Source organism: Nicotiana tomentosiformis, chromosome 12 (assembly GCF_000390325.3).
Source record: "Nicotiana tomentosiformis chromosome 12, ASM39032v3, whole genome shotgun sequence".
Lineage (NCBI taxonomy): Eukaryota > Viridiplantae > Streptophyta > Magnoliopsida > Solanales > Solanaceae > Nicotiana > Nicotiana tomentosiformis.
The window spans coordinates 93845595-93917683 of NC_090823.1; the positions used below are offsets into that span (position 1 = coordinate 93845595).

The 72089-nt window shown below is 38.2% G+C and overlaps 3 protein-coding genes across 3 annotated transcripts; all 3 read right to left on the reverse strand.

Moving 5' to 3' along the window:
• Positions 1-10052: 10052 nt before the first annotated feature.
• LOC138903054 (uncharacterized) lies at positions 10053-13256 on the reverse strand. The gene is made up of 4 exons (XM_070190967.1): positions 13003-13256; positions 11622-11892; positions 11173-11528; positions 10053-10497 (listed from the first exon to the last, which is right to left on the reverse strand). The coding sequence occupies exons 1-4, from the start codon at positions 13254-13256 to the stop codon at positions 10053-10055; spliced, it is 1326 nt and encodes a 441-aa protein (XP_070047068.1).
• Positions 13257-28868: 15612 nt separating this feature from the next.
• Positions 28869-34607, reverse strand: LOC104105590 (uncharacterized). The gene is made up of 2 exons (XM_009613940.4): positions 32982-34607; positions 28869-29199 (listed from the first exon to the last, which is right to left on the reverse strand). The coding sequence occupies exons 1-2, from the start codon at positions 34362-34364 to the stop codon at positions 29164-29166; spliced, it is 1419 nt and encodes a 472-aa protein (XP_009612235.1). The 5' UTR covers positions 34365-34607; the 3' UTR covers positions 28869-29163.
• A 5276-nt stretch (positions 34608-39883) lies between these two features.
• Positions 39884-40327, reverse strand: LOC138903055 (uncharacterized). The gene has a single exon (XM_070190968.1). It carries the CDS (start codon positions 40325-40327, stop codon positions 39884-39886), a length of 444 nt encoding a protein of 147 aa, XP_070047069.1.
• Between the last annotated feature and the right edge of the window lie 31762 nt (positions 40328-72089).

Consider the following 72089-nt stretch of genomic DNA (forward strand, 5'->3'; position numbering starts at 1 on the left):
ACTCATGGATGAACCAGGTCCATCACTGGTAGGCATAGACATGGGTAGATTCAAAGCACGTGAGATGCACATGCAGGAGATAAATGAAATCTGGCATAATAATAGATATCTCCTGATCGAAAAGATTGCATAATTAATAAGGATAAGGACTCCTTATTCAACGAGAACATTATCCAAGATAAGGAAGGAGTTAGGAGTTGAGATTAACTAGAACTCTTCCACCAAGGAAGAGTAGCATTAGAACTCTAGTTATTTTCTACTCTACTAACTCTATAAATCGCAGGATGTTCTCATTCTACAAGTGACGCACAAAAGCAGAAGTTAAACATGAATTGAAAGCAAAATAGCAAGGCATTTTGCAAGCACTTTGTGTGTGATTCAAGTGTGCGAACCTGAAACTACATGAACCAGAGAGAAGAACCAGCTCCAAGTGTCTGTCTTTTATTCTAGTTCAATTGTAGTAGGTGTTTTCATATTATACCTTTCAGCTTTATCTAGAGGTAATTGTAATAGGTATTCAGAGTATTCAAGTTAGAGTTAACTTGAAGTTGTCGCAGCAGTTAGAGGCTGGTTTCCATAAAGGGATTAGAGTTAATCCTAGGTTTACAAAAGTGTTTTGTAAATGCAGTTTTTGGCTCAATGATTTAGTGGAGAGTTTGGAAAAATCCTACTGAGAAGTAGGTCGTGGTTTTTTTCATCTTTTGAGCCAGGTGTCTTCAACGTAAAATACTTGTGTTCTTTAATTTCTGCATTTATTATTCCGCAACAGTAGTATAAGGAACACATAGAAGAATCAGGTCCTTCTATAATCTCTGCACGTGAAAAATTGGACACCACACTAATTTCTTCTCCTCTTGTGTGGTATTGAAGTTAAAACATCACAGTTGAATCAGAAAGAAATGTGATTTTATTGTACATATACATATTAATTTTGTTTTTGCATGTGTACATTGTTCGAGCAGAAAACAATAAGTTCAATTTAACCATAGAATCCGCCCTAAAGCCAAGCGAGTAGTTTTGCAGCTTTTACACGTTATATTGACCTGTAGTAGCAAGAGTAAATAATATGGGACTTATGTTACAACCCGCAATTTGGGGTTGTAATTTCGGCCAAGAACTGGTGAGAAAAGGCCTTCTGATGGTCTGACGTAGAGCAGTCTACTCGGGCAACTTGGGCTTTTTAATTTTAAGCATATATAAGGGGGATATAGGTGATGAAAGCTCCGACCTGCCTCCCCCATACGCGCTGCCACCGAGCCGTATAGAACAAGCTGTCTTGGGGGCGAACCCCAAGGCCTGCCTAGATGACTCAAGGGAGTGTCAAAGGTATCCACACGAGTTTGGGAACTCGTATGGGCTGCGCAATGCCTTAGGGCCTACGTTGGGCATCAAAAGGGCAGTGGAGGCTGCTAGTGAGGAACGGCCAGCCCCGCGGGCTGCCGAATATTTGAAATAGACCTCCACGCCGATTGGATACTTGACGCACCTATCATAGGGGCATCATGTGTCAACTTGTGAGCATGGCTTTGGTTCAACCATGCAAGCAAGGGTCCGTTGGCCTAAAGGTGCAGGTGTGGGCGACATTGTACTACTTCGGAATGGAAGCGTGCTGTAAGAGGGCTATGTATGGGCATGACACGAAAGAGGCGCATGACAATGGCCAAGGACTAAAGGTTGCCTTAATCGGGCGAGGCACGAGCTAGTCGCGGATGCACTAGGCGAGTGTCAAGCTTGAGGATTGGGTTGTGCACGCGGGAGCGATGCTCAGTCTTGGGCTAAGGACAAGGCATGTCCTAAGCCAAGTCCCCAGTGCGCGCATGGATTGTGATCTTAAAATGGAGCGCCGCGACATGTCTAGGGCCAAGGGCCTAGGCATCTTACGGGCGGCACAAGTTGGGGCGAGCCTATGGGCGAGCCCCACCGACAGGCACAGGATCGTGCTTGGGAAATCCTGGGACAGGAAGTAGGTTGGCCTGCAGCGAGGGGAACTGCAGGTGCCGCACGGGCGAGCAGGTGCCGCTATCCAATGTAAGGATTTGGGCCCGTGACACTTGGTATCAGAGCCGATTAAGGCCATATTATGCCATGGCACAACGTCAAGGCAAAGGGTGGATATGGCAAGTGCATTTTGGATGTCAGTGCCGAGATCACGTCAAAGCAGAGATTGATGTTCATATGCCACCAAAGATCGAGAACCCGATACTGATGGTCGACGAAAGAAATGGGTGATTCCATTATTTTTCGAAGTCTAAGGTGCTACTGAATGAGGTGATATGCCGATAAGTCGGATGGCCAAGAGAATACCATGTTTGCCAGGTCGTGCAACCATATTACGAAAGAGTGGGAGCCATGGACAATAAACTTGGGCATGATCATAGCGGAGATCTTGCCAAGGATGTGTGCAACGTATCAAGTTGAGTGTCTTTCCTTCGGGAGAAGACTTTGGGTTGCCTGAGGTCATTGCCAAGGTGAGGAGACAGATTCGAGGGTATAGCGAAGCTTCGAAATGGGGCGAGTTTCCAAGTTAGAAGGTGTCATCATTCTGGAAAGGGGTATGTCGAATGATCGGGGACCAAGAGTGTCCAGGTGCGAGGCACACCGAACCAGGAAGCCGTGCTAGCAGGACCAAGAGAGTACCTGTCTATAGGGCGAGTATTGAAGTACTACCGGGAGCATTGGCTACTTGCTGAGGAAGTGACAACTGGAAAACAAAGAGCTTTGTTCGGAAAGGCAGCGATGCTATGACTTTGGGAATGTAGTACTCACCAAAGGTCGTCCCAAGTGTTGGCCGAATGCCAAGTGGGACGACAGTGCTAAGATGTATCCTCCACATTGAGTGTGGGAGGATCCCGCCTATGCAAGAGGCATATGGGCGAAGCCGTGGGTCTAGAAGCGAACACATCTTCAAGGTAGTGGGCAAAGAAAGCTACGGGAGTGGAATGCTACGTGAGCTATGCCAAGCGGGCATCTTAATGCTACGGGAGCGAAAGGCTACGGGAGCCATGCCAAGGGCATCTTAAGGCTACGTGAGCGAAAGGCTGCGGGAGCTATGCCAAAGAGGGCATCTTAAGGCTACGTGAGCAGCGTCAAAAGAGCACATTGATGTGCTAACCTGTGAAGGAAAGCTTCAGACGGACATGAAGGCCGTGAGGGTCATAGTGTGATTTGACTAGTGTGGGTCAATCACAAAGTTAGACACCAGAGGGTGCAAGTGCAGAGGCACTTTCCAAGTGAACACCGAATGGAGGTGAAGTGCAGAGGCACACTTGGAAGATACTTGGGGGAGAAGTGCATGGGGCACGACTCCTTTTGAGAAAGGACTTCGAGGAAGTCCAACCCACAGGACAAAGGGAGCTTGAATGGGCATACCTGAGGGGGAAGACTCCGGGATGTCTTAAGCCATGATGTGTCATTGGAGCGATGACATTATGAGTGTGGGAGGATGTTACAACCCGCAATTTGGGGTTGTAATTTCGGCCAAGAACTGGTGAGAAAAGGCCTTCTGATGGTCTGACGTAGAGCAGTCTACTCGGGCAACTTGGGCTTTTTAATTTTAAGCATATATAAGGGGGGTATAGGTGATAAAAGCTCCGACCTGCCTTCCCCATACGCGCTGCCACCGAGCCGTATAGAACGAGCTGCCTTGGGGGCGAACCCCAAGGGCCTGCCTAGATGACTCAAAGGAGTGTCAAAGGTATCCACACGAGTTTGGGAACTCGTATGGGCTGCGCAACGCCTTAGGGCCTGCGTTGGGCATCAAAAGGGCAGTGGAGGCTGCTAGTGAGGAACGGCCAGCCCCGCGGGATGCCGAATATTGGAAATAGACCTCCACGCCGATTGGATACTTGACGCACCTGTCATAGGGGCATCATGTGTCGACTTGTGAGCATGGCTTTGGTTCAACCATACAAGCAAGGGTCCGTTGGCCTAAAGGTGCAGGTGTGGGCAACACTGTACTACTTCGGAATGGAAGCGTGCTGCAAGAGGGCTATGTATGGGCATGGCACGAAAGAGGCGCATGACAATGACCAAGGACTAAAGGTTGCCTTACTCGGGCGAGGCACGAGCTAGTCGCGGATGCACTAGGCGAGTGTCAAGCTTGAGGATTGGGCTGTGCACGTGGGAGCGATGCTCAGTCTTGGGCTAAGGACAAGGCATGTCCGAAGCCAAGTCCCCAGGGCGCGCATGGATTGTGATCCTAAGATGGAGCGCCACGACATGTCTAGGGCCAAGGGCCTAGGCATCTTACGGGTGGCACAAGTTGGGGTGAGCCTACGGGCGAGCCCCACCGACAGGCACAGGTTCGTGCTTGGAAAATCCTGGGACAGGAAGTAGGCTGGCCTGCAGCGAAGAGAACTGCAGGCGCCGCACGGACGAACAGGTGCCGCTACCCAATGTAAGAATTTGGGCTCGTGACACTTAGCTTCTCAAAATCTTATGTGGTCCTTTGTATAATGGCTAATATTAAGTGACAGTGCTCATACTTTTTCAAAATCTCAGACAGCTCATAACAGGATATAATATTAATACCATCTTTTCCAATCATTACCAAGTACCAGATAAAGACAAGCATCAAAGTCCCCATTTCTATAGGCAGATGGAGTATATGCTAATTAATCTTGTTACTTAAAACTGCTTATATGTGCTAAACTTAAGGAAATATCTGTAACTAATTTAATGGATTTTGTACCAATGTCCTAGAATATTTTTTTGTTTCAGTTATATTACTCATTTCCAAATAAGCTGTATCCCATATTCTTCCGACGGCTAATATAGGGGTTATCATCCGATATTCATTTTATTACTTCAAAGTCATAAAAACTAAATTTTGTAATGAAAAAGTAACTAACTCAGATAAAACGACAAAAATGTCGAATGTAAAATAAGAGAAAGCAGCATAAGTAATTAAATTCTGTGACTGTACGATCATTTCAGATTATCAAACAAGAAACCATTTATTCAAAGATATTTTATCTAATCACTTAAAGAGATTGTCAATGAATAAGGAGAGGCATCTGGTGAACAATAACTGTTGAAGTGGACAATACAAAAATGTGGGACTAACGTCCTTAGAGTGATAGCCAAAACTAGACATTTACGAAACAAACAATTTAGTTATTGTCCAGAGCTAAAGTTAAACATGAAAGAGGAAAAATTAAATTAAATTCAGAAAAATAATGTTTATAGATCTGTCAATGTCTATCTGAAAAACCGTTGCTAAAAGCAAAGGAAATAAACCACCCTGAATTATTATATAGCCCAAAAAAAATAAAATTCTCCTAGACACATATATACTTACATTTAATTTAATTTGACTTAATTTGCTCAAGACGACAAAAGTACATGCATGGATTGCAGCTACAGTCTAGTAGTTGCAACTTCAATAAGTATAAGGTCTCGTATTCTTTAAAAGAAATAAAGTGAAAAATAAACTTCTCAATATTTTTTAATTGGCTAGTCAAGTACATATACTTATGTCCATAGCATCCATTAGACAATTAATTAAACCCTTTCTTGAAAGATAGAATACATCAGCTTAACCCTTTAAACATGTCAGTATACGTATTTCATTTAGACACTTTAAGATAAATTCCAGTTGAGGACCTAAGCACATGATAAAGTATTCTCGTTTTCATTTTCAGTTCAAACTTTAAGAAAAGCTTCTGCACGTATTCTCAAGCGCACATCACTTCAAATATATCACCTCATTTAATATACACATTAGATAAGGCTTTAATTTGCTATACAAACAAAAATAAGATAGGCCAGTTTAAAAAAGAACCCAATAAATAAAAATCAGTATTTTAAAATGCGTGGGCATAAGGCGTTTTATCTAAAACGAGGTGAGGCATAAGCTCCGAGGCGCACTCATAATCCCCATGGTGGATGTTTAATTGTTTTATATTTTATAAATATATAAATAAAAATACATTAAAATTGTAAAAAAATTCAAAAAACTTATACAATTAGGAAAAATAAATATATCTATTATAAATATGCTAACATGTGCATGATCTTTAAAAAAGATCTTTTTTTACTTGAACAGTGAAAGACGTAGTGATGCATTACACCTATAACATGATTATGATAAAACATACTTAGAGTTACAAAAATAATATTCTAGTTCCTAACAATTCAAAAAATAAAAATGACAATAATATAAAGTTATTATTTTAAAACCTAAAATTAGATAACAAATCATAAAAATACTCATTATAATACAAATAGCCAGAATAGAAAACAATATTTAAGGAATGCAACAAAGAAAATAACTTGAAGAAAATGAAGCGTAAAGAAGAAAAATGCAAGTGCGGAAGCAGATTAAAGATTGAAGGACAAAACTCTTCTCTTTGTTGTCTACACTTCGCAGAGAAAGGTTTAAACTGTATTTGTTACTCAGTAAACGACAAATAAAAAGATTACGAAAGTAGAATAAACAATTAGAAAAAAACTTTTGACTTTTAAGATTTTTAGTCAAACGATCGCCCGGAGAATGTTAGGTCTTACGCCTTGGCGAACGCGCAAAAGGTTGGGGCTTATACTTACGCATTGGTACGCCTTGCTCGGAAAATGCCTTTAGGGGGGTTATTCATATTTTTTGTGGATAAATGTACTTAACTGTTATAATTTTTGTTGATTTTGATACTGTTGGGGGCTGTAATATTCACTGGATTAATGGCCTGTAATAGTTAGTAAATTTATTTATATGGAGTAACTCTCACTCCATTGTTGTGTCTAGTCGTAGTAAGTAGCCTTAAAAAAAAAATTTCACACAAAAATTAATTTTTTTTTTTAAGACTACTTACTACGACTAGACACAACAATGGACTGAGAGTTATTCCATATAGATGAATTTACTAACTATTACATGCCATTAATCCAGTGAATATTACAGGCCATTAATCCAGTGAATATTACAGCCCCCAACAATATCAAAATCAACAAAAATTGTAACAGTTAAGTACATTCATCCACAAAAAATATGAATAACCCCCCACCCCACACTTAGAACCGTGTGTTGTCCCCAATGCACACAAATAAGGTAAAGTAGGGTGAGAAGAAACTCCCTCAAGTCAAGGTGGAAGGCTCTTCCATAATCTGTGGAAGAGCATCAGCATCCATGGCATCCATCATGGACCCCTCTGGCCTAGCAATAGCATCCTCACGAATAGGGAGATCGGTCACAGTTCTATCATCACCAACTGGAGCTGAGTCTGTAGCAGGTGGTACAACAGCCTCAGTAGGCATGGTGTGTGGAACCTTAGGGACTATATGAGGAGCAGAGGTTGATGGTCCGGCAGTAGGCGATGCAAGCAACTGTGAGATGTCTATATCTTCATGTTGAACCAGAGCACGGAGGAGTAATGATACCTCCCTCATTATCGTGACCTGCTCAGACTGGACTCGGCTTAGATCCGCACGAGTCTGACTCAACTCATCTCTGGTGGCACTCAACTCTGCACGAGTCGCTATCAATTCAGCCTTATTCTCTTGCATATCAACTTGCATCTGCTCAAACAATTGTTGAATGGTGAGCTTAGAAGACCTTCCCTTGTTCGGCTCTAGTACATGAGTAACATCATATGGTCCTGGAGCTTTAGCCTCAATGTCGTCATTCTCCTTGTCCCATAGTACTCCCATCTTTGTCAAGTAAGCCGATAGGGTATTTGCAAAGAACAACCTCCACATGTAGTTCATCCTGGTTCGCTGCATTTGGTCATGCATGATGGCTCCCAAGTTGAGCGGTATCCCCTCCAATAAAGCATACAATACTAGTGCTCGGTGTCGAGGGACATCAGTTTTGTGTTGGCATGACATCAGGCAGTTGCATATGAAATTTAGAACCACACGTGCTAACACGCTTATGAATTCCTTGGCCAGAGAATGGTACTCCATACTCCCATGCTTCCAATTTGCATCCTTCCTGGTAGGGCATAGGACAGACTTAATGTGTGCATAATCTGATGCTTTACATATGGAGTCAAGCCTATCCGTTAGTGTGTGTGGTACCCCTAAGAAATTGTTCAAAGCTTCACCTGAGACATTAATATCCACCCCTCATACTCTCATAATGTTGCCCCTAGAGTTATGCCAATTGGCGTAAAGCTCTCTGACGATAGTGAGGTTGGCCTTGCCGTGGCCCTTCAACATAGGTCCCCATTGTTGAACCTCTCGAATTGATTTCAGAAAATCTGGGTAATTTTTCTTAAGTACTCCAATGTTGATTGGCTTTTCTAGAATGTACTTCTTTGAACCTAGGATCTTATTATAAGTTCGAAATGCCTTTTCACTAACAAAGTTCTTCTCCCAAGCAGCTCGGTCTATTGGTTCACCCTCATCTTCGTCACTCATGTTGACATATGGAAGCTCATTATCCGAATCAGACTTGGACTCAGATTCTACAGTAGTCTTCTGCTTCCCTTTATCATTCGGGTCACTCTGCTTGGAGGATTTTCTCTGGTTCAGCACAGGTTCTCTGATCTCTATCCCTTTGTTTGGCGGATTTAATGATGTTGTTGTAATACCCCTCTTCACAGTCCTCCTTACTAATGGCTCCTCCTCTTCTTGCTCTGATTCATCAATTAACTGCCTAATCGGCAGTTCCTTCTCTTTCTCAGTCCGCTTCCTTTTGTTCTGTAGATTTGGAGCACCTGTTGCCTTTCCGGTAGGATTTTTGGGCGGTTGCTTGTTATTATCTCTGTCTTTTTGCTTGGACGGTTTGCTCGTTGCCGCCATTTATGAACCTAAGTACCTGCAATGCAAAGAAGTCAACAATTAGTGTATAGAACAGTGAAGTTCAGCTATAAAGCAGTTTTGCAACAACTTGCACTTACAATCATTCCCATAGTCATGCCATTCACTACTTCATGAAACTATAGCCCATGGCTTTCAACAGGGATGTGATAACTCTCTTCAAATTTACAAATAAGCATTGTGCTTTATAGATATCATTATGCACAACATGAGGTTTATCCGAGCGACGCTCACTAACCATGTTCAATTACACATAACAGCTCACTCGACCCCACACTTATTCTCACGACATATCATTACGCATAAAACTCACACAATTCAAATTGAGTAACACTTTACAATTCAAGACGTCTAGCATGTGCTGAATGTTCAATTTATTTAGACAATCTATCATAGGCTCAAAACATTCCGACAATGCTGTTCACAATCAAGACAAACGACCCCACACTTATTCACTAGCATATACTAGTGTCTCTCGGTTACTCAGACTTCGCCGGCGCCTAAATTTACCTCACAAGCAATTCGTCGAACAAGTGGTATGCAACAGTTTTGCCTAGTTTTTTCTATCAGTCGGGTAATTCGACTACCCTCCCCAAAATTAACGAGATGAAGGGAGTTATAGTTTATCATCTCGCAACCATTACAACTAACAGGAATGACAGCCCCAAGCCTCAAACCTTTTCAGTTCCCCTCATAATTCTATGTGTGATATTTAAATTGGTAAGACCTAACCTAGGAGAATTTTTGGGCGGGGATGCTATTGCTACCAATGAGAGAGAGAAGAGAGGAGAATTATGGGAGAGAAGAAAAGGAAAGAACGAGGAAGAAGATACATACCTGTCGCGTTTGGGGTGAGGCAGTGGTGGTGCGAGGGAGAGGAGTTGCGGTGGTTTCAAGTGATATGAGAGGGAGGGTCTGGAAAGAGGAATTTTTGGGATGTTTAGGCTTGTGATATGTTAAAATATAACACTTACCTGTGCGTGCGAGCTTGGACGTGACGCGTCCCAACTGCTTTCTCTGAAATTGTTTTGGACGCGGCGTGGACGCTATGGGCAGACTTCACTGTCTTGTGCAGTTAGTCCGTCAATTTTTCCTGCTGAGGGGGATGCGACGCATCCACCCTATTTTCCCATACCTGGAGCTTTGTTTTTTTTTATACATACATACAAGAATTAATTCCTAAATTTTTTTTTTAAAAAAAAAAAACTAACTATGAAAACAAAAGATAGGGCTTGGGTTGCCTCCCAAGAAGCGCCTGATTTAATGTCGTGGCACGACACAATATGTTATTCACGCCTTCACCAAATCCATCGAGGTCTTGTGACGTGCAATGTCACCACCCCATAGTGTTTTACTCTCTGGCCATTTACCAAGAATGTCGCATTGGAACTTATATCACGCAATTCCACCGCCCTATGAGGTTTCACACTAACCACTTCAAAAGGATCCGACCATCGAGATTTAAGCTTTCCGGGAAAAAGCTTTAGCCTCGAATTAAACAAGAGAACTTCTTGACCTGGCTCAAACTCACGATGTTGGATGTGATTACCATGCCACCTCTTGGTCTTTTCTTTATACAATTTGGCATTTTCATATGCATGCAATTGAAACTCATCAAGCTCGTTGAGTTGTAGAAATCTCTTCTCACAGACCAAGTCCATCTCCATATTTAGCGTTTTAATCGCCCAATAGGCTTTGTGTTCAAGCTCAACGGGCAAGTGGCATGCCTTCCCATAAACCATCCTGTACGAAGAAGTACCTATGGGGGTCTTGTATGCAGTGCGGTATGCCCATAATGCGTCATCCATCTTTCCGACCCAGTCCTTTCTATTCCCACTTACTGTTTTCTCCAAAATCTACTTTACCTCTCTGTTGGAAACTTCTACTTGACCACTTGTTTGGGGATGATAGGCAGTGGAAACCTTATGCTTAATTCCATAATTTTAAAGAACATTATTCAGCAATTTGTTACAAAAGTGAGTTCCCCCGTCGCTTATCAACACTCTTGGAGTCCCAAAACGTGTGAAGATGTGCTTCTTTACAAAGCTTACCACTACCTTTGCATCATTAGTAGGAAGAGCAATGGCCTCCACCCACTGAGAAACATAGTCGACCGCCACCAAGATGTACCTGTGCCCATTAGAATATGGGAATGGTCCCATAAAATCAATCCCCCAAACATAAAAAAGCTCTACTGCCAGAATATTTTGCAAGGGTTCGTGCTTCCTCATGATAGTTCCGGTTCTTTGGCATCTGTCACAATTTTTAACAAAGGCATGTGCATCGTTAAACAATTTTGGCCAATAGAAACCTGATTGTAGCACTTTTTTGGCGGTTCTATCCCCGCCGTGATGACCTCCATATGGCGAAGCATGGCAGTCATGCAGTATAGCATTCATCTCTTCCTCAGGAACACACCTTCGCACCAACTGATCTGCGTACTGCCTATATAAGAATGGCTCATCCCACATGTAGAGCCTCACATCACGTAAGAATCCTCTTCTATTGTCAGGCGTCAATTCTAGTGGCGTCACCCTACTTGCAATAAAATTCACATAATATGCATACCATGGGGCTTCACCTGAGGTGACTGTTAATAACTGCTCATCAGTAAATATTTCTTTGATTGACCCTCCTTCATCTACATGGTTCCGACTTTCTAATCTGGACAAGTGATCAACCACTTGATTTTCTATCCCTTTTCGATCTCGAATCTCTAAGTTAAATTCTTGCAAGAAGAGGACCCAACGAATCAGCCTCGGCTTGGCATCTTTCTTTTCAAACAAGTATCTGATAGCTGAATGATCTGTGTAGACGATGACTTTGGTTCCCACTAGATAGGATCTGAACTTGTCAAACGCCCACACCACTGCAAGCAACTCTTTTTTAGTAACTGTATAATTCATCTGATCTGGATTCATAGATTTGCTCGCATAATAAATGGAGTGAAAGATTTTATCCCTCCTTTGCCCCAAAACAGCTCCGATTTCTATGTCACTTGCATCGCACATCAACTCAAATGGCTGCGCCCAATCTGGGGAAATGATAATTGGTGCAGTCACCAAACTTCCCTTCAGCTCCTCAAATGCTTTCAGACAAGCATCATCAAACTTGAAGGGGACATCTTTCTCAAGAAGCCTGCACAAAGGAGAAGAAATTTTTGAAAAGTTTTTAATGAAATGACGATAAAAACTTGCATGGCCCAAGAAACTGCGAATACCTTTGAAGGATGTCGGTGGGTGCAATTTTTCAATCGCCTCCACCTTCTTTGTCCACCTGCAAACCACTTTCGGACACCTTGTGCCCCAGTACTATACCTTCACGTACCATAAAATGACACTTTTTCCAGTTTAGCACCAAGTTCGTCTCTTCACACCTAGCAAGCACTTTATCAAGGTTCATTAAACAATTATCAAAAGAACATCCATATACAGAAAAATCATCCATGAACACTTCTACAAATCTTTCAACTATGCCAGTAAAAATAGCCATCATACACCTTTGAAAAGTCGCAGGTGCATTACAAAGACCAAAGGGAATTCTCTTGAACGCATACGTGTCATAAGGACACGTAAATGTAGTTTTCTCTTGGTCCTCTGGGGCTATAGCAATCTGATTATACCCCGAATAACCGTCCAGAAAATAGTAGTATTCTTGGCCAGCTAACCTATCAAGCATTTGGTCAATAAAGGGAAGGGAAACGTGGTCTTTTTAGGTGGCATTGTTCAATTTTCTATAATCTATGCAAATTCTCCACCCAGTGACAGTTCTGATAGGAATTAAGTCATTATTTTCATTAACTACTATAGTCATCCCCCTTTCTTCGGCACACATTGAACGGGGCTTACCGATTTGCTATCAGAGATTGGAAATACAATACCTGCATCAAGCCACCTAATCACTTCTTTTCTTACCACCTCTTTCATGATTGGATTTAGTCGGCGTTGTTGCTCTAAACTTGGCTTGTGTCCGTCCTCCACGAGGATTTTATGAATCCAGAAAGCTGGACTAATGCCTTTAATGTCAGATATTGTCCACTTAATTGCTCGCTTGTACTCACGTAGCACTCTCAATAGCTTTTCTTCCTGCAATTTAGACAAGTGAGAAGAAACAATAACAGGTAAAGTGTCAGAACTACACAAATAAGCATATTGAAGGTGAGGGGGTCGGGGTTTAAGCTCCAATTTTGGAGCTTCTTCAATTGACGGCTTTGGAGGAGGCCCACTTGGCCTATTCAGGGGCTCAAACGGGTGTATTCCTTGCATGTAAGCACATGATGCATCTAGGATATGCATCATCTCCACAACCTCATCATCAATAATCAAGTTATCGAACAACATGAGTGCTTTTTCTAAAGAGTCATCTAAATATACACTCGTGTCAAGAAGTTGCTCATCCACCTCCACAACAGGTATCATAGAGAGCTTCTCATAGTGGCGGGGAAGTTGGATTGTTTTGTAGACATTAAAGACTGCTTCCTCATTGTCCACCCTCATAATCATTTTCCCCTCTATCACTTTAATTATTGCATCACCAGTAGCCAAGAAAGGTCGTCCCAATATGATTGGAACTTGTTCATCAGCCTCAAAATCTAGAATAATAAAGTCAGCTGGGAAGATAAATTTCCCAATTTGCAGCATCATATCTTCAATCACTCCTTCAGGGTAGGCTATGGACCTATCAGCTAATTGCAACATCACAGTGGTTGGTCTTGGAGCTCCTAGACCCAATTGCTTAAACAAGGACAATGGCATCAGATTTATTCTTGTCCCCAAATCACAAAGAGCACGACCCACATCAATATTACCGATTCACACCGGGATGGTGAAGCTGCCAGGATCCTTAAGCTTTTGAGAAAGCTTGTTTTGGACCCTTGAAGTACACTCCTTAATAAGTGCAACTGTATCGAACTCAATCAATTTCCTCTTGTGAGCCACTATATCTTTTATGTACATAGCATACTTTGGAATTTCATGAAGTACATCCACCAATGGAATATTTAATTGAACCTGACTCAACATAGAGAGAAATTTGTTGAACATGCGATCGTCATTCTTTTTCTGCAATCTCTGGGGAAAGGTGGTGGTGGCCTTGCAGCCTCCACTGGCTCTGAACTTGCATCATTTTTCTTTGACTCGTGTATTGCCTTAGGGGTCAGCTCCCCCTCAGGTATAGGTTTGTCCTTTCTCTTTTTTGGCACTTTCGCTAGTTCCCTCCCGTTTCTGAGTGTAACTGCATTAACTTGAGGGTTCTTCTCTGTATCACTGGGAAGAGAGCCTGCAGGTATAGTATTTTGATTTGCTGCTAACTGCCCCATTTGTCTCTCAAGATTTTTGAATTTGGTCATGAGTTGTTGATTGTCAAGCAACAACTTTTTTAGCAAGTCATTCGTACTCTCTTCTGTTTGTTGGGGTGGCTTCTGAGGCTGATTGAAATTTCCTTGAGGCCTATACTGATTCTGATTCTGTTGATTTCCGCCCCATGAGAAGTTAGGATGATTCCTCCAATTTGGATTATAAGTGTTCCCATATTGTGCATGCTGATTCACCGGACCTTTGTTTTGTTGCCCCACATAGTATATAGATTCAGGATTCGTGGGGCATATGTTACTCATCTGACTGTCACCACATAGCTCGCAGCAAATAGACATCTGCTGTACATGTTGCATCTGTTGTGTTTGTTGCATTGTCATTCTGTTCATCTGATTTGCCAGCTTTGCAATATCTGCTCTCATGTCTGAGAAGTCATCGAGCTCAATCACCTCGGTTGCCTTCTGTTTAATTGCTCTTCTTGCGTCCCCATCTCCTTGCCAATTATGATCATTAGCAGTGAAGTTATTTAGCAAGAGTTGAATTTCACTGTATGGTCTCGCCATGCAACTATCCCCACAAGCTGAATCAAGATTCATCTTTGATGCCTCGTCTAGCCCATCAACAAAAGTGTGACCCAATACCTCATCAGTCTAACAATGATGCGGGCAGTCTCTGATTAGCTTCTTGTATCTTTCCCAAGCTTGACGAAGTGTCTCGCCATCCCGTTGTTAGAACCCAAGAATTTGGCTCCTCAGCGATTTTGTCTTCTTATTAGAGAAAAACTTGATTAGGAATTTTCTTGCTAAATCATCCCAAGTGTGGATTGAGTTCGCGGGCTCCTTTTGCAACAATTCCTTAGCTTCCCCCAATAGTGAAAAGGGAAATAGTGTCAGCCTGACATAGTCCTTGAAAACGTTCGGATAATTGTAAGTGTCCGTAATTTCCAAAAAGTTCTGAATGTGCCTTTATGGGTCTTCATGAGATAGACCCACATATTGACCTGTGGACTGAATCAGTTGTACCATGTACTGTTTGAGTTCAAAATGCCTCGTGATATCAGGTTTCACGATAGCCTGAGTTATATTAGCAAGATTGGGCCTTGTGGCTTCTATCACCGGACGCTCTTCATTACCTGCCGTCTCTATTGGCTGTGGTTGAACTACGATGTCCAACTCTCTTTCTATTCTTGTTTTATCTTCGACTTCCTTTCTCACTCTATGAAGTGTTCGTTCAATTTCTAGATCAAAAGGAAGGAGGTTGTTTGCACTTCTACTCCTCCGCATTCAAGAGAAGAGCCTCCGTTAACACAAACAAGGCAAACTAAAAATTAAAACTTGAACAAATACGTAATAAAAGCTTAACTGAGTCAGGTAGCTAATTTCTAGATCCCCGGCAACGACACCAAAAACTTGTTGCGGCCAAACACACACTCACGCAAGTATACTTGGTTGTCAAGTAATAGAGTAATGAGTAGAGTATCGTTCCCACGAAGACTTATGATTAACTTTCGACTGATTCAAACTCAAATGACTTATCAATTCAAAAGATTTCTCACAAAATAGATAATTTACTACCTAAAAATAATAAAGTAATGGAATAACTAGAAATCAACCAAAATAATTAAGCAATTTCGGATAACAATCAGTAGAGGAGGATATTCCAGGGTTACGGGTTAGCTAACAATTGTGTTGCATTCTTGGCTTAAAATGACTAATTGATTTATCTAGGTTGTTGATTGACAGGGTTGGTATTACTCATAAGAATATGTCGAGTTCTTACTCACCTATTCAAGCTAACTTAATGCCTATATGTCTATGGAATTAAGATTAACAAGAATGCATTTACACTTCCTCTATTTCAACCGAGCAAGACAATTAGGTATATTTCTATCCTAATTGCGAATCTGTTCCCCGATGCCTGGGTTCAAGAACTTGCTCTATTTAATTCTATATGCAATATAGAATTCTCACTTTCGAGTTCAACTCTAGATTCGTAGATAGTAATTCACTGTTAGCTACTCAGCAAATTAATTAAAAACAGAATTAAATAAACAACCCAATATGATAAAATCAACTTTGTCAAATTAAACTTCAAACATCAACATTCATGTATCACCTATGACCCTAGAATAATAGGGTTCTTAGCCACTCATGTTCATGCAATCATCAAATAATTCACAAGAGTGCATAAAAATCAATAAAAGAAGGAAAAAAATAAGAACTCAAGACGAATTTCGTGGTTTCCAAGCTTTGTCGTGGCTTTTTCCCCCTTCCCCAATATGTTAGATGACCTAAAAGAGGCGTTTTGACTTATATATTGCGTACAAAAGTCGTGGGCCAAAGTTCTCCTATTCCTAATCCAAATCAGCTTCAAGGATTGATGCTGGGGTGGATGCTCGCATCCACCTCGTCCTCCACTTCTCAGCTTCGCATGCTAGGGTGGATGCTTCGTATCCACCCTTTGTTCCTCCATCTCAGCTTTGCCCAGGTGCGGATGCTAAGGCGGATACTATGGGCCGACTTCACTGCTAAGGGTGCACGAAATCTAATTTTTTTCTAGATTGGAGGCGACGCATCCAACCCCTCTTCCTCTAGCTAGAGCACCTTATCTTCATATTTTTGCACTCCAAATACCCTAAATCATCAAACACAACTCAATTAGTCATAAAACCAATAATTAAACCATATCAGATATTTTAAAGATCAAATAACATAAAAAAACAGTTAAAATATGGGTAAAGTAATATCAACGCATCGAAATAGGCCCAACATCACTCCCACTCTCTTTAAAAAAAAAGACCCGCTCCGTAAATAAAAAATAACCGCTCCGCTAAAAGTAGAAAATCAAGAGCCACTGCCGGCTCTATGGTAAAGCAAGTAAGACACTTGCTTTAGGCCCCAAAATTTGGAGGGCTCCATTTTTTAGCAATAATAGATTTATACATTTTTTTTAAACATAGAGTACTTTTAGCAGAAAAGTATATTTTTTCATATAAAGAGAAAGATAATTTTATTAAAATTGTGAATAAATCATCAATTTCAGATAGTTATTATGGGAGCTATGAATATTTATAAATTTTTACACTCTCTTTCTTAGTTTTTCCAAGTCACAATTTTTCTTTCCCTTCTCTCACAAGATTATATACTTTTTCTTATATTTATTTCTTAATTTCTTTCTCCAAGAGTATAAAAGTTAAACAGCTCAGAAGTTTTAGTGATAAAAAATTGAGATGATTAGATTACGAGAATTGAAAAAAATGTTGTCTTAACCTTGAATGTTCCTTAAAATATAATAGTCACTCTGATATTGATGGTTTAGACTTATTTTTTAAATTAAATTTTTTAAATAAAAAAATACAAGTATGTCCCGACTCAATTTAAGATCATGACCGGCACTTAGGAGCAAGTGCCCCCAAATAAGCCTTATCGGTATTTTACAGAAAATCGGACAGAGTTTCTCCTGTTTTTGGACTATCCCAAAAATTTTCCTGTCTCAAATCAACAACCAAACACCCTAATATCAATCCAAACAACAATAACTTTATCAATTAACCCAAACAAATATCTACCATTAATAGTCCACTCACTTACAACTAGAAATACTAATTTATCTCCAACGTTGATAATAAAGAGCGATACCCAACATAAGTCTATAATAACAAAAGAATACTCATGACACTAAAACAATGACAATGGAGCGACTCTAAGAGTTTAAAGAAAAGACCATAACAATAAATAAAATCTACGCCCACGCAAACAAGTGCGAGGCTCACCAAGAATTATCAACTTGTGCGCTCTAATTAACGAAATTCTCACCCGCGTCAACTGCTGTCTCTGTAAAAAAATTAGTGGGGAATGATTCGCTAGCTCAGTGAGTAATAACACTTAACCACAACAGTTTTTATTGGGGACAAGTCAGAAAATATTCTTGTATAATAATCACAAAATAAAATGCCCTTTTAAAAACGGTAATAATAATCAGTCTCATCATATATTTCCTGTAACAAAATCAATTTAACAATTCAGTAATAAGCTCGGTAAATACTGTGTCATAGCAAACCTTTATATTTGGGAGGTTTTCAGAAAACGATCATGTAATCTGTATCACTGTGTGGACCCCTTCGTAAGAGGCTACTCTAGGAAAAACTGTAACTGTATGCTAGTTCTACCTTCCCACTAGTGAGGGCTCTAACTATACTCGGTAATCAGTAAATACAAGGTGCACCGGGTCTAACAAACCCGCCGTTAGATACGGGATCCTTCAAAGTCTCCTCACATTCATACTTTTCTTTGTACACAGTAAATCTTCACATGAAAGCATTTTCAAAAAGTATAGGGCATTTCAATTTTTATCGAATCATGTAATCCAATTTCGGTAACGGTAATCATATCTCTAGTAATAGTAAAACATGTCTAGTAATAATGAGAATATTTTAAATAACTGTAAACATCTCAAGTAAACTATTCAGTACCATACCAAGTAAGAGACTTGTCCCACATGCAATTTTAAATATTCGGTAACATATTTTATTTTCAAAATAATGTATAAACCATGCAGGTTATGAAAACACAAATTGCGGTAAGATTAATACTCACAATACTCGTACTGAAATACCAAACATGTATCCTCGAGCAATATGTGCGCCTTCCTTCAATCAATCTATAATCACATCATATCGTTCTCGAATTAACTTTCTTATTTAGGCTAATTTGTAACTAATTTAGAATACCCAACTCTCAAAGTTTCATGTTTGAATATCAATTTGTCAAGTTGGATTTGTCCAGATCACGTGAAAATAGTTTTATACCATTTTTTTCATTCTTAGATACCATGTGTCCTATGAATACCATCGAGTCCAGCTAATTGAAGAACTTGGAAAAAAGGGTAGCTTTTCCTGCAGTGTCTTTGACATATTTTTCAAGTAATTCTTGTGCTCTTCTCGGGTACGAGAATATAACAGAAAATAGTAAGTAAAAACTATGAATTTTCTTTTTTCAAAAATAACTTTGAACACCATATTCATTATATACATCAATGGAATTGGAGCATTGGCCAATCTAAATGACATCACATGTAACTCATAATGTTTGTACCGAGTACTAGAGGCAAGATCGAAATATCTTTTTTTCTTATTCTAAGCTGATGATAACCAGACTAAAGATCAATGGCTCCTTGTAACTGATCAAATAAGTTATCTATACAAGACAAAGGATATTTGTTGTGTATTGTTATCTTATTTAATTATCTGTAGTTGGCCCACATTCTTAAAGACTCATCCCTTCTTCTTTTTTTCCAAATAATATTGGTGTACCCTATGATGCAACACTCGGTATGATAAAACGTGTATCCAGTAGGTTTTTTAATTATTCAATTAGATCTCTCAACTCTGTTGGTGCCATATAATATAGTTTGCGTGTCAGGTGTCAGCTCAATACCGAAGTCTATTTCTCATATTGGAGGTAGTCCTAGTAAATCCTTAGTGTAACGATCCGACCGATCGTTTTGAGTATTACAATCCTATTTTTCTATTTACTGCTCAAATTGGGCTTTACAGTTGTTGTGTGACTTGCCGAGGCAATTGGTTCGGATCCGGTGAGGTTTTGGAATGAATTGGAACACTTAGTTCCAAGGTTTAAAGTTTAAGTTAAAATAGTGACCGGATGTCGACTTATATGTAAAGGACCTCGGAATTTAATTCTGATGATTCCAATAGCTCCGTATGGTAATTTTGGACTTAGGAGCGTGTCCGAAAAATTATTTGGAGGTTCGTAGTGGAATTAGGCTTGAAATGCCGAAAGTTGAATTTTTGGAAAGTTTGACCGGGGTTTGACTTTTTGATATCGAGGTCGGAATCCGATTCTGGAAATTGAAATAACTTCGTTATGTCATTTATGACTTGTGTGCAAAATTTAAAGTCATTCCGGATTGATTTGATGTATTTCGGCACAAGATATAGAATTTGAAAGTTCAAAGTTCATTAGGCTTGAATTGAGGTGCGATTCATAGTTTTAGCATTGTTTGATGTGATTCGAGGCTTCGACGAAGTTCGTATGATGTTTTAGGACTTGTTGGTATAATTTGTTGAGGTCCCGAGGGGGCTCGGGTGAATTTTGGACCATTTCTAGGCCATTTTAGTTACTAGTTTCTGCCTACAGAGGTGTGCATCGCGATCGTAACATTGGGTCGCATTCGCGAAGAGAAAAGAGCAGTTTGGAACCTTGTGAATCGCGATCGCGGAAGCTCTTTCGCGATCGCATAGAACAAAATCTCTGTTGCACTGACCCGACTTTGGAAGCTTATATCTCGTAATATATAAGGAATTTGGAGATGATCCAAAAATGAAAGTTGTAGCCCTTGATGTCTAGTTTTCTGAAATGTAACCATTTATCATTTGGAGTTATGTATAAAATGTTATGGTAGATAAACTATAGGCTGTCTGGAAAAAATTTGGAAATCTCTATTGCATAGGGCTGATTTTGGAAGCTTATATCTAACAATATATTAGGAATTGGGAGATAAGAAACAAATGACAGTTATAGCCCTTGGTATCTAGTTTTTAGAAAGTTAAACCAATTACAATTTGGAGTTTTGTACAAAACGTTATGACCATTATACTAGAGGTTGTCTAGAAGAATTGGGGAGTTTGTTCTTCGCGATCGCGAAGCATTTTCCGCGATCGCGAAGAGCAATTTTGGGGCTGAAAATTTTTGTGCTTCGCGATCGCGAAGAGTAAATGCCTGAACAAAAGATATATTTCGAGGTTTCGGCTATTTTAATACATTTGGAGCTATGGAGCTCGGATTGAAGCGATTCTTTAGGCGATTTTCACCATATGGATTGGGGTAAGTGATTCTAACTCGGTTTTGGTTAAATTACACGAATCTATTATTGTTTTTATCAACAAATTAGTGTTTTGGGTTGAAAATAGTAGAAAAATTTGTAGACTTTAATTGGGGATTTGAAGGCCGAGTTGTGGCCGGATTTTAGTAATTTTGGTATGGTTGGACTCGTGGTTGAATGGGGGTTCGGATTTTGTGAGTTTTATCGGATTTCGAAATGTGGCCCCCACAGGTGATTTTTGGGGCGTAATTTCGGATTTTTGAAAAATATTAATATTTTGATATGGGATTAATTCCTATATTTTTTATGAGCTGAATCAAATTAATTGTGACTAGATTCGAGCCGTTTGGAAGTTGATACGCGTAGAATGGAATTTCTGGAACATTAGATTTGGCTTGTTCAAGGTAAGTAACTCTTCTAATCTTGGAGCTGAAGGTATGAACCCTGAATATATGTATTATGTGAATTGTTAGGAGGTGACGCACATGGTAGATGATGGGTGTGTGGGCGTGCACTATAGAAATTATGACATAATTGTTTCTGTGAAATTTTGTAGTTAAATAATCTTGGCATTTTCCATGCGGTTTTATGTGTTAAAGAAATTGAGCTGAAAAGCATATTAAAAATCATGTTAAGGCTATGTGCCAGTATTATTGGGACCTACAGAGGTCATATTATTGTGAATTATTATTTTAAATTGAAAATTAATACTCAGTCATATTCATTTCATTGTATATCATATCTCAGTCTCTGTTGTTATTTATTGATATATCATATCATCATTTTGGGCTATTCTCATGACATTGTGAGACCATGAGAGAGAGACTGGAGAGATTGATGATTGAGGGAGGCCGAGGGCATGATTGTGAAGATATTTTTTTTGGGATCGGGCTGCACGCCGCAGCAGGCCATGTTGGCTTTATATATATTATACTATTGCACGTGAGTTGGCCGTGCAGTACGTGAGTTGGCCGTGCGGATCCATATATTATACTATTGCACGTGAGTTAGCCGTGCAACACGTGAGTTGGCCGTGAGGATCCATATATTATATTATTGCACGTGAGTTGGTCGTGCAGCACGTGAGTTGTGCGTGCAACACGTGAGTTGTCCGTGCTTATAGCGCTTGGGATATAGGAGCCCCTCATGAGTCTATACGCACCCCCAGTGAGCGCAGTCAACTATAAACATGGATCGGGCTGCACGCCGCAGCAGGTATTGTATAATGCTGAGTGATTGAGTGTGCTGAGCATAGTGAGAGAGAATGAGAGAGAGTGAGATTGACTACTCTAAGAGTGTGAGTACATGAGTGCAATCTCTGAGATACATTGTATTGACATGCACACATGACATATATGCATAGAGATGTGTTTTCCTCATGTTGTATGGTATCACATTATTCATGATTTCTCACACATGTTGACAGATGGAAATAGTGATGTATTTGTTTTACACGAGTTATCTGGAAAGAAAATGAAACATATCATTTATTATTGAAAGGATTTTGGGAAAATTATTGCTTTCAAACTTATTCACATTTTTAGAAATTTTGGTAAACGATTTGGGTTTTTCACTAACGTACTTGAAAGGAAGAACTATTATTGTTGAAATCATGATTTGGCTGAGCATTTTATTTCTGAGTTACTTCTGGTATTATTTGCTTTATGTTGTTATGGACTATTGTGCACTAGTGGTTTTGGACCCGACTTTGGTAGAAGCTCGTCACTGCTTTCAACCTAAGGCTAGGTTTGTTACTTACTCAGTACATGGGGTCGGTTGTACTAATACTACACTTCTGCACATTGCGTGCAGATATTGGCTGTCGTTGTTGCTGTGTTCGATGGTTGCCGGATTTGAAGATGTACCTGCGTTCCTGTTGTAGCTGCCTCTTATTCAGGGTAGCCTTAGATTTATAAAAACTCTGTTTATGTATTATTCAAACAGACTATGTATTTATTTTATTTTCGCTTTGTATACTCTATTCTTAGAAGCTTATGATTTGTACTGCCAGTTCTTGGGGAATGTATAAGGTTAAAATAATTATTTACTTAAATTTCTTTAATAATTATTATTGGAATTGGATAATTGAAAGTTGGCTTACCTAGCGGGTTGGGTTAGGTGCCATCACGACTAGTTGGATTTTGGGTTGTGACACTTTGGAATAATTAGAGAATCTCTCATTATGATACCTTTTTTTTCTCAAACTAAATGTTTCTTCTCTTGTTCCCCTTACTGTATCTTTGAGATCCAAACAAACTTTCTTCTATAACCGTTAAGTCTTCAAAATATATAATTTGCTCGTCTCTAAAACCTATAATCCCCTTTTTTGGACAAAACTAGATTTTAAAGTTCACCAAACCTAATAGTCTTTGCATAGTAATCGAGGGTAGCATGGTAAGAAGATAATTAATCCATATCTATCTGTACGTTAGGGTCAACCATATCAAGTACAACTTGGTTAGCTAGGGTTTCCTTCTCTTAACTTGAATCTTAAAAGTTTTAAACACATGTCTAACTACTATAAATTTTTCACAGATGTGGCAACCTGAAAAGGATCGCTTAATATCTCAAACATTCTTGATTTTTAAATCTTCGACTCATACTAAAATCCATACTGAAAGATATTCTAATTTCGATCTTCTTATGTGAGTTCTTGCACGCCTATCATGTCCATATTTTCAATCTTTCTGGTAAATGCAACTGCTACAGAATAAGTTTAAGTCATCATATATGCAGTTACTATCTTGTTTAAGCAATTAACCAACCTTTCAACAAGCCTCTAAACTTAAGATGTTGCTTGCGTATCCAGCTGAGAATGTTTGTTGTTCTTTGTAAGTATACCCAACGTCTAAATCAATTTCTTAAATGATCTAACATGCAAGTTCACGTCACAAACTATCAAGAAGGAAGTGATTCATAAACACTTTAGTGAAATTATTCCCAAATTAGTTGTATTGCTCTTGTTGGCATCTCTAAGAGTACCGTAGCATTTCATGTATTCGCCATGTTCTCTAGTCTAAAAGTTGCATGTTCCATAAACCTCTTCATGAAATATCCTATAGCTCATAATGTGGTAAGTATTTTACTAAAACCTTTAAGGATTCTTTGAACTATCAGAAATAGTAAACTTAGTTGTTTCAACTTTAAGAATTTTATTAAGAATATTTTGTTGTTCCCCATAATCTTCAAGGTGCATGAGGACTTTAGAGCCCCTATTTTGTTGCTCATTCTTCTCATGTTTATCTATTATATCCATAAAGATCTCATTTTTTTTCTTTTTTCATGGAGGTAAGTACCTTTTTGTGATAGCACTCCTTTATCAATGTAGTAGTGGATTAGTATAAATTTCCGAAATGGACTCTATTACGCATCTTACCGGAAAGCACCTCATATGGCACAATGAACCTTTCACTGGTCTTGTATACTACTTATGTAGAATTTCTTTGCTTGGAGATGGCTGCATGTCCATTGGCGAAATTTGACGTCTTTGAAGTTTAAACCTATAGCCAAATTATATTATAGGGTAACAGGTCTGAGCCATACACGAATAGGATAAGTAATGACAGATTCAGTTATTTGACCCTAATCGACACACACGTACGGAGGAATAAAAATGAAAGACAAGACACATCCTATCACGCCCTCGCAAAATTACGATTATGGGAATGGCCGACTACATAACCATAATTGAGATTCTACTTCCGACATGTGTTCCATTTGTCACAAGAATAACCTGTCTCTAATACCAACTTTATCACGACTCAATTTAGGATCATGATTGGTACTTAGGAGCAAGTGCCCCCAAGTAAGCCGCATCGGTATTTTACAGAAAATCGGACAGAGTTTTTCCTGTTTTTGGACTATCCCAAAAAATTTTCTGTCTCAAATCAATAACCAAACACTCTAATATCAATCCAAATAACAATAACTTTATCAATTATTCCAAACAAATATTTACCATTAATAATCCACCCACTTATAACTAGAAATACTAATTTATTTCCAACATTGATAATAAAGAGCGATAACCAATATAAGTCTATAATAACAAACGAATACTCATGACACTAAAAGAATGACTATGGAGTGACTCTAAAAGTTTAAAGAAAAGACTATAATAATAAATAAAATATTCGCCCACGCAAACAAGTGTGAGGCTCACCAAGAACTATCAACCTGTGCGCTCTAATTAACGAAATCCTCGCCCGCGTCAACTGCTGTCTCTGTAAAAAAAATAGTGGGGAATGAGTCGCTAGCTCAGTGAGTAATAACACTTAACCACAACCGTTTTTATTGGGGACAAGTCAGAAAATGTGCTTGTATAATAATCACAAAATAAAATACCCTTTTTAAAACGGTAATAATAATCAGTCTCGTCATGTGTTTCCTGTAACAAAATCAATTTAACAATTCAGTAATAAGCTCGGTAAATACTGTGTCATAGCAAACCTTTATATTTGGGAGGTTTTCAGAAAAGGATCATGTAATCTGTATCACTGTGTGGACCCCTTCGTAAGAGGAGTCAAATATAATTGTAGGTCCCTACTCGAGGAAAAACTATAATTGTATGCTAGTTCTACCTTTCCACTAGCGAGGGCTCTAACTGTACTCGATAATCAGTAAATACAAGGTGCATCAGGTCTAACGAACCCGCTGTTAGATACGGGATCCTTCAAAGTCTCCTCCCATTCATACTTTTCTTTGTAAACAGTAAATCTTCACATGGAAGCATTTTCAAAAAGTATAGGGCATTTCAATTTTTATCAAATCATGTAATCCAATTTCAGTAACGGTAATCATATCTCTAATAATAGTAAAATATGTCTAGTAACAGTGAGAACATTTTAAATAACTGTAAACATTTCAAGTAAACTATTCAGTACCATATCAAGTAATAGACTTGTCCCACGTGCAATTTCAAATATTCTGTAATACATTTTATTTTCAAAATAATGTATAAACTATATAGGTTATGAAAACACAAATTGCGGAAAGATTACTACTCACAGTACTCGTACTGAAATACCAAACACGTCTCCTCGAGCAATATGTGCGCCTTCCTTCAATCAATCTATAATCACATCATATCGTTCTCGAATTAACTATCTTGTTTAGGCTAATTTGTAACTAATTTAGCATACCCAACTCTCGAAGTTTCATGTTTGAATATCAATTTGTCAAGTTGGATTTGTCCAGATCACGTGAAAATAATTTTATACCTTAATCGCATACAATTGATGAAAGATTTCGCCTTGCTTTTAATTAGTTGCCGCCCAACGTTGCTAATAGAGAACTTTAGAACTCCTCTCCACAATCCCTCATTATTTTTGTTTTAGTTGTAGGCAAAGTTTCAATCCCTTCTTTTGATTGACTCTCGTAATCTATTTCCTGGTGGGTCTCGGCCCACTTAACTTTTTTTTCTTTTTTTTGAGTCAATTACTTAACTACCCTTATTTAAATGTGAGGTATTACAAAGTAGAAATAATACTCTAATTGACACATTCAATCAAATAAAAGACTTGATTCTTTTTCAAATGAATTTATTTTTTATAAAATAATATTAACAGTTCATGTAACAGTTGCCTCAATAGAAATAAGTTTTTTAAAATAAAAATTAATAAAATTTTATGTAGGATCAATAATTCTCACGAAAGATTAAATGAATTGACTATATTGTCATTCGAAAAAGAATTATTAGAAGAAATTGATAACAAAAAAATTATTCACAACTTTATATCCCTAAAGGCTAGAGCAATAGTTTTTTTTTTGGGGAAAAAATATGTTTTACTTTTTTAATTTAAGGCCTCCAAATAAATTTTGGCTTTAGGCCACTAAAATACTTGAGCCGCCCCTCTCAAGAACCATTTTTTTCTAAAATCTTCCAAACAAGTGTCTAATAGGTATATGATGTTCAGGTGCTCAATTGAATAACCTTTAATTTGAGTGTCCAACTAAAATATATTGGCAAGTTTAAGGGGTTATCGGTGTACTCCGCCTTCTTGAAATTAGGCATTAACGCATTTCCTATAATTATGTCTTTTTTTTTTGTCAATGTTTAATTTCGATATATCACATGACCGTTGACCTGACGACCCTTCCTTTGATTAAGATGATTCTTTTCTTATTAATTACTACCTAAAGTTGATCTTTTAAGAGAAAATAAAATGGATAATCAAATACAACGTACAAAGAGGGAAAACAATTCAATTTGAGCATCGGAATGAACTCTGGAGCTTTATCCTTATATATATATATATATATATATATATATATATATATATATATATATATATATATATATATTTTTTTTTATTTTTTTTTGGCCAAAAGTTTTGCACCCAAGTTTGTTTTCCAACACACAACAAATATCTCGAGTGGGGAGCAATTTTCCAGCCTTACGTGGCGTCGGGGTCCCTATAAGTGGTGGAGCAAGAATTTTTACTAAGGATATCAAAATATACAAAAAAATATAATTACATGAAGAAACTAAAGGGAATCAACATATAATACGAGGTCCTCTCTCGTTGTTGTTCCCGGACTATCCATCTCTTCCTTCCCCTTCGCCTGACCCGGTGAGACTAGATTTCTAGAACGAAATGAAAGTGATAGGAAAAGAAGTCTGCTGACTCGTAAAATAATTACACAATGTAAATTTATGGGGAATGGGTGCCAATTGACACTCTTGCTTAAAGGTGGCTCTTCCGCGGGAACCAATATAAGTATTGTACACCAGGACAGGTGGGAATCCCACGCCCTGGAGTGATGGATTGAGTGCTTCTTTAGCCCGAGGGGCACAAATGTCATTAACAATGTTTTCGACACATTCTCGTCAAATTTTCTCGACGTAACTCTTTTTTCTTTTTTTAATTCTACAACTGTTTTAGTTTCTTCAGATATATATAAACATACATCACATCAATTGGTTATTCCCTAAATTATTAAAGTTAACTGATACACGGAAAATACTCATATTTATTGATCATACCTACAGATTTGGTTTTTTCAATGACACACTAATCATTTTTGACAAAGATATTTGAGGCTCCATCACAGAATGATTGCTGGAACGTATGTAGGGTTATCCTAAGGATTATGAAATAGAAGTAGAAAACAAGAGAAGAGCTAAAGTTAGATTTGGACATGACAGAAAGAGCATATAATTTTTGTGATGTAAACAACTGACTAAATGTGACACAGTTTCGGACTATTAATCAACTAGGCATCAATTCCAAACTAATTGATGCTGACTAAGATCCGTTGCATCTGTTACTTTCAATTTTCTCTTCAGTTTATGTAAACTTGTCACATATTGAAGCTTAGGGACAATATTGAAGGGCAACATAAACTTCCCTTTAAAACCATAGTCTTCCACTGTTTAGGGTCACAACAGTTGGAAATCGAGAAAAGAAAATTAATCTAATTACATCTTCAGAGGCTCTAAAATAGTCACAGCAAGATAGTATAACAATTCAGCTCACTAGTGATATTGTCCACTTTGCCAACATGCCACCAGAGATATAAGGTTTGTTTATTTATATACCTCGCATCTCTCCCATGTTTTATCGATGTGGGATAGTTGTCACACACACCCCTCAGGAATTCAAGGTCATCGCTGAGGTCTGCCCCATCATTCGTTCAAGATTGGGCGCAAAGTAGCCATGATATGTAATAGCCTATCCCACTAATAATATTGTTTGCTTTATGCATAGGCTCGCACGACTTTAAAACGCATTATTAGAGTCTAAGGCTTGTTTACTGTCCGTATTTTATTGATATGGGATTTGACTAGGGTGCAAGAACTTTTTTTGGCAACTAAAATCAGTCACAAATAGCGAAAAGTAGTCCTTTCTCTAAAACTTGTACAAACTCGAAAAGTCGCCACAAAAAAAGTTAGTTTTCATTGTGACATTAGTTGCCACAAAATAATGAATAAAGTCGCAACAAGAAGTAACCCAGAAAAAATGTTCAAAAGAGGTTGCCACTAATACGCCGACATTGGCAAGAACATAAAATGCATAGTCCATGATTCTAGATTTGACATCATTTTCATTAACAATTTAATATGAAGCCGCAAGAGGAAGGGGGAGGGAAAATACTAAATCTTACATACAAGAAAGAGGACTAGGAGAAACAACTGCTGGCAAATTTACATGTAAAGTTGTTTGTATTCCCAGTAAGAATGAAGTTGATTTGCCGAAAGCAATGAATAAGAAGCCGCTTCTATAAACAAACTTGACTTGATTCACTGAGAGCACAGCTAACTCTGACTTGTGCTTTGGCTTGAAAAATCAACCTTAACATATGAAAGCAAAAGTTTGAGTAAAGCAGAAGGGAAATATTCAAAAATAAAAGCGAAGAGGAATAACAGCCATGCTCAGCTTATCCGGTATGATCACAAAGTTATTGAGATTAAGCTAACACAATAACCATTCTCTGAGTTGGCAGGTAATAAAACATCTCATGATGCTTTAATGTAGGCTACCGTTTCATACACGAAGGCACTAGCAAGTTGTCACATTGTATGTGATGAAGTAATGTTAAATTTTCACTAGTTTTCTAACAGCTATGCCACCAAAATGCAAGGGTAGAAAAAAAAGAGAAAAGTTAACAAAATTATGTATATGTAATTGGTACATCATAGTCAAAACTTGAGAAAACATATGAAGTTCCAATTACATATACTATAGACTTGAGATTAGATCTCACTTGCCTGACTGTCTCAATACCATCCCAGGATTTTTGACAACTAAGCAAATGTTGTGAACAAGTATATGAAGCACAATGCTCACATTTCAGAGTATTAGTGTCAATTGTGTTCTGTCGAAAATTCTAGGGAATAAGTACCAATGTATAGGCCTTAAATTAGAGGATAAACCTGCTGCATCCTTTCTTTCCACGGGACATGCTAATCCCGATCAACAATATGAGATATAACTTATAAGGGATAAGGAAAATAATAGAGGTCATAATAATACACATCACTTCTTTTTCTTATCTCTATCATAAATATACTTTATTTGGTGGTGGACGGAGTTACTAGGTACATATTGCTAGTGGGAGGTGGCAGGTATTCCGTGGAATTAATCGAGATGCGCCTTTATTTGGACAAAAGGAGAATATTGCAGTTCTGTATCATCTTTCCCCGTATGATACTCCAGGCCCGGTCATTAATTTTAACTAAAAGAAGCCACTTGGTGTTGACTCTGTAATGAGGGTCAAAACATAACCTATAACCAAGCAGATATCAACCCAACACGACCTGTCTCTAAATATAATCAGAGAAAGAACAATAGGAATAATAATGTCAAAGAGCCCCAAACATGGCAAATTAGGGGGCCCGAGATGGGGGATACAAGCTCCTAATTTCGAAATTAAACGTTTACACTTCAAAATACTATAAGTTCATAGAGATAGCCCTCGAGAAAATCTAGTAGTTGCCTTTTATTTTCCGCTAAACTTCCACATTAACCCCTTCCCTACATAAGTTGGCCCCCGATTCTCAGACTCCAAGTGTTGTCACTCACTGTAACTGAACGCCATTTTGCACTCAGCCACAATCTAGAACTTTTGGATCACACTGTTCAGCTGATTCAACCCAATTACTCATACAATTAATTATCTCCATATGCATATGAAGACTTCTTTTATTAAAGCATCCAATGCCGGACCAATGGAACCTTTGAACTCCTTAGACTCTGAAGATATGGAAAATTTAGTCTTTTTTTTTTAATCGTCCATTCATATGAGAAAAAAAAAAGTAAGGCCCATCAAAAGGAACCCCAGAAGGGCCAAGAAGCTGAGTACATTACTGTCGAAAGTTAAAGATTGTGCCAGTACCAACATCAAATCCTAAAGTGTATTTCATCTCTCTCTTATGGACTAGGGAGCCCATTCTCTATTGCGACCTCTTTATGAGGTACACTGACATAAGGAACTAAAAAGCTATGAACTCAGTAATTATTAGCTCCTGTTTGGCCATAGATTTTGGCTTCATTTTTCCAAAAAAAATTTGAAAACATTGTTTGTTTATGAAATATAATCATGTTTTGGGAAAAAAATTTCAAAAATTTTCAAGTTCCAAAAAACCGGTTTAGGACAGTTTTTGGGTGAAAATTTTTCTTCCACTCACAACACTTCAACTTTTCTTCAAATAAAATGCATGTTCAAACACAACTTCAACTTTCAAAAATTATTTTTCAACACAACTTCAAAAACTCTTTTTTCAAGTTTCAATCAAATCTATGTCCAAACGCTTGCTAAATGTCAGTGCTACAGAAATCGTATGATCATCACATCTTGACAGCAATGGCAGGCGACTTTAAACAGAGAGGTGCTATGTGCTGCATGCGGAATTAAGCAGGGCCAGGCAAGCAGTTGCTAAGGTACCCTGGCGGAGCTACAGATGAATCGGTATTTGAGAACAAAAAGAGCTCTACCTCATTGACGTTGCAAAATTCTTGAAAATGTTCCTTCACCCAACGTAATTGTGGAGTAAATAAAGATATAAGGATACATCTAGTAATCAGGGTTGGTGAAATTTGGGGACCTCTACCAAAGCTTGAGGCTTAGAATTAATTGATAGATAAGGCTTATCCCAATTCCCATCTCTATGCGGATAATTGTTTTGAAAAGGTTTTTCTATGTGGATAATTTATCACTCGTCTATGACAAAAATGGTGCTGTTCCACCAAATGGCAGTGCAAACAGCATTACACATGGTTGACCTTCATATCAACAGAAGAAACTTGGGTTTCTAAAAGGCAAAATTTTTGTTAATATAGCAAATGTTTCATGTTTTCTAGGATTATCTGAACATGCCAAAATGGTTGACAAACCCAAGGGCAAAGCCGCGGGAGAGAAGGGGCAGTCAGAAAGAATAGTTCCTGAGGTTCTATTCGAAGGAAATTCACTTCAGTAAATCTCCAAATTTCTAACATCAAAATACTTAGTGTTTGTTAAATTAGACCAATTGGAATAATTTATTGCTTAAGTCCATGTTTTAGCCAACACAACAACACTTCAAAGCTGAGCAGGGAACAGAATTAAACCTCAGTAAATCTTTGACCTGCTTGTATTCATGCACCATTACTCATTAGGCCTGCTTATGGTAGATTTTTTTGTTCTGAAACAACTTACAAGCTTTACTAAGAGGTCACTAACAACCTTAAACAGCCTTTTATTAGGAGACAGAACGACTGTCCCAAGACCCCCCCCCCCCCCCCCAAAAGAAAATCCGGTAACACCCGTTAGCAATAAGGAATAGCAATCAAAAAGATCATACTTACCAAGAAAAGAAAGTAGGACAACAAGCAATTTAAGTTCAACTTCAACTTGTGATCTTTCAACAAGCAATCAGGCTTCAGATTTTAGCATCAATATAGTAGCATGTTTACTTTTGCCTTAGATGTGAATCTTGTGTCCACAATTTAGTATGTGACACATATGTTCCAACTACTAAATCAATTGCAAATTTTACACTCCAGTAATCTTGCAAAAAATAGAACATCTCTCTTCAAACACTCACCCCAAATTGATTACTCCTAACACAATTTTGGAGTAGGCAGAACAACACGAACAGGGACAATAGATTCTTCAACAGTAGTGCTTCATTATCAGGCAGAGACATCATACCTTAATTTAAACTAGTTAGACAATTTAATCCTCTTAAATCATGCTACATTATGGGTCTCAATATAAGCCTTTCTATCAACTACATATCCTGGCAAAAATCCTATGACGAAACTAAACACGAATTTACATGTCATATTATGCAGCCTAATGAAATTTTGGAAGAGCAGTATGCAGTAGTCATCCTCCTCCATATTCTTAATTAGTATTAGTGCAAAGCTCCTTATAAACGGAAGGAAACAACAATACATTTTATTTCTAGCTTCCTACTTCCTACTTTTCTTTCTATTTTGTTCTTGGCATTCATTCTCACAGCTTAACAGAGGATCACTAGAAACACATTCACTAATAATAAAAGGAACACAAACACATTTAAGTGACGACTTATCAAAAAAAAAACATCATGTAGTATGAACTTAACCAAGGAAGGCCAGCATAATTAGCTACCTGAGTTTCAGTTTCAGCAACACTACCATTTGAAGACTCCCCCTTTTTAACCCACACATTTTTCAACATTTTTGGCGGTTCATACCTTCTGGAAGTACTCCCATATCTCCACTTGTCACCACTATACACCCCGACACTCGGCCTCCTGTGACCACCATACCTCCTCCTATCACTCAATGACAAATTCCCAACATCTTTCTCAATCTTATCTATCAAGGATACATCTCTCCTCTTATCACCATATCCATGAAATGCACCACCTCTCACTCTCACCTTCTCGTTACTTCTTTCTTTCACATCAACTAAAATGTCTTCCTCATCCTTCTCATGTTCCTTGTTTTCACCTACCACCTCCACCATACAAACAGTAGCCCCTTCTTTCAATTCCTTATACTCACCATTCCACTTATATTTTCCCTTAGATAATTCTCTTCCACCGTTTTTCACATTATCCACTGTCATGATTTCTTCCTTGACCAAACTAATTCTTGAAACTTTAGCCATATCTCCTTTTCCATCTCTTTCTTCCCTTTTTCTAAAATAGCCCTTTTTCTTTTCATGATCCTTATCTACCTTGTTTTGTCCTACCTCCACCACCATGCAAATAGTAGCCTCTTCTTTGATCTCCTTACCTATTCCATTATACTGATATTTACCCTTAGATAATTCTCTTCCACCATTTTCCACACTATCCACTGTCATGATTGCTTCCTTGGCCACATTAATAGTTGAAACTTTAGCCACATTTCCTGTTATATCTCTATCAATCCCAGGTTTCCTTTTACCAGAATAGCCTTTTTTCTTCTCATGTTCCTTATCTACCTTGTTTTTTCCTACGTCCTCCGCCACGCAAACAGTAGCCACTTCTTTGACCTCCTTATATTTTCCATTCTGCTGATATTTACCCTTAGATAATTCTTTTCCACCATTTTCGACACTCTCTACTATACTGATTTCTTCCTTGGCCACATCAGAAGTTGAAACTTTAGCCATATTATTTGTTTCATCTCTTCCAACCCTAGGTTTGCCATTTCGAAAATAGCCCTTTTTCTTCTTAAATTTTTTCCTTGATCCTCCATCAACACTTTCTTCAACCACAGGAGCAGTGATTTTGACCTCCTTTGACTTAGGTTCTTTAGCAATCAAACCAACCTCACGCCAACCTTTTCCACTGTGATTTTCACGATTTTGCAGATTTTTATGTTTTTGATGATTTTGAGGAACTGGGTTTAGTGGGTTTTTCTTTTCTTCTTTTTCTTTTTCTTTTTTTTCCTTTTCTTGTTGTTTTCTCTGTTTCTCCTTGAGCCATCGTTCTTGGAGTTGGGCTATGGAGACGTAATTGGAGGGGAGTGAAGGGCAATTTTCAGAATTAGCCTCAGACATTGATGTTTATCAAATGGAGAAAAGCTTTTGGAAAAACTACTAAGATTGGTGCTGAAGCATGATCTGGTTGAATTGGAAAAATGGTGAGTGTTAATTGGAAAGATGGTGTACTATTTCGCTTTATTGATGTACGGAGTTATTGGTTTTGAAGTGTATCGGCATTAGCATTAGGCACAGTAGTAGTGTGTCTGCGATTGGGCTGGCGCCTACCTTTTTCCCCAATAAAGAAGATTAGATGAGCGACGTGACATTTCTTTAACACGATACTTATTAGTATATTTTTGTCTTTTTTTGCCTTTTCTTTTCATTTTTTCATTTATTTTATTTTTAAAAATTTAAAATCTAAAAGTATATATGTAAATTTGTTTACCTTCAAAATCGAATAATAATTGAATTTATAAGTGATTTTAAGAATACGTGAATTTATTTGACACAAATCAGTAAATAAAGACAAATTAAATAAATAAGAATGAAGTAAGTTCAAACCACACGAGGAAGACAATTTAAGCCTTCGTGAAATATTTTTCCTCGGTCCAGGCTCGTAACAACAAGCACTAACGAACGAAAGTAAAAGAACTAATAACAGAGAAAATAATAATATATTGCATTGGAATGTATGTTACAATGTACTTTATAAATTATCAGACCCCCTTTATATAGTATAGGAGTCTTACTTTAGGTACAATTTTATAAAGGGTAAATAATCTTTTGACTTACTGATTGCCGGTTCTTTATCGGTACGTGCCGAGATTCTCGCCGTAATATCCGGCCGGTCACGGATATTTCGGTCTTCCGTTGGCTATGTTGATGATGTTTCTTCAAAGTCGTTTGGGGCTAGGACCGATTCCGGGATTGTGGCCTCGATATTCTCGAAGGCAGGCGTCCTGTCTCCAGGTTCTAGCCCGATGAGACTTGGGGTCGATCTCCAGTCCTTTATTGTCATGTCTCGAGCCTGCTTATCATGTCGGAGGTTAGGATGCACCACGAGCTTGATTTCGACCGTATACAGATAGTCCCCTCATTTTTCGGAGAGTAGACGACGAGAAACGACATGAGCTTCCGATTCTTACTTCGATACATTGTAACATAAACGACAAAAAAACTGAAACGTCTCGTCAATCAAGTATTGATGGCATTAAATGCATGTTAGCCGCCGATCGACCATTCCTGGATGTGAACCATCACTAAAATACTATAAATACCTCTTCCTTTGTTCATTTTAACTTTACATCCAAACCTTCTATCCTCATATCCTTAAGATTTCAATACTTTCTAGTGCTTTCACTCTGGTTATCTGAGATCCTATGCAAGAACTCTTGTTTATCTTCATCTCAAGCCAACAAGTACAATCCTTCAACTTCCTTTCTTTCTCCATTTTTCCTCCATTTTTAAAGAAATGACAAAGACTTCCAAAACCGTTCCCCAGAAAGAAATCCCTTCTACTTCGTGGCCGGCTACTGAGGCCGAGAAGACTATTTCGTGTACAGTCGATGAACCAGTACCGGAACCCCCTTGAAAATGTTCATCCCTGGAGGATGCTCGGTCAACGCTAATTTCAAGGTTGAAAAACCTTCCTCCGTACAAGGCCGGTGTGAGGAGGTCTCGAGATACATCTGCTCGATCACTGAAGAAGTCCTCCCAATGGTTCGAAAAGACTGCAACTAGGACGATATGGGTATAGTGATCCCTGACCCTGATGAATCCATTACCACCCATGTCGAGGGATACCAAAGTGTTTACACTTGTCCCTTTACATTGGGCCCGATGGACCCGGTCATCATAGATTTCTGTAAGAGGTATGAGGTATGCCTCGGTCAGATTCATCCTTCGCTCTAGAGGATTGTGATCATCCTCCGGTTCTTCGTGAGCAATATCGATGGGTGCTCGTTCACCGTCGACCATCTTCTACGCTTGTATAGTCCCCGAATCTTCCGAGTGGGACCAATAAAGCTTGTGCGTCGGGCCAGCAAAGCTTCATTCTCGAGTATTGATGAAGACCGAGATCGGGGCTGGCAAGGCCATTTTGTCCGAGTGAGGACTTCGGACCTGATCCCAGCTGTGCGCATGCCATTCCCCGATAAGTGGAATACATCATGTAAGTACAATTTTATTTTTGAAAGTCGATTTTATACTTCTTTCCTTCTTTCTTATCGGTGTTTTGGGGCGGTGCAACCATCGCTCGAGTCCCGAATGATGTCCCTCGACTCAAAAAGTGTGTTGAGGGTATCGTATCACAGATGCCCTACTCCGAGAGCTCATGGAGCAAGCTCTCGAAGGGTCGTTGGGAGGCCGTTACCATGGTGAGACTCCTTTCCTGAGTAAATAATATTTGGATTCCTCTTTTATCATTAAGTCCTCGCTCTCTTTACTTCTTTTTGCAGGTTTTTCTAAGGATGTCGAACTGAGGCCTCTATCCAGTAGCAAGGACTTACCTACCGAGTCCCCTGCTCCGAGACAGGCCGAAGAGAAGAAAATAAAGAGGGCTCTGAGTTCCGTAAGCTCGAAAAAAAAAGAAAATAATAAGAAGGCTGGTGCGCAAGCCAAAAGACAACACCAGTACCCGAGCACCACCTTCAGATTCGCTCTACCAGCTGAGAGACGAATCTGAAGAAGAAGAATTTGTCTTGATGGCCCACATGTCATCGCAGCTCGAAGGGCAAGGGGCCTCCGAACCAGAGAACCTCGAGACCGACCTGCCTCAAGCTAAGGAGGTCGATGAGGAGGTTGGGGTCGAGGCTTCCCGGTATGCGGGCCGTGCCCCAAAGGAAGCACTCGGTGTGATAGACATCACCGAATCACCATCCTTTACTGAGTCCATATATAGCGAGGCAAAAATGGTGAAAGAGCATCCCAATGAGGGGCCCCGTGGAGCGGATGACCCCTTTCGTAGCTTTTTTGATGGCGTGGATTCCACCGCCACGGAGGACGTCACCGAATTGAATGACTTAGAGGTACCGAAGAAGAGTCCATCTTCAGGATCAAACGGGTCTTTCTTGAGCCCGAAACTGATTAACCAGTTCCCAGCTCCGAGTGTGGATCCTGATCGGAAGTGATCCATCATCATCTCTATTCCGAAGGATGCCCGGGTCCTCTCCGCCCCCGTAGGGGTGGCCAATTACCTTTGGTGCCTAGTGACCGAGGAAGATCAAGCCAAGATGAATGAGGTAGACGCGTCCTTTTTGTTCAACGAAGTACAACAAGCACTGAACCGGGTAACTTCAGATATCTCTCGATGACTTCAATTTCTTCTTTTGTACTCAGACTAATCCATAGATAATCCTAACATTTTTCTTCGTATTTGTAGGCCTCTGTGCTTCATCATGAAAATTTCCTTCGGTATCAGCACGAGCTGAACCAGCTAGAAGTCGAAGTTCGAGGGCTCACTGAGAAGAGAGACACCTACAAACTCCTCAGCGAGCAACGTGAAGGAGAGTCTAAGAGCCTTCGAGTTAAGTTGGGATGGCTCGGAAGGAACACGCCGACTTAATTGAAGTTAGTGACGATAAGCTAGACACGTGAATAATGGTCGGAACCCGCAGGTCCAATAGAAGATGTATGAGCCGAGATGTATGCAGTCAAGGTCGAGGTCGAAGAATAGAGAGGTAGGATGGACCGCCTGGACTCGAAAAAGGAGACTGCCCGGGCACAGTTGACCTCGGCAGAGGTCCAGCTTCGGGTGACAAAGGAAAATGCCAAGGTGCAGGCCCACAAAATTGAGGAGCTCCAGTCTCAGCTAAGCTCGGCCGTCTCCGATCGAGAAACTGTTGCCAAAGAGCTCAAAACGGCCAAGTCGATGGTTGAAGTGACCAAAACTGATGCTGACGAGATGGTGGCCCAGTATAAGGACGACGTCGAGGCAGCCCAGGACCGCTTAAGGGACATGGTGGAATACACGAAGTGGCAGTCCCGAAGGGAGGCCCTCGAGGAGATTCATGCTCGGGTTTTTGATATGTAAGCCGAGATCGCGACCGCTAAGGGGTTCGAGGCCGAGGCCAAGAAGTTGGCGTACCCCGAGGATGAAAAAAACTCCGAGGGATCAGGCGGATCCGAGGACGGAGAAAACTCTGATGGTCCCGGTGACGAGGCGGGCTCCGATGGAGACCAAGTCGTTTAAGTACTTTGTATATTTTTCTTTGATTCTGTATTTTGCACTTTTGTACCTTTTTTTGTCAAGGCCGTTTGGCCTTTCTAAAGATATTTTCATATATATATATATATATATAAGGCTCTTTCTTCCCTTCGACAGTTTTAAGCTCGTTTCTTTTTGCTTTGTTCTTTATGACTGCAAAGATATCGAAATGCCTTAGCATGTAATAATTAGGTCTTGTTCGGAGGTTTGAACATGTCTTTCTTTCGATATTATTTTGTTTACGATTCGTGGGGGCTCGGTATGAACGGAAGCTTTCCCCAAATACTTAGAACCTTTTAGATGATAATTTTGTCGAGGGTAGCCTTTTGAACTGGTTAAGAAATTTTGAAGACCTTATTTTTTGTTACGGGTCTCGGACGTCTCTGAGCCGTTTTAGTATGGCCGTAGACTTTTTAGTCCGGGTGTTGCCTAGTGGTCTTGTTACCCCGAGTTATCCGGACTTGCCCAAGATAATAGTCCCCGAATGGGGATGGCCGTAACCTTTAAGGTTCGGGAGCTGCCTAGTAGGTCTTGTGCCCCCGGGCTTTGATAGTCCGGGCCGTCCGAGTTTGTCTTTGGATGGCAGTCCCTGAGTGAGAGCGATCCTTTGAACCCGGATAAAGGCGTCCCTTGGGCTCAATATCTTTATGGGGTCGAATGTAGGAAATTCCTTAAGAGGAAATGTTTTTAAAGGACAAGATATTAATCCGCAAGGTAGAAACTTATTTTTATTTCTGTGCGTAATATATACGATTACACATGTGTACAAGCTTTATGTCAGGGCTCGAGCAATCTATGTGTGAACGGTTCATTTGACTGTTTGGCCCTTACAGTAAATCCTATCGATTGAGCCGAAACTATATGATCACAAAGTTTCTTTCCTTACTAAAGTCATTATCCGAGAGTGATGCCCCCCAGTGTTCGAGGCCGATCATAAAGAAGCCTCGAATACTGTTGTCGTGATCTTCGACATCGGTTCATAGCCGACCTTCAATTCTAAGTTAGCATGATTTACTGTTGCCTCGTTAAAAACCTTGTCGGAAAACCCATTTGGGACAAAACCAGTTCAAGGGAAAAAGAGTGCAACGCGTGCTTTCAGGCCTAAAAATTGTGTTGTTCTTTGACGGTCGCATGCAAGTGTTAGTTCAAAATGCAAATAACTAAAAGGAATAAATGGGGTCGTACCTTAGCAGTAATATCACTTCAAGTGAGTTATGTTCCAGTAGTTTGGTAGTTGTTCACTATTCATTATTCCGAGATTGTATGATCCCTTTCTGGTGATCTTGATAATTTGATAAGGACCTTCCCAGTTCGACCCCAACTTCTCTTCGTTCAAATTCCGGGTGCTTATCGTGACCTTCCTTAACACTAAGTCCCCGACATTGAAATATCAAAGGTTGGCTCTTCGATTGTAATACCTCTCGATCCGTTGTTTTTGGGCAGCCAACCGAACAAGGGTGGCTTCGCGCCTTTCATCTGTCAGATCTAGCCTCATATTCATGGCTTCGTCGTTTGATTCTTTGGTTGCATATCGGAACCTGAGACTCGGTTCTCCAACTTCAACCAGTATTAGAGCTTTGGCACCGTAAACCAGCGAGAATATGGTAACCCTGGTACTGGACTTTGAGGTCGTACGGTATGCCCACAGGACTTCAGGCAAGATTTCTTTCCATTTTCCCTTGACGCCGGTCAACCTCTTTTTGAGGTTTTGGAGTATGATTTTGTTAGTAGACTCTGCTTGTCCGTTCCCACTAGGGTGGTGATCCTCGAGAAACTTGTTTACTTTGTTGCCGATGAACTGTTTCCCATTGTTGCACATGATCTCGGTCGGCATTCCGAACCGGTATATGATATGGTCCCAAATGAAATCGATGACTTCCTTCTCCCTAACCTTCTCATATGCTTGGGATTCCACCCACTTAGAAAAATAGTCAGTCATAAATAATATAAATTGAGCCTTACTGGGTGCCCATGGAAGGGGGCCAACGATGTCCATCCCCCACTTCATGAACGGCCAGGGCGACAAGACCGAATGCAGCAGCTCCCCGGCTTGATGAATCATCGAAGCATGCCTTTGACATTGATCACATTTTCGTATGAACTCCTTCGCGTCCTTTTCCATGTCAATACAGTAGTAGTCAGCTCTAAATATTTTTTGAACCAATGATTCGGCGCCTTAATAATTTTCGCAGGTACCTTCGTGAATTTCCCTCAGAACGTACTCGGTATCTCCCGGTCCTAGACATATCACGAGCGGGCCATCGAATGTTCTTCTGAACAGGGTTCCGTCTTCGGACAAGCTAAACCGGGTTGCCTTCGTACGCATGGCCCTCGATTCTTTTGGATCTGAAGGCAGTTTTCCGAGTCTTCAGATATTCTATATATTTGTTTCTCCAGTACCAAGTTAGGCTCGTTGAGTATATCTCGACGTGGCCTTCTTCTACTACCGATCTCATGAGTTATACGACTGCCCCCGAGTTGAACTCATCATCCTCGACCGACGACCCCAAGTTAGCAAGTGCATCGGCCTCACTGTTTTGAACCCGAGGTACGTGTTGTAGAGTCCACTCCTTGAATTGATGTAATGCTACCTGCAACTTATCCAGGTACCTTTGCATTCATTCCTCTCTGATCTCGAACATCCCATTAACTTGATTCACCACAAGGAGGGAGTCGCACTTAGCTTCGATCACCTTCGCCCCCAAGCTTTTGGCTAGTTCGAGACCTACAATCATGGCCTCATATTCGGATTCGTTGTTTGTCAATTTTACAGTCCTAATAGATTGTCTAACTATATTGCCTGTTAGTGGCTTCGATACGACACCAAGTCCGGGCCCTTTTGCGTTCGAGGCGTCGTCCGTAAAGAGGGTCCAGATCCCCGAAGAAGTCCCCGAGTTCAACAATAACTCTCTTTCGATCTCGGGTATTAGGGTCGGCGTAAAGTTGGCCATAAAGTCTGCCAAAATTTGAGATTTAATAGCAGTCCGGGGCCAATATTCAATATCGTACCCGCTGATTTTCACGGCCCATTTGGCCAACTATCCCGAGAGCTCGGGTTTATGCATTACATTCCTCAATGGGTAAGTAGTCACAACACATATGTGGTGACACTGAAAATACGGTTTCAGCTTCCTAGAGGCGCTTAGCAAAGTGAGCGCCAATTTCTCTAGGTGAGGGTACCTAGTTTCGACCTCACCTAAAGTCCTGCTAATATAGTAAATGGGAAATTACGTACCTTTCTCTTTTCGGACTAGGACTCCACTTAAAGCTATCTCCGATACTGCCAGGTACAGGTATAGCTGCTCGCCTGTCTTCGGCATGTGGAGCAACGGTGGGCTCGATAGATATCGCTTGAGCTCTTCCAAGGCCCGTTGGCACTCCGGGGTCCATGAGAAGTTATTCTTCTTTTTCAACAGCGAGAAAAACCGGTGGCTCTTGTCGGAAGACCTCGAGATGAATCGCCCCAGGGCAGCTATGTGTTCGGTTAATCTTTATACGGCCTTCACGTTGTCCACAACATTGATATCTTCGATGGCTTTAATCTTATCTGGGTTGATCTCGATTCCCCGGTTGGATACCATGAATCCGAGGAATTTGCCGGATCTGACTCCAAATGCACACTTCTCCAGATTCAGCTTCATATTATATTTCTTCAATATGCTGAAGGTTTCCTGCAAATGTTTCAAATGGTCCTCTACCCGCATGGACTTAACCAACATATCATTAAATGTAAACCTCCATTGATTTTCCTATTTGTTCCTTGAACATCAGGTTTACTAGGCGTTGGTAAGTGTCACCAGCATTTTTTATTTCGAATGGCATCACATTATAGCAGTAGGTGCCGTACTTAGTGATGAAGGAGGTTTTTTCCTAATCGCCCAGGTTCATTCGTATTTGTAGTACCCGGAATAGGCGTCGAGAAAATTGAGGATCTCGTGGCCGGCCGTTGCATCGATCGTGCGATTGATGTTGGGTAGAGGGAAATAGTCCTTGGGACATGCCTTATTCAAGTCTTTATAGTCTACACACATTCTTAATTTATTCCCTTTTTAGGGACTACCACTATGTTTGCTAACCAATCTGGGTATTTAACCTCCCGAATGGAAACTATTTTAAGGAGTTTAGATACCTCATCCTTGATGAAAGCATGTTTGACCTCGGACTGGGGTCTTCTCTTCTGCTTGACCGGGTGGAACTTCGGGTCCAAGCTTAGCTTGTGTGTGGTTATTTTCGGCGGGATCCTTGTCATATTAAGGTGGGACCAATCGAAACAATCTTCGTTAGCTATAAGAAATTGAATGAGTTTTTTCCTGAGCTCGGGGCTTAACCCCGTGCCCAGGTATACCTTTCGATCGGGAAAGGGTTCGATTAGTATGACTTGCTCCAGTTCCTCAACCGTTGATTTGGTAGCGTCGGTATCATCGGGGTCTATGAAAGATCTGGGAATTCCGTAGTCATCATCCTCGTCTACCCCTTGTTTCTCCGGTTATGTCGAGGCTGATATCGATAATTGCTATTTGGCCTCGTCTTTGGCCATCAGATTCGGACAATTCGATATCGATAGTGTGGATGCCGGGATCACCTCATCGACCACGAACATTTCCTTAGAGGCTGGTTTTTCCCCGTAAACTGTATTGATTCCTCCAGGTGTTTAGAATTTCAGCACCTCATGCAGTGTTGAGGGTATTGCTCTTATGTTGTGAATCCACGGCCTCTCAAACAAAGCGTTGTATCTCATATCTCCTCGATTACATAGAACTTGGCTTCCTGAATGGTTTCAACGGCGTTCACCGGTAATGTTATCTCCCCTTTAGTGGTCTCACATTCCATGTTGAACCCGTTCAGGACTCAGACCGCAGGTACGATTTGGCCGAGTTGTTCCACGACCCTCGATCTAATGATGTTGGCTGAGCTACCTGGATCAATTAACACACGCTTAACTCGAGATTTATTTATGAGTACCGATATTACCAGTGCATCATTATGAGGCTGCACGATCCCCTTAGTGTCTTCGTCATTGAAAGACAAGGTTCCTTTCGGTACATAATCTCGAGTCCGTTTTTCCCTTTTGATGGATACTTTGGTACGCTTCAGCATCGGCCCCTGGGGAATGTCGACCCCACCGATAATCATGTTAATAACGTGCCGAGGTTCCTCCTGCTTGGTCTGTTTATTAGAATCCCTGTTCCTAAAGTGGTTCTTAGCCCGATCACTCAGGAACTCTCGGAGATGACCGTTGTTGAACAGCCGGGCCAGCTCCTCTCTTAATTGTCGCCAGTCTTCTATTTTATGGCCATGAGTGCCGTGATATTTCCACATTAAGTTGGGATCCCTTTGGGCTGGATGAGATTGTAGATGTCAGGGCCATTTGGTATTCTTGATACGTCCGATGGCAAATACGATAGCGACGACATCGACGTTGAAGTTGTACTCTGATAATCTTGGTGCTTCTTTAGGCCCGACGGGTCTGTCAAAGTTGTTTTTGCTCATGAGTCCCTGGTTGTTTTGACCTCAGTCATTTCTCCTTTCATTTCTCATAGGGTTCCGCCCAGACCCACTACTTCATCGGTCTCCATTGTACGGCTGATACCGATCCCTGTTTGATCTCGGTTCATGATCGATGTCTCTCTTGACTCTGTTGAAGGTTCTGATGGGATACACGGACCCGGAATAGGTCCCAAGCTGATCATCTCCGACCCTGATTTTCGATTGATACCTTATGGACATCGGCCCAAGTGACAACCGAATATTCTACCAAGTTTTGTTTTAACTGTTATGAAGCCAACGAGCTTCGAATGTTGAGTCCTAGGGTGATAGCCTGAACGGTCCAATCATCAATGACCGGCGGCAGATCCATCCGTTCCATTTGAAACCGGGACACGAACTCTCTGAGCATCTCATTATCCTTCTATTTTAGTTTGAAAATGTCTGACTTCATAGTCTCGACCTTGATACCGGCGTGTGCTTTTACGAATGAATATGCCAGCATAGCAAATGAGTTAATAGAATTAGGAGGTAAGTTGTGATATCATATCATGGCTCCTTTTGATAGGGTCTCCCCGAACATTTTCAACAAGACAGACTCGATCTCATCATCCTCCAAGTCGCTCCCTTTGATGGCGCATGTATAGGAGGTCACATGCTTATTTGGGTCGGTCATTCTATTGTACTTAGGAATCTCGGGCATGTAGAACTTCTTAGGGATCGGCTTTGGAGCCGTGCTCGGAGGAAAAGGTATTTGAACGAACTTCTTGGAATCCATGCCTTTTAATATCGACGGTGCTCCTAGGATTTGGTCGACCCTAAAATTATAGGTTTCCACCTTTTTGTCATTAGCTTCGTTTTTCTTCTCTCGTGATTCTAGCCGTTTTGTCAGTTCCTCGGGCATCTTTATGATCTCGGGGTTGGTCCCCGATTCATTTGCATTCGGCCTCTCTGCGACCGGTTCGTTTATGCGGGTGACTTCCCGATGTGGATCGGGTTCAATTCTGCTCGGCGCGCGGCTTTGTTTCTGTAACTGGGCTATCGCCGCCTGTTGAGTCTGTAACATTTCGAAGATCACCCGTAAATTGATCCCGTCCCCTCCAATGTCTTGTGTATTTCGGGCTGTTGATCGGGCTTTACCACAGACGTTATTCTCAAGGTCGGTAGGCAGATTTGCGTTGATGGCCATATGCGAGTTGGCGTCGATCGGGTCAGCGACCAAAATTCCCGTGGGATCAACAGGTGGTACCTCGCCACTGGGCACTATGTTGTTATTTTCGCCGTGATGACTGGACTCATCGTCAACATGTAGAGGTGTTTGACTGGGAGTTTGACATTTTGAGCTTTAACCTGAGATTAGAGACACTCCAAAGAACAAGTGTAAAGTAGTGTGTGTTATAGAAATTTGTATCAAATAGCCACTATTCTCCTTAGCCACACGGTGGGCGCCAAACTATTTACCCTCAAAATCGGATAACAATTGAATTTGTAAGTGGTTTTAAGACTACATGGATTTATTTGACACAAAGCAGTAAATAAAGATAAATTAAATAAATAAGGATGAAGTAAGCTCAAACTACACGAGAAAGACGATTTAAGCCTTGGTGAAATATTTTTCCTCGATCCGGGCTCATAACAACAAGCACTGACGAACGAAAGCAAAAGAACTAATAACAGAAAAAATAATGATATATTGCCTTGGAATGTGTGTTACAATGTACATTATGAATTATTAGACCCCATTTATATAGTATATGAGTCTTACTTTAGGTACAATTCTATAAAGGGTAAAAAAATTTTTGACTTACTGATTGCCGGTTCTCTATCAGTACGTGCCGAGATTCCCGCCTTAATATCCGGCCGGTCACGGAGATTTCGGTCTTCCTTTGGCTATGCTGATAATGTTTCTTCAAAGTCATTTAGGTCTAGGACCGATTCTGGGATCATGGCCTAAATATTCTTTAAGGCAGGTATCCTGTCTCGGGGTTCTAGCCCGGTGGGACTTGGGGTCGATCTTGAGTCCTTTATTGTCATGTCTCGAGCCTGCCTTATCATGTCGGAGGTTAGGATGCACCACGAGCTCGATTTCGACCGTATACGATATTACTTTTTATGACAGGATCATACAAATGTATATTTTAGATAATAAATAATTTATTTTCTGTGAGATATTTTAATATTTATTTATCTGTTCTTTTATAGTTTCAAACATTTCCACTTCCCTCTAACTGTTCGTTTGTTATGTTATATATATATACATATATACTAGTAAAAATTTTCGCGCTTCGCGCAGTTGTAAAAGACATTACTCAATTTTTAGTATAAATTTTTTATAAATTTTATTGAAATAGAAAAATAAGAATTTTCATATGTATGCCTATAAAAAAAATAATTTTATATATGGATGAAATCATAAGTATAATATTTTTATTATAATTGAAACTTTCATAAACTATAGTTTTCATTAGTAGATTTTCTTCGAGAAGAGAAAAAAAGAATTGTTGAGGAAAAGAGAAAAGAAATTAATGGTATAGTAAAACTTGGGCGAACAAACTTAGATGTTATTGTCTTTTTTCTTCTATCCTCCCTCTTTATATATGCCGGTATGTCGTTATCGACACAGTATTGATTCTTAGCGGTACTAATCTTCTTATACAGTCAAACCTATTTCCTTGATAATGAAAGAGAGTATTAAAGGTAAGTTATTTTCTTCTTAACTTCAAATTTGATCTTTGTCCTAACAGGAAGCCTATACATCTCTGTTGTCCTCTTTCATTCATGTTACAATTCTCGTATTAGGACACTATATAGTTCTAGATTATATAATAATTTTGTATTTTATAATATTATAAAATAAGCCCATATATCTATATTCTATGTTATTATAAAAGCATGAATAAAATGTTGGGTTACAAAAATAACCTTTTAATATTAAGTATAATAACTCACAATAAAAGAATATAATCGGAATTCTAGACATTAGCATTGTAATCCTATTAGTTTTAGGGCATAATACTACATATTAGGAATCATGTACATAATACTATATGTTAGGAATCATGTATGATTACCTTTAGGAATTAGATTTTATTCTTTTTATTTAAAAAAAATAATTTCAATGTATGTTGCTACTGAAATTCATATATACAGAATAAAATTTACACTATGCAATGTCAACACACTCCGCTTATGAGAAGTCCAAGAGTCTCCTTGACAAGACGTTTCGTAAATGTCCAAAAGTCACTTTCTTTTATTTAAATATTATTAAATAAAGTACATTTCAATTATTTAGAAGGTTCTTTCGGTAATTTAACTTTTAACTTTTGGTTCCCACTTTTATAATGGCACATGATGGTTTAAATATTTATTTATATGAATGAATAATAAAATTTTATTAATGAGTAAATTTTATATATAATAATACAACAATCATCTAAAGCATAATAACTCACAATAAAAAGGACATAATCGGAATTCTAGACATTAGTCTTGTAATCCTATTAGTTTTACGACATATTACTACACATTAAAAATTCTACATGATTACCTTTAAAAATCCCATTAGTATAATTATGTTCGGGCATAGATATATAATACTACATATTAGCAGGTAAACCTAATACCTTTAGGAACATGTTAGATTTTCTATTAGTATAATTACTTTCGGGATATATATGGACATGTTTTTAGCCATGTAATCCTATAACTTTTATGATATATACTTTAAAAAAAATTTCTATTACTAATTTAATTTGAAAATGTATCATATTGTCCAAATTTATTTAGAAACAGGAGAGCCTATATTATTATAAAAGCACAAATATAATATTGATAGACCAAAAATAGCCCTAAAATATTAAACAGAAAAACTCATACGGAAAGAACATAGTTGTAATAACTTATTTTTTTGCTCTAGAAATATAAAAGTAAGAACAAATCTAACATTAAGTGACTTCTTGCTTCGTGTCAGAAACGAAGAAGAGCATTCAATAAAATATAATTTGGTTCTTTCTAGAACACTTGGTTATCAACCCCAATCGTAATAGTAGTGTATTTAATAAGGAGAATATTTTCATCATTAGATTAAAACATAATTTATGAGAATTACATGATTGAAATTAAAGAGCTATCTTAGCTAGCAAAAATGAATTTGTTGATCAACTAAATAAAAGGTTGATTGCTAAGTTTAATGGTAAAAACAAAATATTTTTCAGTTTTGACTCAGCACAAGATGATACCAACAATTACTACCAAGAAAATACTTAAATACTTTAATACCAAATAGTCTTTTACCGTACATGTTTGTTGTCAAGTTTATTATTTCTCCATATATATAATAGACTAAGTTAAAATTGATCTTCCATTGCATATAAGTTAATTTTGAAGAAAAATATGCCTGTCATGCTATTGAAAACATAGATCTGCTGAATAACTTATGTAATAGTACACATACGGTATATAGAAGTTTCGACAATAACGTCATATATGCAGAATTTATGATATTGATCAATGTGTTTCTAAGTATGTGTTTAACTCCGAATTCAACTTTCGTCTTTCGAAACTAAAGAATATCCTTCTAAATTTGTGTGAAAATAATTTTCAGTATGTTTATGTTTTGTAGTTATAATAAATAAAAATAAGGACAAACATTCTAAATATTGGACAATATTTACCACAATATATTTTCTTACACGAATAACTATATGTTGCACTTACAAGAGAGATATCAATATCGACAACAAGGGTTCTGGTTATGGCAGAATAACCAAAGTATTATAAGGAAACATATACAAAAAAATACATTCTATAAAGAAGCGTTCGGTAAGATACCATCACATTAGATACATTTAACTATAATAAATAATTATCTACTTAACATGACTAAAATTTATTATTTATGTAAGTTCTGATGATGCCCTTTCATTTTGAATTCATGTATTATACTAATGTAATAATATTTTTCGGCATTTAGATGATTGTTGTAGTATTATATATAAAATTTCTCTCATTAATTAAATTTTATTGTTCATTCATATAAATAAATATTTAAACCATCATGTGCCATTATTAACGTGCAACACACGTTTATAGATATATATATATATATATATATATATATATATATATATATATATATATATATATATATTCAAACTACCCATTTAAATTATGACACTAACTCTTGAAACCCTAAATTAGGAAAATTTAAGATTTAAATTCTTTCGTAATCATATATAAGATCAACCTGAATATTTGAAAATAAAATTCGCTTCTTCAAGACAATGTAATCACATTAACTACTTTTTTTTAAAGTCACAAATTTATAAAATTTCAAAAGAGTATAAATTTATCTTCAGATTTGACAATGGTGAAATAAATAGATGAAACTGTTCCTTCAATTTTATAGAATATAATATTATTCGACTAATCACAACTAAAACCAGAATTACATAAATGGAGTAAGAAAACTGAATATGAAATCGTCTGGTTACTCTGTCCAACGGCTTAAAAAAGAATACCGATTTTGTGATTTTGCTTAATAAATTGAAAAGTAGAAAAGAGAAAGAGAACAATTATTCAAGTTATACAACAACAATAGCATAATTCTATAAAAGAAAGATAACAGTTGATCAAAAAAGAACTACAACTAACTAACCTAGATACATCAGAAATGCCATATTGTAGAACTGCATCTCGGTGTTTTCAGTCTCTTCACCGCATATCATAATATAGTTTGCAAGATGGCCATTAGTTTCTTCATCTAGTACCAAAAACTGAAAAGTTTATGAATGTCTTAAAAGAAATATTATATGGATAGTTATTGAAAGTAAAAAATATCGAACAAAACAGTTGTCTATCTATTCCATATGTGTATGAAAGATGTGCCACTTCGTTACCTCACTATTACAACTCTTCGATGTAGTCACAACTCTTCATAGTCTTTCTTATATAAAAGTAACTAGAATATATACCCGCGCGATGCACGGATTGTTTCAAAGAAAAAAAATAATTTAGTAGAACAAGTCTATATTGCAGACTTAATTTAGTGATTACATTGAAAATAATTAACCAAAAAAGTAAATATATGAATTTAGTATGATTGTATATTTATGCACTCACGCAAAGATCAAAGATAAAACTTGTCTCAAATTCAAAATAAAATCAATATAGATATTCAAGAAAAGAGCAGTTACATTTTCTTTTGGAGTGATTGAAGTTTATTTCCTTCGCAAAATAAGGACAGTATAAGCTTTGCGACAATTTATTCAATACCCTTTCCCATGGTCCGAAGCATAATTAATCACCACTTTTGCGCTGGAAAGACCCAATATTCTCATTAACTTTTGCATAAAATGATGTGTGTGGCACATGGTGTCATACTTGTGCAGCTCCCATGCCAGCAACTATTGCCTTTTACTTCAATGTTTCAGTTACTTTCCCTTCCATCTTTCCCTGTTTCCACAATAACATCTTTAACTTTAGCAGCTTCTTCCCCAACATAGCTTGTTGCACTCTTGCTCTGTTCTTGAACACTTTGTTTTGCAATTGAATCTATCTGCTCAGGGGAAGGAGTTATTGCTTCACCAGTTGATCTGATCTTCTCCTTAATCTCCCATGTTCTGGGGCAACAAAGAATGAAAGTGAAAAAGATAATGTCTGCTCCGTCTAGAGAAAAATAATTATTTGAAGTTTGAACAAAAATATACCTCTTATATAAAACCGATTAAAAATATGCATGAAGGAATAATGGTATCCTATACTAGTAGTAGTATCATAATCGTCCTTGAACACAATATGCTTGAACTCAGTTTTTATTGCTTGTTTCAGTTTGTCAATCCATCTCGCACCAAAGCAGCCAAAGACTCAATTACAATCTCACGCACATATTTCGAACCACTCGGTTCACTTCTCAACATAATGTCAAACAAAATTGAGCTTCACATTGGACTCTATAATTGTTTGTAAGCTTTCTTTATATACACAATTATTAATTGGATTTTTTCGACTACATAAGAAAATGAATAAAAAAAAACCAAAGTGGCTACTGGCAATTGATTCCATATACTTGAAAGCCACAAAAATTCAACTTTCTGTCAATATGTTCACACATCACAGTTGGTTCGAATTGTATTTTTTGTGAATAGCAACAGTTTGAAGAATCACGTATCATTTATCTTGAGTGAAAACAGAAAAGAAAAGAAAAATTAACCTCAAAACGTTCAATTTTTTAAGCGAATAACAACACATGAAAAAGCACACATCATTTGTTCAACAGCTTTCCACTTCCTTTTACAAAATTCAGTCCAACGTACCTGATAAAAAAAATAAAATTAAAGATATATCCAAAAAGTAATCCTACAACTCCATTAGGATTTAATGTATGCTTCTACATTTGTTGAACAAATAAATCAACCAACTTACTTAAATTGTCATCATTAGAGTTTTCAAATTCCTCAATTATAAAGTTTAAAATGGATAAAAACCACTTCTTTCCATTGGTACATCCAATGGAAAGAAGACGTACCTTCTCGTCAAATTGGTGAAATATATACAGGAAACACTTGACATAAGTAAAGTTCATTTCATCTCTCATAGTTCGTCTGATATATGATTGTAGTAAACAACATTAGAAGATGAATTTTCACTAAATAATCAAAGATTTACAATTGTTTTTCCAATCGTTTATTCTGTTATGATATCGACAAATGATGAAAGTGTTGCGGAAGCCAAATGTATATAGTGTGAATGAGTCACAACTACTATACCAAAAATTATGACAACCACTAAATAATAAACAAGACAATAAGACAACAATAAAAGAACACCAGAATTTACGAGGTTCGGCCAATTTTGCCTACTTCCTCGGACACAATCAATATTTTATTCCACTCCAAAATTACAAGTGAAATAATACTAAAGAGAGAAGATACAAATGCCTTAAGAAGATAAAAGGCAAATGAGAGGTGTATTTAAATCCTAAACATTAGGCCTCCTTTTATAGGGTGAAATTCTCATTCAAAATTGTCATCCACCGATGTGGTACTTTTGCCAATTTCAACAAATCTCCACCTTGGCAAAATTCCACATCTTCAATTTTCTCTCAATAACAAATTTTGGTTGTGTCTTCATCTTCAATCTTTAGTGTTCAACAATGTTGATCAAATCCAAACAATGTTGAAACTTGACCGCAGTCACCACTTTTGTCAGCATATCAGCAGGGTTCTCCGTAGTATAAATTTTCTTCACCGTGACTCCACCTTCTTCTATGATTTCTCGTACGAAGTGATACCGAACATCAATGTGCTTCGTCCTTGCATGATAAACTTGGTTCTTCGCTAATTGAATAGCACTTTGACTATCACAAAAAATTGTAATATTTTTTTGTTCAATACCAAGCTCCTTTAGCAACTCCTGAAGCCAAATTGCGTCCTTCACAGCCTCTGTAATAGCCATGTACTCTGTCTCTGTTGTAGATAAAGCAACAGTTGACTGCAAAGTAGACTTCCAACTAACTGGTGCCTTTGCAAAAGTAAACACATAACCAGTAGTTGACCTTCGTTTGTCCAGATCACCCGCAAAATCTGAGTCACAATATCCAACTATAGACCGATTGCCTTCCTGCTCAAAAACTAACCCAACATCTACAGTACTATGAATATACCGTAGAATCCATTTCACAGCTTGCCAATGCTCCTTTCCTGGATTATGTATATATCTGCTAATAACTCCAACGGCTTGTGAAATGTCAGGTCCCGTACAAACCATTGCATACATCAAGCTACCAACAGCATTTGCGTATGGTACCCTTGACATATACTCCTGTTCAGTTTCATCCTTTGGCGACATAGTAGTACTTAGCTTAAAATGGGAGCAAGTGGCGTACTAATTGGCTTAGTCTTCTTATCTATGCCAAAACGCTGTAGTACTCTCTTCAAATATTCTTTCTGAGATAAACAAAGTTTCTTTGAACGTCTATCTTTTATTATCTCCATGCTAAGAATTTTCTTTGCCTCACCCAGATCCTTCATCTCGAACTCCTCCTTCAGTTGAATCTTCAACTTATCAATTTCTTCCGAATTCTTGGAAGTTATCAACATATCATCAACATATAGGAGAAGATATACAAAGGAACCATCATTAAGTTTGCGCAAATACACACAATGATCGTATTTGCTTCTCTTGTACCCTTGCCGCAACATAAACTTGTCAAATCGCTTGTACCATTGTCTAGAAGATTGTTTCAATCCGTACAATGATTTTTCAATTTTGCATACCATACTTTCTTTTCCAGCAACTTTGAATCCTTCTGGCTGAGTCATGTAGATTTTCTCCTCCAAGTTTCCATGTAAAAACGCAGTTTTTACATTTATCTGAACTAGTTCCAAATTCAACTGTGCTACCAAAGCCAACATAATTCTAATGGAGGAATGTTTTACAACTGGAAAAAATACTTTATTGTAATCAATTCCCTCCTTTTGAGCATATCATTCGGCCACCAATCTTGCTTTGTAGCGAATATCTTCTTGCTTAGGAAATTCTTCTTTCTTTGCAAATACCCATTTGCACCCAATTGCTTTCTTTCCCTTCGGGAGATTGTCCAATTTCCATGTATGATTCTGATGAAGGGACTGCATTTCTTCATTCATGGCAATCCTCCACTTATCTTCTTCTGAACTTTGGATAGCGTCTTTATAAGTGGTAGGAACACCATCAGCTACAATTGAGGTTGCACAAGCAACCGTCTCTATGAGACGCACAGGTTTTGTTATTGTCCTTTTTGGCCTGTTGGTTGCTATTGATTCAAGTTGTTGTCGAGGTTCCTGAGTTGGAATCTCCCTCTCTACTGGTTCTTCTTCCAGAGGGTAATCTTCATTTGTTTCCTCCTCTGCTTCTTGCGTAGGAAAAATAAATTTTCCCTCAAACTCCACCTGCTTTGATGCACCACCAGTTTGTTTGACATCTTCAACTGTCACCTTATCTGTTATGGCAGATTCATCAAAGGTAATATCTCTGCTGAATATAATATTCCTTGTCTCTGGACACCATAAGCGATATCCTTTGACTCCAGAAGTAATCCCCATAAATATAGCCTTTTTTGCTCTCGGATCCAATTTTGACTCTTTCACATGATAGTATGCAATTGAGCCAAACACGTGCAAAGAGTCATAATCTACAGCAGGTTTTCCATACCATTTTTCAAATGGTGTCTTGCCATCAATGGCAGCAGATGGTAGACGATTAATGAGGTGGCATGCATATGTAATTGCCTCAGCCCAAAATTCTTTGCCCAAGCCAGCATAGGACAACATACACCGTACCTTCTCCAGTAAAGTCCGGTTCATACGTTCTGCTACTCCATTCTGTTGTGGTGTATGTCTGACAGTGAAGTGTCGGACGATGCCATCATTTTCACAGACCTTATTGAAATGATCATTTTTGTATTCACCTCCATTGTCTGTGCGAATACACTTGATCCTCCTACCTGCTTGATTCTCCACCATCGTCTTCCATTTGAGAAAAATTCCCAACACTTCATCTTTCCTCTTCATTGTATACACCCACACTCTTCGGGAAAAATCATCAACAAAGGTTACAAAATAGTACTTCCCACCCAATGAAGGTGTTTTGGAAGAACCCCAAACATCAGATTGTACATAATCCAAAATGCCTTTAGTATTATGGATCGCTGTACCAAATTTAATCCTTGTCTGTTTCCCTTTGACACAATGCTCGCAAAACTCCAAGTTGTAAGTCTTTATGCCTTTTAACAATCCTTGATTAGATAGAGCTTTCAAGGATTTCCCTCCAGCATGTCCCAAGCGCATGTGCCATAGCCTGGTTGCTTCTGCCTCTTTGTCATCACTGGATGTCACTGTCGCTGTCCCAATAACTGTACTACCACGATAGCGATACATGTTATTGTTCTTCCGATTGGCCTTCATTACCACTAGTGCACTGGAGCATATTCTCATCACTCCATTTTCTGCAATGATTTTAAACCCTTTTGATTCTAGGGCTCCCACAGAGATGAGATTCTTCTTCAAACCCGGTACATATCGAACATCTGTTAATGTTCTGATCATTCCATCATGGCTCCTTAATTTTATTGATACCAATGCCATATGAGGTAAGAGGGCTGTTATCCGCTGTGTGGATGACTCCATATTCTCCTTCTTGAAAATTCACGAACCAGTCCTTGTTGGGACACATATGATAGCTACAAGCCGAGTCCATCAACCATATGTCTGATGATGTTGATAACTCTGTTGTAACTAATGAGAAGTCTGAATCATCACAATCAGCTACATTTGAATCCATAATGGCCTTTCCATTGTTATGTCTGGCCTTATTCTTCAACTTCGGACAGTCTTTCTTCCAGTGCCCCTTTTCTCGACAAAAGGCACATTCATCTTTGCTGGGTCTAGATCTCGACTTGGATCTTCCCTTCTTAGTCCTCGTTTGATTTTGAGGACGACCCCTCACAATTAGTGCTTCTCCTTCTCCGCCCTTCTGTTTTTCTCCCTTTCTTTGTTCATAGCTGTACAAAGCCGAACAAACTTCTCTGAGAGAAATTTTGTCATTTTCATGGAGTAGAGTAGTTTCAAGGTGCTCGTACTCATTAGGAAGTGACCCCAACAACATCAAGGCCAAGTCACCGTCATCAAAAGTTGCATCCATATTTTGCAAATCTGTGACCAACTTATTGAAACTGGTGATATGTTCATTCATTGTGGTACCAGGAACATAAGTGAAGCGAAACAGTCTCTTCTTCATGTACAATTTATTTTGACTGTTTTTCTTCAAAAATTTATCCTCCAGTACTTTCCATAATTTATTTGCAGAAGTTTCCTTTGTGTATGGATATTTCTGCTCTCTAGCAAGGTAGGATCGAATGGTACCGCAAGCAACACGATTGATAATTTTCCAATCTTCTTCTCCAATAACATCTGACTTCTTTTCTTCAATGGCAAGATCTAGCCCTTGTTGAAAAAGAACATCTAGAATCTCGCCTTGCCACATCCCAAAATGTCCTGACCCGTCAAAAATTTCTACCGCAAATCTCGCATTTGACACAATTCTTGTCATAAGCGAAGATGCCAACGATGACGTATTATTGACACTTGATGTAGATTCTTCTTGTTTATTGTCTTCCATTTTGACACAAATATTATTTAGTAGCTGACGACACAAATCAAGATTATTTCCTTTCTGGTGTGGAAGATCAGACTAAGCTGTAACCACAGAGCATACTCAGACAGAACCTTGACTCAGTTACCAAGATAAATCTTTTCTGATGTGGAAGATCAAACTATGCTGCAACCACAGAGCATACTTACATAGTACCTTGGCTCTGATACCAATTGTTGCGGAAACCAAATGTATATAGTGTGAATGAGTCACAACTACTATACCAAAAATTATGACAACCACTAAATAATAAACAAGACAATAAGACAACAATAAAAGAATACCAAAATTTACGAGGTTCGGCCAATTTTGCCTACTTCCTCGGACACAATCAATATTTTATTCCACTCCAAAATTACAAGTGAAATAATACTAAAGAAAGAAGATACAAATACCTTAAGAAGATAAAAAAGGCAAATGAGAGGTGTACCTAAATCCTAAACATTAGGCCTTCTTTTATAGGGTGAAATTCCTATTCAAAATTGTCATCCACCGATGTGGGACTTTTGACAATTTCAATAGAAAGAACAATATCCATGTCATATTTCATTATTAATGGCACAGAAGGATCTTGTAATAGTTTAGCTTAAAAAGTGAATATCTGTATGGAGTGACCTCAGCTTGATACTTAAGAAACAAAATTATTCAACAAAGAATGGTAGGGAAAAATACTAAAATTATTTTTTCTTCAGTAACAGTAAGACTCATTAAATTGCTCAAGTAAAGTAAATAAAGGGGGCTAATAATTTTCAACAAGGTACCATGACAGATTTTCCCCCTTTTGGGGGGTTTATTGGGTGAAGATTGTTTGGGAATAGAATCAGAAATAAGAAAAGGTAACCAATGAACTTGCTAGAGTTGTATTCATAGAAGGTTTTGCTTTCCTCCAGACATAAGTGACTCACTCATTTTTCCCGTATAATATTCAAATTAATATGTTCTGTAACACAAGAACTTACCCCATGGAAATTCAAGGAAAAGTTATTTTTCATAGGAAGTCATAATCTAGATGTAATAACTCAACTGGTCATTTTGACATTTAGAACTCTGTTTCCCTAAATAAAACTCCCTATATGTGTGCTTATAATAAATTATGACTTGCGGGGATGGTTGGTTCGAGATTTGGAAGTGTTTGGGTTGAAATCGGAACACTTGGTTCCTTAAGTTGGCTTTAAAAGGCCAAGTTTGACTTTGGTCAATGTTTTTGAGAAAACGACCCCAGAATAGAATTTTAATAATTTCAATAGCTCCGTATGGTGATTTTGGACTTAGGAATGTGTTCGTAATTTTATTTGGAAGTCCATAGTTAAAATAGGCTTGAAATGGCTAAAACACGAATTTAAGTTTGGAGTTTGACCGGGGAGTTGACTTTTTGATATCGGGGTCGAAATCCAGTTCCAAAATTTTTTCATAGCTCTCTTATGTCATTTATGATATGTGTGTAAAATTTGAGGTCAATCAGACTTGATTTGATAGGTTTCGACATCGAATGTAGAAGTTGAAAATTTTAAGTTTTATTAAACTTGAATTGGAGCATATTTCGTGGTTTTAGTGTCTTTTTATGTGATTTGAAGTTTCAAATAAGTTCGTATGATATTTTAGGACTTGTTGGTATATTTGGTTGAGGTCCCGAGGGGCTCGGGTAAGTTTCAGACGACTAACATATCACTTTTGGCCTTTGGGAGACTGCTGATAGCTGTTGGTATTTTTCTTCTCATTTCCTTATACGCGATCACATAAGTTGGTCTGCGATCGGGTAGTATAAATTAGGCAGAGAAGACTTTGTTCTACGCGATCGCATGAGATAGTCTGCGATCGCGTAGGGTTGTTTGGGGCAGCGGTTTTTTTTGTTTTTCGCGGTTGCGTGAATAGGCCTGCGATCGCGTGGGTGTGGGAATTTGGTATTCACGACCGCGTAGAGGAGGTCGCGTTCGTGTAGAGCAAGTGGAGCGGCAGGGAAGGCCACACGTTTGTGCTTCGCGATCGCGTGGGCTTGTAGGTTTGAACTTCGCGATCGCGTGACATTGTTTGCGATTGCGTAGGGTTATTTTTTGGGCAGTAAAATTTGTGCTACGTGATCGCGTGAGAAAGTTCGCGATCGCGTAGAAGGAATCACTGGGCAGAGAGTTTAAGTTCTGAAAATGGGACTTCGTCCCATTTTCCATTTTTTTCGATTTGGAGCTTGTATTGAGGCGAGTTTTGGGAGATTTTCAGAGAAAACAACAGGTAAGTATTCTTAACTCAATATTGGTTAAATTACCCGAATCTGTCACTGTTTTTATCATTTAATTGGTGAATTAAGTTGGAAAAGTTTGAAAACCCTCTTGGATAAATTTGAGGATTTGAGGGCCGAATTGTTATCGGAATTTAGTGATTTTGGTATGGGTAGACTCGTAGTTGAGTGGGCGTTCATATTTCGTAACTTTTGCCGGATTTTGAGATGTGGGCCCCAAAGACGATTTTTAAATTAATTTCGGACTTTTATTAAAATAAATGATGTATTTTTTATAGAATTGATTCCTATAATTTTTAGTGATTGTATCGAATTATTTTGGCTAGATTCGAGCTAGACAGAGTTGGATAATCGTGGAAAAGGCCTTCTATCGAATTATATTGTGAAATGTTAGATTAAAATATTAAAGGATGAACATCTCGTATGCTTGATTTTCTGTTTAAATTAATTAATTTTTAAGAGAAATTATTCTTCCTCTTGAATTTATCTTATAATAAATATACTCTCATCCTGGAGGTACATAAGAAAATGTCCTCCTTTCTTGTGGAGCGGGCCGAATGCCTCGGCAGGATAGATGCATCTATGGATCGTGCCGCACGTCCCTCGGCAGTGTACACGACACTCTGGATCGGGCCGTACGACCTCGACAGAAATCATGTCTAATAATAAAAATTACACGATACTTTGCTATTTTAATTGCAGCTTGTGAATTTAATTAATTGATTGAGAATTATTGCATCTGATGAATTTAATTGATAAATTTGAAATTATTGGAATTGAAAGAATTAATTATCTATGCTTGTTAAGGAAATTATGGTTATTCCTGTAAATGAGGCTAATTGATAAATTGGAAATTTATTGGAATTGAAGGAATTTAATTATTTCTGTAGGTTAAAGAAAATCATTGTAAATTCTATAAATTATGTTGATCTTGACATTGCTATCTTTATTTTATTTATTATTATTGACTCTTAGTAAGTGTCAAAGTCGGCCATCTCGTCTCTACTTCTTCGAGATTAGGCTTGATACTTACTAAGTACACGTTGTTTTCGTACTCATGTTGCACTTGCAGCATATTTTTTTGTGCAAGTACATATATGTCTAGCGGCCTTGTGGGCGCAGAGGTTGGTAAATAATTGTGGGGACATAGGTGAGATGCATTATGTATTACGATCCGCAGCCAACAGAGTCTCCTTCAGAGTTATTATATTTTCTTGTCTAATTTGTATTCTGGACAGATGCTGTATTTTATTTTTAATTTCCTAGTAATGCTCATGCACTTGTGACACCGGGTTTTGGGAATGGTTATGAATTATTTAGAAATTTAGTTGCTAAAAATATTTATCATTTACTCTATGAGTTCTATCTTTATTATTTCATTGAAGAAATTTTGATTTCAAAAATACTAAAAGAGGATTTAATTAACTATATAGTGTTGGCTTGCATGACAGCGGTGTCCAACGCCATCACGACCTTAAATGGATTTTGGGTCGTGACTACATGGTATTAGAGCACTAGGTTCACGTAGGTCTCACGTGTCATGAGCAAGTCTAGTAGAGTTTTGCGTATCGGTACAGAGACGTTTGTGCTTATCTTCGAGAGGCTACATGACTGTTAGGAATACTTCCCTTTTGGATTCCTCATCGTGCGATTCGATTCCTTTGAGGCTTATGCCTTCATTTCCTTCTTATTCAATATTATGTGATGCGAAGCGCTTGTTATAAATTGGGGATCGAGAAAATTTTTAATGGTACTACAGATGTAGTGCATGATGCTTCTCCTTGTGTAATTAATTGGGCTATTGTCATCGCCTTGCAGAAGGCCGCTCTATCGTTTTTGTTTAGTAACAATACTACCTAAGGTTTTGAGATTTGGCATTGATTGTTATGACTATTCATGCGTTGTTATCGCACAATGTTTATGTAATGGTAGGATTCCTATCTATGTATCAGGGCAGTAAACGACTTGAAAGAATATTTTTTCCAGTACATGATTAAGAGGTTCCATATTTTATTTCTAGCAGAGAAAAGGCAATCGGATTATGAATGTTCAGGTTTGGGGTTGATGGAGTAACGAAGCCTGATATCTTCGAGAGTGGTAGAGTTCTCAATTTTGATGTGTTGTCATCGCATTGTTAAATGCGTTAAAGTTGGACGGTGTTATAGTTTTATTCAACTCGCCTTCACGATGGGGTGTTAGGAATTGGTATAGGGGAAGCAGTTGTTATAGATCACGGTGTGCATTGGTTCAGGGTCGAAGCAGTGTTCCTAATATTGATGGCTCGAGAAGGATGATCCTCAGAAAGGTTTAAAGCTGGTAACGACCTATTGGTTCAAGTGCTATAGAGACGGATTTTTAGTTAAGGCAACTACTGGACAACTAAGGATGAGGAAGAACATGTGGAAGGTGTCTTGTGGTGGTTAAGTTCCTAGGAGGCCAAGTATGAGAAACAGAAGTCGAGTAGTTGCTTAAAGGAGAGTGGCAAGGTAGCATATGAGTTATGTGGTAGGATAACTACACAGCTTAAGGAAAGTTTTAAGTGATTTGGGATTTAGGATGGACAATGACTAGGTCTACGGACTTAAGTTGTAATATTAGCTGCTATATTGAGGAAGAGTGGATACAACATGAGGGCGTTGCTTGATATGAAGAAGGATACGACATGACTTTGGATTGGAATGTATTGTCGTACTTTTAGTTGACGTCCATGAGGAGTGAACAGACTAGTACAGCTGGTGAATGAGCTCGGACTCAGGATGATCTACTGATTTCATAGTAATTGCACCCAGTGCAGCGACGTTGGAATATGTCGGCATGTAATTTCCACATGTGGGTTATCTCCTGTGAGCAGATTATCGTTCGCGTGGTATTGACGAAGCTTCTGCGAAGAATTCTACTCACTACCCGGTAAGAGATTTAATATGTAAATGTGGCTAGTGGTTCGGAGTGTTTATTAAAGGTTAATAGAAGGATTTCGAGAAATTTGGCAAGTTGTGTGTGTATGGTCATGTCAACGATGAAGAAAGAATCTCGGTGGATTCGAGAGGTATGTAATTGTAGCTTTAATCTAAGTGGGAGAGCCCCACCATCTACAATTGGATTGCATGGTTTTTTATTTGTGAGGTTCCTGGTTATCGGTGTATTGGTGGGTTATTGCAACTAAGGAAAGAAAATATTAGTGGTAATTTGAGCAAAAGATTTGGGGAACGTGTGCCATATTTGTCCTTATCGATTCATATTCAGTTTTTTTGAAGACTTAGAGTTTATGCTTTGTGTAGATGTAATGCACAGGGAAAGTGAGACAGTCGGGTGTGTCCTTGAGAAAGTGTCCATGTGCTAGCAGGGCCTTGGAGTTGATCATGTTTGGGATTAAGTCGGAGCAAGTGACTTTTGATAACGGTCTTAGAGGGTTCAAAAATTTAAAGTACAGTGCCTAAGGATCTCGAGTCCGTAGTATGGTTGAGTATCGAGCTTTGCAGCAGATTATGAAATGGGACTTGGAGTACTCTGCGTTATCTTTCGGTTGTGGTGTAGCATTAGAGAAGCGGAAGAAAATAACTACGGATTCATAAAAGAAGTATCAGAATGGGTGTACCAGTTGAATGTGTAAAAGTGCGTACAAGGAGGAGTATGAGATGATTCGTGGGTTTTGAAACAACGTGGTTTCGTGATATAAGGTCACTCAGGATGAGTACGGATTTGAGTCCGTGATGTAATGAATGGAGCTATTATTATTTCTAAGGCAAGTTGAGAATAAATTGAGAAAAAGACGGGTCGGCTAACAATGGTTGAATCGTCATGATGGTGGCAATGATCAGTTCCTTTAGCGCATAGAGTTATGCATGTAATTTGTGGCGGTACTTGCGAGGCTTGGCAGCCGCCATAATTGATTTTATTTGGAGGAATTCAAGTATTATGGCATGTTATGTGTAGAGGGATTCCAGAAGAGTTATGGTGGTTTAGACCACTACTTGAGGTCGGTATTTTCTGCGGATATGAGAATTCAGTCACGTGTTACAATGGTTCTCTTGAAATGCGTTAAGTAGAATTTTGCTATATGATTAAGTGTTTACCCTATTAGTGGTTCGGGAGTTATGATGGAATTCTTGTACTCCTACGTATTTGCGTGATTAAGTGCATTAAGTAGCATGAGATTCGAAAGTTGAGGATTTAAGATTTCGGCTCGGTGTTGACAAGGATGGAACAAGCTCGGACGAGCAAAAAAGGAGTTAGAGGTTTAAAGCGAGCTGGTATTGTCTTCAGTGTCATCTTAGATCGGCGTTATGTGTAAGAAGCTTTGTGTATTGAATTGCGGATCCTTGATTCTCCTTACAGTATTAGTATGGCCGGTGGTATGGATGTGCAGACTTTTTATCTATTGCGGAAGGTCGTGGGAGCATATTCCACGGGAGAATTGTATAAGTATGACAAGTAGTCACCTAATTGATTAAATATTTAACAACCAAGTATGAAGATTATGGCGATATTGCTAATTCGAGATTTTTTGCCTGGAGGGCACTCGGTTCATTTGGTTGTGGAATGTGAAAGTTTGTTCCGGTTATGATGGTTGTTCTTGTGTGTTATGGGAAAAAGGGGTATTATGTATCCTTGAAAGGTTATTAGCCTAGTACGGTGTGATCAGAATCGACTTGAGGTCTGTGGATGGATTTAAATATGGATACGGGTTCTATATCAGACCGGATGTGTTCATTTCAGCATAAAAGCTCCTTATGGAGGAGTATTCGGACGTTGGATGTTGTTTCGTCGTCTGTTATTTCATGTAATACTATATTGTGCCGTGTGAGTTGTGAAACGACTTGATAAATTTCTTATGTGTTGAGGTTCCCCGTAGCAATGGTGTTATGTGAGCAGGATGACTCTCGAGATTCAGATCATATATCGCACCTTAGTTGTGCTTGAGTTTTGTAGCGTATGGCATTGTCGGTCCTTCCAAGGATGGTATTATGCACTTAGCATGCTTGTGTCTGATATTCGGATATTTTGTAGTAATGAGCATTTTAGCTCGGTAAGTATTTCCTTATAGATTCTTTTTGGTTCACCGCCACGGGTATGTTATTTGGATTGGTTTGCATGCCGCAACAGTGTGATATTCAGTACAATCCCCTATATTCTATTTTGTGTGTTTGTGTCCCATTTCTTTTAGGAAGGTTCATGACGCCTTTTCAGTTGTCTAATTAGTCACGTGGGTTGAGAAATCCTTTCCTGAGTTCGTCTTTCCTTATGTATCACAATCGAGTCTGTAGTTTATTAGCTCATTGTGGCGTCATATGAGGCTTTTTGCCATGTCTAAGGTGGCTTATTGCTTGGGCAGCTTGTACTGGGGTGAGACGCGATTATTGGACCTGGGATCAGTGCGATCAAATTTTTTTTATGAAACATATTAAAGAGCAAATATCGTTATTTGGTTCATAACGAGGCAATGGTTCTTGTCAGAGGGAGAAACTCAATAATTTGTTGACTCGGCAGTTGGTTATGAATTTCTACACATTTTCTTCCATCGTGGAAGCATTTCATGAGTTGGAACAGGACTTATATGTATCATAAGGTGTATTGTGAACATCAGATTCGTGGAATTTTGGCAATTATTATCGGAGGATGTTATTATGGTCATGTGAATGATGTGGTGCATGGTCTAAATTCAACAAAGGTATGCAATCCTGTATTGGTGCATTGTGTAGTGATTGATACGGTGTTCATAGGTTGGAAACATGCATGGTGAAAAATTCTGGATGTTAGAATTGGGCTCTAAGGCTTATTTGCCTAAATAAAGGGGAGAATCTTCAGATTGGCTCGAGTTAATGTGCTCAACTGGGTGTGGTAGCACGGGTAGGTGCACGAAGTGTTAAACAATGATTTTGGATAACTCCGGAACACTCCTTAACACGTTCGAGGACGAACGTATATTTAAGTGGGAGAGAATGTAACGACCTAACCGGTCATTTTGACTTTTAAAACCCCGTTTCCCTAAATAAAACTCCCTATATGTGTGCTTATAATAAATTATGACTTGCGGGGATGGTTGGTTCTGGATTTGGAAGTGTTTGTGTTGAAATCGGAACACTTGATTCCTTAAGTTGGCTTTAAAAGGTCAAGTTTAACTTCGGTCAACATTTTTGAGAAAACGACCCTGGAATAGAATGTTGACGATTCCAACAGCTTCGTATGGTGATTTTGGACTTAGGAGCATGTTCGAAATTTTATTTGGAAGTTCGTAGTTAAAATATGCTTGAAATGGCTAAAACATGAATTTAAGTTTGGAAGTTTGACCGGGGAGTTGACTTTTTGATAACGGGTTTGGAATCCAGTTCCGAAAATTTTTATAGCTATGTTATGTCATTTATGACTTGTGTGCAAAATTTGAGGTCAATCGAATTTGATTTGATAGGTTTCGACATCGAATATAGAAGTTGGAAATTTTAAGTTTCATTAAGCTTGAATTGGAGCATAATTCGTGGTTTTAGAGTCGTTTTATGTGATTTGAGGTTTCAAATAAGTTCGTATGATGTTTTAGGACTTGTTGGTATATTTGGTTGAGGTCCCGAGGGGCTCGGGTGAGTTTCGGACGACTAACAGATCACTTTTGGCCTTTGGGAGACCACTGATAGCTGCTGATATTTTTCTTCTGATTTTCTTATACACGGTTGCGTAAGTTGGTATGCGATCGCGTAGTGTAAATTGGGCAGATGAGACTTTGTTCTACGCGATCGCGTGAGATAGTCTGCGATCGCGTAGGCTTGTTTGGGGCAGTGACGTTTTTGCTCTTCACGATCGCTTGAATAGGCCTGCGATCGCGTGGGCGTGGGAATTTGGTATTCGCGTTCGCGTAGAGCAAGTGGAGCGGCAGGAAGGCCACACGTTTGTGCTTCGCGATCGCGTGGGCCTGTAGGTTTGAACTTCGCTATCGCGTGGCATTGTTTGCGATTGCGTAGGGTTATTTTCTGGGCAGTAAAATTTGTGCTACGTGATCGCCCGAGGAAGTTCGTGATTGCGTAGAAGGAATCACTAGGCAGAGAGTTTAAGTTCTGAAATACTTCGTCCCATTTTCCATTTTTATAGATTTGGAGTTTGTATTGAGGCGAGTTTTGGGAGATTTTCAGAGAAAATAACAGGGTAAGTGTTCTTAACTCAATATTAGTTAAATTACCCGTATCTGTCACTGTTTTTATCATTTAATTGGTGAATTAAGTTGGAAAAGTTTGTAAACTCTCTTGGATAGATTTGAGGATTTGACGGCTGAATTTTTATCGGAATTTAGTGATTTTGGTATGGGTAGACTCGTGGTTGAGTGGGCGTTCATATTTCGTAACTTTCGCCGGATTCCGAGATGTGAGCCCCACAGACGATTTTAAATTAATTTCGGACTTTTATTAAAATAAATGATGTATTTTTTATAGAATTGATTCCTATAATTTTTAGTGATTGTATCGAATTATTTTGGCTAGATTCGAGCCAGACAGAGATGGATAATCGTGAAAAAGGCCTTCTAGTGGATTAAATTGGAACAAATTGAGGTAAGTCTCTGGTCTAATCTTGTGAGGGAAAAATTATCCCATAGGTAATTAAAGTAATAATTGTTGCTAATTGTGGGGGCTACGTACGCACGAGGTGACGAGAGTCCGTGCGTAGCTACTATTAATGCTAAAGTCCGGGTAGTTTAGGACTCAAAGCATGGATTATTTGTGTAAATTATATTCTTTATATATATATATATATATATATATATATATCGTGAATTATTAGATAAAAATATTAAAGGATGGATCATATGCTTAATTTTTATTTTAAATTAATTAATTGTTAAGAGAAATTGTTCTTCCTCCTGAATTTATCTTATAATAAATATATTCTCATTCCGGAGGTACATAAGAAAATATCCTCCTTTCTTGTGGAACGGGCCGAACGCCTCGCTAGGATAGATGAATCTATGGATTGTGCCGCACGTCCCTCGACAGTGTACATGACACTCTGGATCGGTCTGTACGACCTCGGCAGAAATCGTGCCTAATAATAAAAATTACACAATACTTTGCTATTTTAATTACAGCTTGTGAATTTAATTAATTGATTGAGAATTGTTGCATATGAAGGAATTTAATTGATAAATTTGAAATTATTGGAATTGAAAGAATTAATTAGCTCTGCTTGTTAAGGAAATTATGGTTATTCCTGTAAATGAGGCTAATTGATAAATTAAAAATTTATTGGAACTAAAGGAATTTAATTATTTCTGCTGGTTAAAGAAAATCATTGTAAATTCTATAAATCATGTTGATCTTGACATTGCTATCTTTATTTCATTTATTATTATTGACTCTTAGTAAGTGTCAAAGTCGGCCATCTTGTCTCTACCTCTTCGAGATTAGGCTTGATACTTACTGGGTACACGTTGTTTTCGTACTCATGCCGCACTTGCAGCATATTTTATTGTGCAAGTACATATATGTCTAGCGGCCTTGTGGGCGTAGAGGTTGGTAAATAATTATGGGGACATAGGTGAGTTGCATTATGTATTACGATCCGCAGCCAACAGAGTCTCCTTCAGAGTTATTATATTTTCCTGTCTAATTTGTATTCTGGACAGATGCTGTATTTTATTTTTAATTCCCTAGTAAATGTTCATGCACTTGTGAGACCGGATTTTGGGAATGGTTATGAATTGTTTAAAAATTTAGTTGCTAAAAATATTTATCATTTAATCTATGAGTTCTATCTTTATTATTTCATTTAAGAAATTTTGATTTCAAAAATACTAAAAGAGGATTTAATTAACTATATAATGTTGGCTTGTATGACAACGGTGTCCGGCGTCAACACGTCCTTAAATGAATTTTGGGTCGTGACACTAGACTCGCATATGGACTTTGTTAAGAGGAGAGGGAGGGTGGGAAGAATCAAATTTATCATCATTCCAGTCAAGTACTTTACAGGTTGTGACTCTTTTTCAAATAAACTTTAGTCATATGCCATGAGAATCCCCAAAAACATGGACTAATGCATTCATATTTTTCAATCTCCAGCGGTACCCACCAAGAAAGAAAAATACATGTTTGCAAGGTTATCATGAGCAACATAGTAGAATCTGCACTTAGTTTAACACTTGCAGCTTGCAAACGACATTCGGGATGTTGTGGTGTTATGATAGCACCCAATCGAGTTTAGAAAGGCACAAATAGTGGACTTGCATCAAAATGCATGGTTGCTTCTACCTTAAAATATGCCATCAGCCACAGAAGAAACCAAAATAATGAATTGTTGATATTAATTCGTTGTAGTTCCTATATATATCAAGCTTATTTAGGTACCTTTTCAGCCGGCACATCATCATGTATTATATGTCAATAACTTATTGAAAATGATCATCACTAAGAATCTATGGCTTCCATTTCCAATTAAACATTTCATCATGAACTTATAATAAAAAAGAAGTGATGGAAATTAGATATTACAGTGGTTTTTATACTTTAGCAAAGGAGGTGTGTGATAACCATCCAAAGGAGTACTGTCAGCCCCCAAAAGTGTTTTCCTTCTTGCCCTAAAGAAAAAAAATATTTAGCTTTTTTGTCTGCCTCCTTTACCTATCAAAGATTCTGTTAATATTGCAGATGGCACTCTCTTACCTCTTTCACACTATAAGTTTATGTCTTCATTCCGGATTTTTTATGATAGATTCCATTTTTCTCCTAAAAACAACTTGTTTTCTCCACTTAGGCACTTAAAAGTTAAAATTTAATACCTTCTTGAAAGTGTTATAATATTTTTGCGAGAATAATTTGAGTTAACACAAAAGATTTTACAATTTTCAATCAATGGTCCAAATAAATTTTAAATTGCTTTGTAAAAGCTCAAACCTATTCAAACATTGATCAGACCATGAAAGTTAATTTTTATTTTACTCATCAATGAATGCTACATTTACGACTCGACAAAAATTTAAAAAGGTGCAACAAAATTTAGCAAAGAGTATACCTTTAATATGAGAATGATACTTGCACTCCATTCAAAAGAAGAGGTCGATTAGTCAGCATTTGAGGGTTATGAGGCGGTTTACTTCCCATTATGATAGAAAAAAATTTCTGCATAAAAGACATGTAACTAAGAAATCTTGCTTATTGATTATGTTAGGATCGGGAACTTGGGTAGTGCGGAATTTAGCCAAACAACGGTATAATGATAATAACAAAGACAATGAAAGGTGATAATAACGGCAATTAAAGAATATAAAGAAGACACAAATTTAACATGGTTCGGTCAAGGTGACCTACGTCCACAAGCAGAGAGGAGTAATTTTACTATACCAACAAGAGTACAAAAGAGAGTATAAAATTAGAGTAAATACTTTAATTAATCCCAAATACCCCAAGAGAATAACCTCACAAGATCACTCCAAAGAAAGGGTTCACACAAGTGTTTCCCAACACTCACTCTCTTATAAAAATACTCTATAATGAAATAAAGGAGGAGAAAGAAAGACAAGAGTGAAAAGCTCTTGAATTGGTGTGTTTGCAAATGAGGAGAAACTCCTCTATTTATAGTAAGAAATCCTTGGCCTAATAATGGATATTATATCATGGCAAATGTCATGAACCACAAATTTGTTATAATGGATATTATGTCATGACAAATGTCATGAAAATTTGGCCATATTACAGATTAAACTATAAATTACCAATGTTCCATTGTCAGATATCTCATAAGTAGATGAGTACAAAAAATCAAAATGAAAAGCATGTTACAGAATTACCATGGCTCCACTTTATTCAGTCAAGCCTTATTAGGGATGCTGGAGTTCATAGTTTTTATTTGGCACGTGATGCCATGCCAATCATCAACTAAATACTGGGGCTATTCTATAGTTGATTAGATTAACCATGGCCGTCGTAGGGGAATGAAAAAACTATACTTTTAAACACAGTAAGTACAGAATTGAAAAGGGAACAACAATCATAAAGGAGTCCAAATGTGTGTGAAAGCCTTAATTTACTACCTCCATTATCTGCCTTGAAACTTAATTCTATTTTATATGCTCTTAACTCCAAATTAGTGTTTGCTTCCCTTTCTTACACTTTATAACAGTGTCATCATACTCCCTGGGCTAATAACCAAGTCCTGTCTAATTTTAAAATAGTAAACGACATAACATAAAAAAGAGGAGGATAGTCAAGTTAAGCTCATTAGACCTTGCACATTCCATCTCCCTGTCAATTAATGCAGAAACTCTCACTTTATGAATTAGACATCTACTTACCAAGTGAAAAACAATAAAAGTGAGCAAAATTTAGTTTTCTGATTTAGAAAAAAAGATTTGAAACTTAGGTGGGTCAACAATTAGCTATCTACATGCAGTGTATTCCTAAAAGATGCAATGTATGATGACTAAACTAATTGAAACTCTAAGATTACGAATAGCATTCTTTTTGTCTCAAATTCAAAAGAAAATCAATATAGATAATCAATAAAAGAGTATTCTTAGGTTCTCATAAAAGGTCTCAATCCAAAAATACATGAATAGATTAACTTCACAATGGCATCTAGTTGTGGCGCAATAATAGGTATTACTGTTGCCTCCCTAATTTCATTTGACTACCGCCTCACATTCTGAAGTAGAAAATACAAGATAATAGTAAGCAACTTCTGGAAAAAGAAAGTGAATCAAATGAATCAAGCATGTGAAGTAATGCAGCAGACCTGTCTCGCCATAAGCAAATTATGTAGCTTTTGTGCGATGTAAGATGGTTGGGATAATTAGTTCTATAGTGGCTCTATAAACCTGCAAAGCAGTGGATATATGATTAAGTTGCAAAACAATAGGTGGTAAATCATCTTGTAATATGGCCAAATTTTCATGACATTTGCCTTGACATAATATCCATTATAACAAATTTGTAATATCCATTATAACAAATTTGTGGATCATGACATTTGCCATGACATAATATCTATTATTAAGCCAAGGATTTCTTGCTATATATAGAGGAGTTTCTCCTCATTTGAAAACACACCAATTCAAGAGCTTTTCACTCTTGTCTTTCTTTCTCCTCCTTTATTTCATTATTAGAGTATTTTGTAAGAGAGTGAGTGTTGGAAAATACTTGTGTGAACCCTTTATTTGGAGTGATCTTGTGAGGTTATTCTCTTGGGGTATTTGGGATTAATTAGAGTATTTACTCTAATTTTGTACTCTCTTTTGTACTCTTGTTGATATAGTGAAATTGCTCCTCTCCGCTTGTGGACGTAGGTCACCTTGACCGAACCATGTTAAATTTGTGTCTTCTTTATATTTTTTAATTGTTGTTATTATCAAATTCCATTATCTTTGTTATTGTCATTATACCGTTGTTTGGCTAAATTCCGTACTACCCGGGTTCCCGATCCTAACAAATTAGTATCAGAGCCAGATCTAACCGGGTTAGTTTAAATAGCCAAAATGACTCTAACAAAGTCTTATGTTGAGAAATTTGACCGAAGTGCAAACTTCGGAATGTGAAAATTAAAGATGGAAGCTATCATAATTCAGGATGGCTTAGATTTGGCACTGCAAGGAAAGGAGAAGATGCCGGATAAAATGACGGACGAGGAGTTTGCCGTCATAGACAAAGGCAAAAGCAAGTATTATTTTAAATCTTTCAAATGAGGTTTTGCGTGAAGTTGCAGCAGAAAGCTCAGCTAAAGGCATATGAGAAAAACTTAAAACTTTATATATGAAAAGAACAGTAGAAAACAGGCTTTACCTATAGCAAAAACTCTACACTTTTCGTATGGCTGAAGGTACCTTTATACTTACTCATCTTGATACTTTTGATTCTCTTCTTATGGATTTAAGTAATATAGATGCTGAAATCAAAGATGAGGATCAAGCTGTGTTACTGCTTGTTTCCTTACCTCACTCGTTTAACCATATAAGAGATACTATGCTTTATGAAAAGGATAATATCTCTTATAAAGATATCAAATCTATTTTGAAATCAAAAGAACAAATAGATAGAGATATTACTGGGAAAACTAGTGGGAACCAAGGGGAATACTTATTCATAAGAGGTAGATCCAATAAGAAAGATTCAAGTAGTGAGAAATCTAAATCAAGGTCAAAATCCAGATACAAAAATGTCATGTGCAAATATTGTCATAAGAAAGGTCACATTATTTTTAAATGTTTTACATTGAAAAACAAAGAAAATCATACAGAAAAGAAAAATGAGCACAAAAATACTGACACTGCCGAAGTAATTGTAGCTGCTGATGAGACTGAGGGAACTATTTTTTAAGCAACTAATAATAGTTTCAAATTTAACAATGAGTGGATTTTAGATTCGGGTTGTTCTTATCATATGTGTCCAAGTCGGGATTTATTTATCACATATGAATCTATTGGAGGTGGAGATGTCTTGATGGGCAACAATGCTGCCTTCAAAGTTATTGGAAAAGGTACAGTCCGAATCAAAATGTACGATGGTGTGGTGAGAAATCTCACCGATGTTAGATATGTTCCTGACTTGAAGAAAAATATTATCTCTTTGGGTACTCTAGAATCTCTTGGGTGCAAGTACACAGGTGAAGGTGGAGTTCTGAAAACTTCTCATGGTGCTCTTGTGATCATGAAAGCACGCAGATCTGGTACGTTGTATACTCTTTTGGGATCTACTGTTACAGGTGCTGCTGCAGTTTCAATATC

Coding starts and splice junctions, on each gene's coding strand:
- LOC138903054 (XM_070190967.1), bottom strand. CDS start 13,256: ATGATTATGAGGGTGGACAATGAGGAAGCAGTCTTTAATGTCTACAAA. Junction 11,893..13,002: donor TACATGCAAGGAATACACCC/GTTTGAGCCCCT, acceptor TCCTTTGTGCAG/GCTTCTTGAGAAAGATGTCC. Junction 10,498..11,172: donor GCAGATCAGTTGGTGCGAAG/GTGTGTTCCTGA, acceptor TTCTTCGTACAG/GATGGTTTATGGGAAGGCAT.
- LOC104105590 (XM_009613940.4), bottom strand. CDS start 34,364: ATGTCTGAGGCTAATTCTGAAAATTGCCCTTCACTCCCCTCCAATTAC. Junction 29,200..32,981: donor TTGCTGAAACTGAAACTCAG/GTAGCTAATTAT, acceptor TCATATGTTAAG/GTTGATTTTTCAAGCCAAAG.
- LOC138903055 (XM_070190968.1), bottom strand. CDS start 40,327: ATGCCGACCGAGATCATGTGCAACAATGGGAAACAGTTCATCGGCAAC.